The 71,073-nt window shown below is 50.6% G+C and overlaps 3 protein-coding genes across 3 annotated transcripts; 1 reads left to right on the top strand and 2 right to left on the bottom strand.

Moving 5' to 3' along the window:
• Positions 1-38,003: 38,003 nt before the first annotated feature.
• On the bottom strand, positions 38,004-48,315 carry LOC134935962 (cytochrome b5 domain-containing protein 1). The gene is made up of 4 exons (XM_063930820.1): positions 48,110-48,315; positions 46,649-46,725; positions 44,186-44,404; positions 38,004-38,591 (listed from the first exon to the last, which is right to left on the bottom strand). Exons 1-4 carry the CDS (start codon positions 48,234-48,236, stop codon positions 38,361-38,363), a joined length of 654 nt encoding a protein of 217 aa, XP_063786890.1. The 5' UTR covers positions 48,237-48,315; the 3' UTR covers positions 38,004-38,360.
• Positions 48,316-48,343: 28 nt separating this feature from the next.
• NAA38 (N-alpha-acetyltransferase 38, NatC auxiliary subunit) lies at positions 48,344-50,940 on the top strand. Its single transcript, XM_063930821.1, has 3 exons — positions 48,344-48,453; positions 50,410-50,581; positions 50,664-50,940. Exons 1-3 carry the CDS (start codon positions 48,409-48,411, stop codon positions 50,774-50,776), a joined length of 330 nt encoding a protein of 109 aa, XP_063786891.1. The 5' UTR covers positions 48,344-48,408; the 3' UTR covers positions 50,777-50,940.
• Positions 50,941-59,372: 8,432 nt separating this feature from the next.
• Positions 59,373-62,515, bottom strand: TMEM88 (transmembrane protein 88). The gene is made up of 2 exons (XM_063930135.1): positions 62,225-62,515; positions 59,373-59,911 (listed from the first exon to the last, which is right to left on the bottom strand). The coding sequence occupies exons 1-2, from the start codon at positions 62,459-62,461 to the stop codon at positions 59,663-59,665; spliced, it is 486 nt and encodes a 161-aa protein (XP_063786205.1). The 5' UTR covers positions 62,462-62,515; the 3' UTR covers positions 59,373-59,662.
• Positions 62,516-71,073: the final 8,558 nt, after the last annotated feature.

Here is a 71,073-nt window from a genome sequence, read left to right as displayed (position 1 = left end):
TCCCTCTGTCTCCCCAAAGGGCTAGTGGGGTCCTGTCTTCTTTAAGAGCATTCCCTGTGTGTCTGCTGTGTGTCGGTACGTGTGTGTCGACATGTATGAGGACGATATTGGTGTGGAGGCGGAGCAATTGCCAAATATGGGGATGTCACCCCCTAGGGAGTCGACACCAGAATGGATGGCTTTATTTATGGAATTACGGGATAGTGTCAACACGCTAAAGCAGTCGTTTGACGACATGAGACGGCCGGACAATCAATCAGCACCTGTCCAGGCGCCTCAAACACCGTCAGGGGCTGTAAAACGCCCGTTACCTCAGTCGGTCGACACGGACCCAGACACAGGCACTGATTCCAGTGGCGACGGTGACGAATCAACCGTATTTTCCAGTAGGGCCACACGTTATATGATTTTGGCAATGAAGGAGGCGTTACATATTGCTGATGCTACAGGTACCACAAAACAGGGTATTATGTGGGGTGTGAAAAAACTACCTATAGTTTTTCCTGAATCAGATGAATTAAATGAGGTGTGTGATGAAGCGTGGGTTGCCCCCGATAAAAAACTGCTAATTTCAAAGAAGTTATTGGCTTTATACCCTTTCCCGCCAGAGGTTAGGGCACGCTGGGAAACACCTCCTAGGGTGGACAAGGCGCTCACACGCTTATCAAAACAAGTGGCGTTACCCTCTCCTGAGACGGCCGCACTTAAAGATCCAGCAGATAGGAGGATGGAAAATATCCAAAAAAGTATATACACACATACAGGTGTTATACTACGACCAGCTATAGCGACAGTCTGGATGTGCAGTGCTGGGGTAGCTTGGTCAGAGTCCCTGATTGAAAATATTGATACCCTGGATAGGGACAATGTTTTACTGTCTTTAGAGCAAATAAAGGATGCGTTTCTTTATATGCGTGATGCACAGAGGGATATTTGCACACTGGCATCACGGGTAAGTGCTATGTCCATTTCGGCCAGAAGAAGTTTATGGACGCGACAGTGGTCAGGTGATGCGGACTCAAAACGGCATATGGAAGTTTTGCCGTATAAAGGGGAGGAGTTATTTGGTGTTGGTCTATCGGATTTGGTGGCCACGGCTACAGCCGGGAAATCCACCTTTTTACCTCAAGTCACTCCCCAACAGAAAAAGACACCGACGTTTCAGCCGCAGCCCTTTCGTTCCTTTAAAAACAAGAGAGCAAAGGGATATTCATATCTGCCACGAGGCAGAGGAAAGGGGAAGAGACTGCAACAGGCAGCTCCTTCCCAGGAACAGAAGCCCTCCCCCGCTTCTACAAAAGCCTCAGCATGACGCTGGGGCTTCTCAAGCGGACTCGGGGGCGGTGGGGGGTCGTCTCAAGAATTTCAGCGCGCAGTGGGCTCACTCGCAGGTGGATCCCTGGATCCTGCAGATAATATCTCAGGGTTACAGGTTGGAACTAGAGACGTCTCCACCTCGCCGTTTCCTGAAGTCTGCTTTACCAACGTCCCCCTCCGACAGGGTGACGGTCTTGGAAGCCATTCACAAGCTGTACTCTCAGCAGGTGATAGTCAAGGTACCCCTTTTACAACAAGGAAAGGGGTATTATTCCACTCTATTTGTGGTACCGAAGCCGGATGGCTCGGTAAGACCTATTCTAAATCTGAAATCCTTGAACCTGTACATAAAAAAGTTCAAGTTCAAGATGGAGTCACTCAGAGCGGTGATAGCGAACCTGGAAGAAGGGGACTTTATGGTATCCTTGGACATCAAGGATGCGTATCTCCACGTTCCAATTTACCCCTCACACCAGGGGTACCTCAGGTTCGTCGTACAGAACTGTCACTATCAGTTTCAGACGCTGCCGTTTGGATTGTCCACGGCACCTCGGGTCTTTACCAAGGTAATGGCCGAGATGATGATTCTTCTTCGAAGAAAAGGCGTATTAATTATCCCATACTTGGACGATCTCCTAATAAGGGCAAGGTCCAGAGAACAGCTAGAGATGGGACTAGCACTGTCTCAAGAAGTGCTAAAGCAGCACGGGTGGATTCTGAATATTCCAAAATCCCAGTTAATTCCGACAACACGTCTGCTGTTCTTAGGGATGATTCTGGACACGGTTCAGAAAAAAGGTTTTTCTCCCGGAGGAAAAAGCCAAGGAGTTATCCGAACTTGTCAGGAACCTCCTAAAACCAGGAAAGGTGTCTGTACATCAATGCACAAGAGTCCTGGGAAAAATGGTGGCTTGTTACGAAGCAATTCCATTCGGCAGATTCCACGCAAGAGTTTTCCAGAGGGATCTGCTGGACAAATGGTCAGGGTCGCATCTTCAGATGCACCAGCGGATAACCCTGTCTCCAAGGACAAGGGTATCTCTTCTGTGGTGGTTGCAGAGTGCTCATCTATTGGAGGGCCGCAGATTCGGCATACAGGATTGGATCCTGGTGACCACGGACGCCAGCCTGAGAGGCTGGGGAGCAGTCACACAAGGAAGAAACTTCCAGGGCGTGTGGTCGAGCCTGGAAACGTCTCTTCACATAAACATTCTGGAACTAAGAGCAATCTACAATGCTCTAAGCCAGGCAGAACCTCTGCTTCAAGGAAAACCGGTGTTGATCCAGTCGGACAACATCACGGCAGTCGCCCATGTAAACAGACAGGGCGGCACAAGAAGCAGGAGTGCAATGGCAGAAGCTGCAAGGATTCTTCGCTGGGCGGAGAATCATGTGATAGCACTGTCAGCAGTGTTCATCCCGGGAGTGGACAACTGGGAAGCAGACTTCCTCAGCAGACACGACCTTCACCCGGGAGAGTGGGGACTTCATCCAGAAGTTTTCCACATGCTTGTAACCCGTTGGGAAAGACCAATGGTGGACATGATGGCGTCTCGCCTCAACAAAAAACTGGACAGGTATTGCGCCAGGTCAAGAGATCCGCAGGCAATAGCTGTGGACGCGCTGGTAACGCCTTGGGTGTACCAGTCGGTGTATGTGTTTCCTCCTCTGCCTCTCATACCAAAAGTATTGAGAATTATACGGCAAAGAGGAGTAAGAACGATACTAGTGGCTCCGGATAGGCCAAGAAGGACTTGGTACCTGGAACTTCTTCTTCAGCAGGGTCCCTGTCTGTTTCAAGACTTACCGCGGCTGCGTTTGACGGCATGGCGGTTGAACGCCGGATCCTAAAGGGAAAAGGCATTCCGGAAGAAGTCATTCCTACCTTGATTAAAGCAAGGAAGGAAGTAACCGCGCAACATTATCACCGCATTTGGCGAAAATATGTTGCGTGGTGCGAGGATCGGAGTGCTCCGACGGAGGAATTTCAACTGGGTCGATTCCTACATTTCCTGCAATCAGGATTGTCTATGGGTCTCAAATTGGGATCTATTAAGGTTCAAATTTCGGCCCTGTCGATTTTCTTCCAGAAGAAATATCTCACATGGAAAGTGACCATGCTACTAGCCCTGGCTTCGGCCAGGAGAGTGTCAGAACTGGCAGCTTTATCTTACAAAAGCCCATATCTGATTTTCTATTCGGACAGGGCAGAACTGCGGACTCGTCCGCATTTTCTCCCTAAGGTGGTGTCAGCATTTCATCTGAACCAGCCTATTGTAGTGCCTGCGGCTACAAGCGACTTGGAGGACTCCAAGTTGTTGGACGTTGTCAGAGCTTTAAAAATATACATTTCAAGGACAGCTGGAGTCAGGAAATCTGACTCACTGTTTATACTATATGCTCCCAACAAGTTGGGCGCTCCTGCGTCTAAGCAGACTATTGCGCGCTGGATTTGTAGTACGATTCAGCTTGCACATTCTGTGGCAGGCCTGCCACAGCCAAAATCGGTAAATGCCCACTCCACAAGGAAGGTGGGTTCTTCTTGGGCGGCTGCCCGAGGGGTCTCGGCATTACAACTCTGCCGAGCGGCTACGTGGTCGGGGGAGAACACGTTTGTAAAATTCTACAAATTTGATACCCTGGCTAAGGAGGACCTGGAGTTCTCTCATTCGGTGCTGCAGAGTCATCCGCACTCTCCCGCCCGTTTGGGAGCTTTGGTATAATCCCCATGGTCCTTTCAGGAACCCCAGCATCCACTAGGACGATAGAGAAAATAAGAATTTACTTACCGATAATTCTATTTCTCGTAGTCCGTAGTGGATGCTGGGCGCCCATCCCAAGTGCGGATTATCTGCAATAATTGTACATAGTTATTGTTACCTAAATCGGGTTATTGTTGTAGGGAGCCATCTTTCAGAGGCTCCTCTGTTATCATACTGTTAACTGGGTTTAGATCACAGGTTGTACGGTGTGATTGGTGTGGCTGGTATGAGTCTTACCCGGGATTCATAAATCCTTCCTTATTGTGTACGCTCGTCCGGGCACAGTATCCTAACTGAGGCTTGGAGGAGGGTCATAGGGGGAGGAGCCAGTACACACCACCTGATCATAAAGCTTTACTTTTTGTGCCCTGTCTCCTGCGGAGCCGCTATTCCCCATGGTCCTTTCAGGAACCCCAGCATCCACTACGGACTCCGAGAAATAGAATTATCGGTAAGTAAATTCTTATTATTAGAAACATTCCGGTATTGGTTTGAAAGAGATTAAGCGCTCCTGCGAATAGTTATGTTTATAAGAAGTTTATGGACATTTACTGTATTTGCAGTTCATTATCCATGCGGCGGGAATCCTGAGATTCCCTCCCACCTGAGCAGTATGAAATAGTCACAACCCACCTGTTCGAATCAACCTATGACCTTTTGTTATAATGTGAAGACAGATTCCTGTGTCCAATGAACAATGAGATTGTAGGCCCCTTTGTAGTGTACTTTATGTAGTGTATGCAGCCAGTCTGGGCCAGCTCAGTCTACTCTCCACAAAAGGTTTTCATCACTGACTAACTTGAGAGCTGGTACCAGGACTGCGCAGCGATCATTCCCCAGTGTGTAAGTTTTTCTCTGTAACCAACTTATTCTCTGTTTGTATTTGCCATACTCTCTCTCTCTGTTATTGTTACGCTGTTGTATATTGTATATTTTCAGTTATTCTGTTTAGGTGTTTTATGTTAGTGCTGTAGTGTATAAGTTGTAACTGTTTTCCCCTTTTACATACTAAAATCATCTAGATAAAGGTTTTGGAACCTTACAAGGTATTGTGTGTTTATCATTACATTGCTAAGGGTATTCGGAGCGTCTCAATCGCTCAGGCGGCTTTTATATAATAGAGGTTAATTAGCATTACATTGTGTTCACATTACAAAACCAAGGTTTACGGTATAGGCTCAGCTTTTCATTGTGTTGTATACAAGGTTTACTGTGTGTCATCCTGTGAGCGTCTGCGCCGCTCGTGTTCCTCTTGTGGGCACAGCGTCCGCTACGCTAGTAGCGTAGCATTACGGTACTCGGACCGCCTATAGCGTGCTCGATACCCAGCGTAAGCCGTGAGCGAACGTGCTGCTCGTGCGTCTCGACCACGGCCTAGCATCTGCTACGCTAAGTGCGTACCCTTACGGTACCCCGTACGCCCATTGCGTACTGAGTCTCTTACCAGTATATAGTGAATGTTATAAGATAAATATTTAGCTTTATCAATTGGCGGCTCGTCCGTCCTCCACATATCCGCTCTAGCGAACACAAGCAGACTTTATCTGTCAGCAAAGGGCGGGAAGGAGTATCCCTTCGTATCCGTGTTGGTGGTGAGGGATACGGTAGTGCTGACTAGATAAGCGTCTGCATCGCTACGCTGTTGGAGTGCTGGTGGAATCCGGAACCGGAAGGTAAGAACAGTACGCTATTGTCTTTTAAAACGGTTTTATTTCTGTTTGATACACATTGCGTACGCAACACACGCACACACCTGCATTTTCCATTTGTGTAATTTTCACATCTCGCCTTCCTGTTTGCCATTTATCATTGATAACGTGCTGAGAAAGATTTGTTGCTATTGGTAGTTAAAAATAAAATTAATACGTAAGGGAGTAATTTGTAAAACACGCACACAGCTTGCCTAAGATACAAGGAAGTTCTGTGTGGTGTTCAGTAAATGATTGCAGTTAAATATCATTTGCATTGATAGAAACGTGTTACTTGTGTAACTGTGGACGTGTCTGGCCTGCGTACACGTGTCTCTAACAAAGGGCGGGACTAGCGTACGCAAGGGCCGATGCACGTAGCGTATATTACGCAACGGAGCGTATGGATACACCCACGTAATACAAATCACACGATAGTATTGTTTTTGTAGGCGATACGGAGGCAACGCGATAATAGCGCAAGTCACTCTCGGTGTCCTAAAATTTTAGCGTAAATAATCCTTCTCTAGTTGTAACTCCTTTGGGACTAGACTGTGATACTGAATGAAAGGGATTTCTGCGCAGAAACGAAAGTAAAGAGTATATGAGGTGAAAGAGTGTGTGCATACATATATATATAAGTTTCTCATTTTTGGGTGGAACCACAGGAAATTGAGTTCTCGTGAGGTACATACGTGAAAGTGACAGCACGGTGGCTTGGGAGGCATCCCTTGTTAACACATATAAATAAGAGCATTAGAGTATAGCAGACCAGGAGGTCCAGAGACAGACCAGGAGGTCTAGGTACAGCGGACTAGGAAGTCCGCTATAGATAGAGTCAAGAAGCACAACACCAGGAGGGTTGGTGCAATACCCATATAGGCCATTAAGCTCTGGCTGAAGGAATTCGCAGCCACAATTTTCGATTCCACTGGTCGTTCCGCACATAAGATTAGTTGCTTATGTGCAGTACGATTGTACCGCATGTAATTGTGTGCATTAGTTTGTAACTTGATCCAGTACCATTTGCATACGCTAGAGGGGTCATAAACGCTATTTGTACATTCTAACGTGATTTGTGTAATTTTTTTATTTTAAGGGAGGTTCGCTGGTCACTCAGGAATTCTCCAGCAACTGATATTTACTGGGAAGGGTTAAGTGCTCTTCGGATCACACCCACACGTTCCAGTAAATAGAGGTTCAGGTTGCAGGGGCCCTAGGTTGAGTACGCCAGCGCTAAGGCAGTGTGTGGGCGTATTGGTCGACGTGGGCGAGTGAGTGGAGGTACTCGGTAAACTTTCACCGTCAGCCTACCCCGGACATCTTGGTTTTTGTAAGGGTTCGCTGAAGACCCTGATTTGAAGGTCAGAGGTAGTGAAAGCAACACCTGCAAAGATGGGGGCCAGTTGTTCAGGTAGGGGGCGATCAACCCTGGTCCAGGTTGATTTAGTAAACCGACCAATAGGGTCGGCAAGGTATATCATGTGTGAGAAATACGGTTCACACACAGAGGTTTTGTGCGATGAATGGGAAAGAATGACTGTGCATGACGGGGAAAAGTTCCCACGGGTAGGCAGTTTTAGCCCCGAGGTGTTACAAAATCTAAGGAGAAGGATATCTCTCATTAAATCTGCAAGAGACGGATCAAACATTATGATTATTTACAATTATGGCAACAGGAAGGTGAAATACAAAGAGGATTGGCTCAAGCGGCTGGATCTAACCCTATCAGGAAACTGATAGCCACCGCTCCACCACCACCATACATAACGGGAGAGAAGGTGGTTACAGAGAATGGCACACTGGTGTATGATAAACATGCACTTAGTAACTGTATAGATGTTAAGAATAATGTAACTAAGATTGTTGATGCTAATACTAACTCGTGCAAGCTGTACCCTGTTTTAAACTTTCCCCAGGATTGTGACCAAGAGGATGAGCCCACAACAATATCAGCACTCTCTCTAGCAGCCACCATAGCAGAAACAACAGTGGGCACGGCCCAACCAGTAAGAGCAGTATCAAAGGCCCCTAGTGGAGGGACAGGTGAGGTCGTATCAACTGGTAAGTACGGCACTGTACACTATGCTGAAACCATTACACCACATGTTGTAGAATCTACTCAGAATGATGTTATTGAACTTAATCCTGTTAGGGTAATTGCAGTACCAAATGGGAAAACTGACACTTCAGGAGTCACTCCTGTCAGAAACATCGCTATGCACTGCCCCTTTTCCCGAACGGAATTAAGATCAATGGTGTCTGAATTCCCTGATCCTAGGAAAGATCTAGTTGCAAGCCAGAAGTACATTAGAGAGCTAGGAAATACTGTGGAGCCCAATAACAAAGATTGGCGGATATTGCTGAGGGCATGTTTACCCTCCAATGTCGCCTCTGCGAGATTTATAGCTGACTGTAGACTAGATGAAGAGGTACCCCTTACTGAGGAGTACAATCAAGATAATGTGAAAAGAATTAATTTGCAGCTGGGAGTATATTTCCCAGCTGTTGCTAAATGGAACAAAATTTTCTCCATCAAGCAAAAAGAGGGAGAAACAGCTGCTGATTATTTTCATCGGGCACTGCAGGAAATGGCTAAGTATACAGGGATAGAAGACATTAAGACAAATGTGAATCATAGAGAAGTAGCAGTATCTGTGTTAATGGATGGTTTAAAGGAAGTATTGAGGACGAGGGTACAGACCACCCAACCATGTTGGCGAGGTTTGTCGGTGGCTACTTTGAGAGAGGCCGCTATTGATCATGATCGGAACATCACCAGACACAGGGAGTCGCAGAGTGATAAGCTGATGGCCGTAAGTATACAGGCCCTTACCACAAGGCCAACTCAGCATAAGTCTCAGACCCCTGTGGGTAAGTCAAATGTGGTAACTTGTTATTACTGTCATAAAGAGGGACATTTTGCATGAGACTGTAGATTGAAAAATGCACAAAAATCATACCAACCCCCTAGACAACGACATGACACACGAAATTGGGATCAAGGACCGCAGAGACGGAGTTATGAGCCACACACAGGGGAAACAAAAAGGTATCCCCCAAGAAGAGACTGGCAAGTCTCTGATAGTTCCCATTTACCCCCTTCACAGGTAATAGCTGCCAGCGCAATGCAGAGAGGTCACCACATACAATAGGGGTGGGGCCACACCTGTAGTCTGCAGCCAGTGAAATTAATTGCGAGCCTTGGAAGTGAACCCGAGGTCACAATTGATGTAGCTGGTAAATCTCTACATTTCCTTGTAGATACGGGGGCGGCCAAGTCAGTGATAAATTCGACCGTGGGCATGAGAACCACTGGTAAAACAATTCCAGCCATGGGAGTAACAGGAGTAGTACAGCACTACCCCTTAAGCAAACCTGCAGAGATTACGATAGGGCCTTTGCATACCAAGCATTCTTTTCTGCTGGCTGCATCGGCTCCGACTAATCTCCTAGGGAGAGATTTACTGTGCTAAATGGGATGTGTCATATATTGTACTTCTGAAGGTGTGTTCTTGGACATACCCGAAAACCACGCTCAGGAAGTGCAGGATATGCTAGATTCCCCAACAAGATTAATGTCACACACTGTTATTGTAAATAGGTGTCCGTCCAAGGTAGAGGAAATGATTTCCCAGATACCGGAATCACTTTGGACTAAGGATGGACAAGACACTGGATTAATGGCAAACGTAGCCCCAGTAGTTGTACAAGTAAAAGATGGTAGGATAGCTCCAAAAATCCCACAATACCCTCTGAAGCCAGAGGTGGAGTTAGGAGTTTACCCTGTAATAGAGCGCTTGCTACAACAGGGCATTCTGGTAAGGACGTCCAGCACTGCCAATAGTCCCATCTTCCCTGTTAAAAAGAGTGGGGGGAGGGGTTACAGATTAGTGCAGGATCTAAGAGGGATCAACAAAATAGTTGAGAGTCAATTCCCTGTAGTGCCAAATCCAGCTGTCATCCTTATGCAAATCCCTCCCACTGCCAAATTTTTCACTGTGATTGACCTCTGCTCCGCCTTCTTCTCGGTACCTCTGCACCCTGACAGTCAATACTTATTCGCATTTACATACAGAGGAGTTCAGTACACCTGGACTCGCTTACCACAAGGTTTCATTGACAGTCCAAGTATTTTCTCGCAAGCCTTGCATGATTGTTTACAGTCTTTTCAACCTGAGAGTGGATCAATATTAATACAGTACGTAGATGACTTACTGCTGTGTTCAGATTCACTTGAATCGTCCCTGAGAGATACGAAACAACTCCTGTTTCATCTTTCAGACACCGGACACAAGGTTTCCAAAGATAAGTTACAATTATGCCAGACCAAGGTAAAATATTTGGGACACTGTCTGACACAAGGACTGAGACACCTCACCGCTGATAGAATTCAAGCAATTCGTGACATGACCCTGCCACAAACCCAGCAACAGATTAGAACGTTTTTAGGAATGTGTGGGTATTGCCGTAACTGGATCCCAGGTTTTTCCATACTGGCTTTGCCTTTACAGGAGATGGTCTCCTCAAACAAACCTGATCGGATTTCGCACACAGACGAGTCCGAGATGGCATTTGAGAGACTTAAACATTGCCTAACGCAGGCACCAGCATTAGGCATGCCAGATTATGGAAAACCCTTTGAGCTGTACGGAACAGAGAGTGCTGGGTGCGCGGCAGGTGTTATAACCCAGAAGCATGGTGATGCCAGCAGGCCGGTAGCCTACTATAGCGCTCAGCTAGACACGGTAGCGCGATCCCTCCCCACATGCTTGCGAAGTGTTGCAGCAATAGCATTGCTAGTAAGTAAAAGCGAAGATGTAGTGCTAGGACACAACCTCACAATTCATACACCACATGCAGTGTCAGCTTTACTGAATTCTGCCCAAACCAGACACGTCTCATCAGCGCGGTTTACAAGATGGGAATTGGCATTGATGGTCCCCGTAAACATCACCATAAGGAGATGCAGTGCATTGAATCCTGCAACATATCTCCCAGGTGTGCCTGGACAGGCACAAAGGGTGGAGGATGAGAGTGATGGTGAAGGAGGATTTAGTAAGGAAAATGACACACATGATTGTATGGAATATTTGACCCAAAATTTCACGGCAAGGCTTGACATCAGTGACAACCCACTGGAAGATGTAGATTTTACTTTCTACACTGACGGCAGTTGTCACAGACAGACGGACTCGGGAGACTTGTGTACTGGATACGCAGTCGTAGATGACCAAGGTACCATAGAAGCGGAACCCCTAGGCCCACCACACTCAGCACAAGTTGCTGAACTGGTTGCCCTAACCAGAGCATGCGAATTGGATAAAGGCAAGTCAGCCAATATCTACACAGATTCTAGGTACGCCTTCGGAGTAGTCCATGATTTCGGAGCCCTATGGCGCCTCAGAAATTTCATGACGGCAGCTGGCACACCCGTAGCGCATGCAGCCCACATCAAAAGACTTCTAACAGCGATACAGGAACCCGACAGAGTGGCTGTTATCAAGTGTAAAGCTCACACGTATAGCCAAGACCCGGTATCACTTGGTAACAGCCGAGCAGACGAAGCTGCTAAATCAGCAGCCAGTACCCCCATACAGACAGACAGCACACAACTGATGGTATTTAATACTGTAAACACACAGAAATTATATGAAATGCAAAATTTGTGTTCACCACAAGAAAAGGCAGTTTGGAGGTCAAAAGGATATGGCCAGGAGTCCTCAGGACTCTGGACAGATGGACAGGGTAAGCCAGTGGCACCCAGAGCATACCTTCCAAGTCTAGCGGAAGCGGCACATGGGCTGACTCATCTAGGCAAAGAAGGAATGTGTAAGTTGGTAAGAGCTTATTGGTGCGCCCCAGGATTTTCTTGTCATGCGGGTAAAAGAGCGATGACATGTCTCACCTGCTTGAGGAAGAATATCGGAAAAGCAATACCAACAGAGCCATCCCATATCCCTCCTACAGATGGTCCTTTCCAGGTGATACAAATTGATTTCATACAATTGCCACCTTGTAGAAATTTAAAGTATGTATTGGTTTGTATTGACGTGTTCTCAAATTGGGTTGAAGCATTTCCCGCGGCCACAAATAACGCTGTGTTTACTGCAAAGAAAATTGTGCAGGAATTTGTGTGTAGGTACGGTATCCCTAGAATCATTGAGAGTGATAGGGGTACCCATTTTACAGGTGAAGTTTTTCAAGCAATGTGTAAGTTGATGGGAATTAATAGTAAGCTGAACACTCCGTACCGCCCCCAGGCGAGTGCGAAAGTGGAAAGAGTAAACAGCACTATAAAAAACAAATTAAGCAAGGTAATGGCTGAAACAGGATTGTTGTGGCCCGAAGCTTTGCCAATCGTATTATACAGCATCAGAACCACTCCCAGGTCCCCTCTTAATCTGTCTCCTTTTGAAATTCTGTTTGGTCGACAACCCCATGTTATGATTAACCCCCAGGATGATTTGAAATGTAACAATGAAGTAACTGTAAAGTATTTGGTTAAAATGAGTAAGCAATTGAGGAATCAGAATGATAATCTAAAGTTGGTGATTCCTGATTTACCAGACAGTAATTGTCATGACATTGAACCTGGGGATTATGTAATGATACGGAATTTTCTACGCTCAGGTTGCCTTATTGACAGATGGGAAGGACCATATCAAGTCTTATTGACCAGCACGACAGCATTGAAGGTTGCCGAGAGAGAGACTTGGGTCCATTCGTCTCATTGTAAAAAAGTTGCTGACCAAGAGAGGTCCCGTGATAAAGAACAGACGGTAGAGGTTGTATCACTAGAGTGTCTGTTCCGGGAAGGTTGAGATGACACCTGAGCACTGAGAATAATAAGACCGGAGGCGTTTGTCGAGCCAGATTTCTTTTTTTTTTTCCTTTTGTTATTTTCTCCAGTTCCCAACTCCCTCCTATTCTCCTCCCCCCTTCTTATTTTTCCCCTTTTCCTCCTATAAGATGGACTTGCCCCAAGAGACTGTGATCCGGATTTTCCTGTTGATCCTGTTGTTGACCAGAGCAGTCTGTTTCGGTGAGAGTACCATGGAGGTCGAGAAGGGATCTGGAATGGGTTCTGATGACCAGGATGGAGGCGTAGTTTTCCAAGAGCAACATAATCACCGAGTAAAGGCGAGTATCAGAAAACGATCTGGTAGCATTGACAATAGAAGGAATTGTGAAGGATTGTTAGCTGAAGAGAACTGCATCTTTAGGCATTGTGACAATATAGTTGAGGATGGGTGCATCAAGAAATGTCAGTCCAGTTTTAATGTCCACATGGACCGGCATCCATTGGGTGACTATCACTCTTTAGTGGGTAAAGTGTTAAACCAGACAGACTGTTGGGTATGCTCTCAAGTACCTCAAGGTCATAGCAAATCAGGACTAGTACCATTCCCTTTAACTGTAGGAGAGGTACTTGAGTTAAGTGGTGGGAGGCCGGTGGACAAGAGGTTTAATATCTCTAGTCCTCCTAGTTTGAAGCTCCACCAATATCATGTGGATAAGTCCTTAGTATGCTTTAACATTTCCAATCCCCGAAAGCCGGGAAATTGGGAAGTGTCATGGGGTAATCAAACCATGACATTTTCATATAGAGCCGATAGAATGCCCATAGACACAGAGCTTATACGCCAGATAGCCAACAGTGGAAGATATTTCCAGTATAGGTACACTCTAGGAAGTAGGACCATGCGAGTTGGAGAAGTATCACCAGGATACTGTGCACATATCGTACAACCTGATACGTGTACTAGACAGATGGGAGAGGTAGGGTTAGGAGATTTCACATGGAAAATTTGTAACATGGTAATGTCATACTCTGTCCCATATGTTCTCCCCGATGATGCATATTTCATATGCGGGAGAAAGGCGTATAAGTGGCTTGCCCCAAACTCAGAGGGATTGTGTTACATTGGAAAAGTACTGCCTGAAGTAATGACTGTATCCCATATCAAAATGAAAGACATTCACCGCGGTGCCCAAGCTCCCTATACTCACACTCATTACGAGCACGTCGTTAAAAGGCACCTGATAGAGAGGACAGAGCATCCGGCCTCTGATCTGATCCATGAATCCACCGGGATTCAATTCCTACTCGCGTTAGATATCACTCGTACCGCCAGAGGAGTGATAAATTATAGATATATATCTGCGCTAGCGAACTTGTTAGACAATATCACCGAAATGTATGACGACACGTTCAGGTACACTGGGAAAGAGTTACAAGCCTACAAAACAGAGCTGGTTCAGCATAGGATGATTCTCAATTATCTCACAGCAGTGACAGGCGGGTACTGTGTTACCCTAGCAACTCAATATGGAATAAAGTGCTGCATGTATATTACAAACAGCACTGAGGACCCGACCGAGGTCATAGACCAAAAGATGGATGACATTTTGCAATTGAAGTGGGAGTTTCGAAGGAAACACAATCTCACACTCGCTGCTGTGGGTAATGAGCTGACCAGTTGGGTGTCATGGTTGAACCCACGAAATTGGTTCTCTGGTTTAGGAGAATGGGCCCAAGGTATTATAATGGATGTGGGGAAATTTCTCTTGTGTATCCTGGGAGTCGTCATATTGGTTGGCCTGATATTTAGATGCGTTCGGGCTTTAACGAAGTGTAAAGGTAGTACTAGAGTGATGAGTCTGAGGAGCGAGGACACTGTAATAACAACAACTAATTTGATTTATGACCCAACGATAGAGATAATGTTGTGATGAAAATGTGATTCCACGGTCCGTTTCTTTCACCCGTTTCTCCTTTGTTTTCCTCTAAGGTACAAAGACATCCGCTTGGAAGAAGAATTTGACAACCTCTTTTATACAGACCATTGATGAACTATGCCACAAGCCCCAATATCCCTAGTGACTTTAACTTTTTACGAAAGCCCAATACTTTAGAGACTGTAATTTTATGGACAATGGAAAAGCTTTTGCTCGCTATTTATAGCAAAAGCACCGAGAGACATCAGACAACATGTACATCAGACAAGACATCAGACAAGACCTCAATCGGCGACTGTTTATTTAAACTCACATAGTTTACAACTGCATTTATAACGAGTGTTTCTTATCTTCATCTCTACAACCTCCAGGTAGTATCTCACATAGTCGACAGGTGATCCTCACATATTAGCACTCACATGTTCCCCCCTTCATGTATCATCAACTAAATGTGCTCCCCCATTTGTTGCAACCAAAAGCCGAAAAGAGCTCGGTAGAGTTTGACAGCCCATCCACAGACCCTTAACACGGGATAAGAAGGATTCAAATGTATACTTCGCAATACCTCGAAGCTTGATTTAAAACACGTACGGCACGATGATACATGACCCCTCAAACATGGATTTCATACACACATGCTTTTGCTGTCTCACTAGGTCATATCTTTCTAACCTTCTCCTCTCTCCCGTTACCCAATCATAAAAAAGGTGTTTATATGATGACATATATTTTTCCGTTTTGTTTAGGAAGTGGCAGTTATTGGTAACTGCCAAAGGGTGGACTGTCAAAGTCGAAAAATATCGTTATTCTCATGCCTTGTATTAACCCCATGCGCTTGCCCGCTGCACGTGCACATTCTCTCCCGTGCGTGCGCATATTCACAGTTGCGTGATGGCGCCTCCACGGTCATGCGCTCAGGCGCGTGGTATGTGCATTTACGGTAGAGTTTGTGTGCGTCTGGCAGGCGACTCGATCGTTACACAGTTAATCCAAATAGTGTATTTTATAGGTTATGGTCCTCTTAATAATATTAGTCAGTGTGTTTAGTGTAACTGGTTCATGGACAGAGAAATCCCTCTTTACATGATACGAAGGGTCAGACAGGTTTTGAGCAGTTGTGTTTAGTATGCAACGGTAGAGTATATTATTAGAAACATTCCGGTATTGGTTTGAAAGAGATTAAGCGCTCCTGCGAATAGTTATGTTTATAAGAAGTTTATGGACATTTACTGTATTTGCAGTTCATTATCCATGCGGCGGGAATCCTGAGATTCCCTCCCACCTGAGCAGTATGAAATAGTCACAACCCACCTGTTCGGATCAACCTATGACCTTTTGTTATAATGTGAAGACAGATTCCTGTGTCCAATGAACAATGAGATTGTAGGCCCCTTTGTAGTGTACTGTATGTAGTGTATATAAGGCAGCCAGTCTGGGCCAGCTCAGTCTACTCTCCACAAAAGGTTTTCATCACTGACTAACTTGAGAGCTGGTACCAGGACTGCGCAGCGATCATTCCCCAGTGTGTAAGTTTTTCTCTGTAACCAACTTATTCTCTGTTTGTATTTGCCATACTCTCTCTCTCTCTGTTATTGTTACGCTGTTGTATATTGTATATTTTCAGTTATTCTGTTTAGGTGTTTTATGTTAGTGCTGTAGTGTATAAGTTATAACTGTTTTCCCCTTTTACATACTAAAATCATCTAGATAAAGGTTTTGGAACCTTACAAGGTATTGTGTGTTTATCATTACATTGCTAAGGGTATTCGGAGCGTCTCAATCGCTCAGGCGGCTTTTATATAATAGAGGTTAATTAGCATTACATTGTGTTCACATTACAAAACCAAGGTTTACGGTATAGGCTCAGCTTTTCATTGTGTTGTATACAAGGTTTACTGTGTGTCATCCTGTGAGCATCTGCGCCGCTCGTGTTCCTCTTGTGGGCACAGCGTCCGCTACGCTAGTAGCGTAGCATTATGGTACTCGGACCGCCTATAGCGTGCTCGATACCCAGCGTAAGCCGTGAGCGAACGTGCTGCTCGTGCGTCTCGACCACGGCCTAGCGTCTGCTACGCTAAGTGCGTACCCTTACGGTACCCCGTACGCCCATTGCGTACTGAGTCTCTTACCAGCATATAGTGAATGTTATAAGATAAATATTTAGCTTTATCAAGGTTGACCACTATTGGTCGACAGTGACTAGGTCGACACCTGAAATAGGTTGACACGGTCATTAGGTCGAGCTTTTTTGGGGGGGGTTTGGTGTCGTTTTCTTCGTAAAGTGACCGGGAACCCCAATTACTGCACTGTGTCCCCTCGCATCTTCGGACAAGGTGCCTCGCTCCCCGCTACCACTGCATTCGACATAGGTTACTATTCCCAGTCGTAGTCCATGTGGATTGTAACGTATGAAAAAGTTTTAAAAATTCGAAAAAAAATGGGAAAAACTCATGTCGTCCTTTTCATGTGTCCACCTTTGCAATGTCGTCCTAATGACCATATCGACCAATAGTGGTCGACCTTATGAGTGTCAACCTAAATACCGGATACCCATTCCGTTCTGTCCCGTAACTTTCTGAAATAATGTTCCACACAACATGCACATTCCTGCATGGCATACTGTTGCCTTCCAACTGTCACTCAACGTCTACTGCAACACATAAGATACACATCAAAGTTTGTTACCTTTATTTTTTATTTTTTTTTAAACACCCTGTTTTACCGCAATATCCATAAATTTCAAATGGAGGGTGACATTTAGAAGTATCGGATTATCTCAATAAAAGAAGGATAAAAATCTTTACGCTGTAAACTGAAAACAGCGAAGGTCAAAGCATGGTGTCAAACGCTTATGTAGTATCATGGCCAAGCAGTATGTTCTGCGTGTTAGGTGACTGGTAAGAAGCAACAGTCACAGCTAGCACTGATTGTACTCCCTTAACTGAGTGGGTATTATGCACAAAGCCAAGTTGGTGGCTCGTTAAAATATGTGGATGCAAGCGCTGGAGACGATCCGCCATAATTTTTGCACGTAACTTAATATCAGTGTCGAGTAGCCTGATTGGTCAATATGAATGTATTATTTGGGGATCGCGTTGAGGCTTTGGGAGTAGGATAGTATGAGCTGAGTTAAGATATGGAAAAGGGGGTGTGATTTTGGAGGATATCATTAAAGAGTTCCAATAAAGTAGGTGCAATGTGTGGTTGTAGTATTTTGTAAAATTAGTTGGACAGTCTGTCAGGACCCAGGGGTTTGTGAAGGTGAAGTTGAGATATTTAAATCGGGGAAAATACTAAATCTCGTTTAACTTGGGTCAACAACAAAAAATCAGTAGTTGTTTAGCTTGCGTGTAACGAATTAGCGTGTCATCTGATGGGGGGGCTATATGATCATACGGAGCCAAAGATAAAGAGTCCTAGTGTGCGGTATACCGATTCAGTTTTCTTTTTCAGCCTGGGCACATAATTGATTAGATGCACCAAAAACATAGTAGGTCTGTCCTAATAGTCTAAGTTGTTGTCCAAATAATTCATCCATTTATCCGTAAGGAACTTGCGAAAGTTATATGACAGATAAAGATAACTCAGAAAATGTCGACCTCGCGTTCCTCCCGCTTGTACCGCTTGTTCCAACATTATCAATACCGGAGCATGGTCAGAAACTACTATGTTTTGAAAATCAGCGTACTTGACCCGTGTACCCAAATAATCAGTCACTAGAAGGGTGTCTATTCTGGACCAAGATCTGTGAACCCCTGAGAATAAGATGCAAAAAAACCTGTCCATAGGATTCAGAAGGCGCCAGAGATACATGAGCTAGAGAGTGGACCTCATGACTTGCAGTTGCTTCAACACAGAGGAGCTTGGGTGTCTTGGAAAAGGTTGATCATCTATAAGGGGGTTGTCAACTGAGTTCAGGTCACCGCCTATAATAAGAGGAAAATGTGTGCATTGTGCCAGGGAATGTGTAAGGTCCTGTAAAAGATCAAAGGTTGAATTGTTGGGGGGGGGGGGGGGGGGGAGTGTAAACATTAACCAAAGTGTAAGTGGAACCCCAGACCTCAACATCTAAGAGGAGGTAACGACCATTAGGATCAGTCAGTGTTCAGAATGGTATAATGAAGACCCTTATGAAAGAACATTGCCACTCTAGCGTTTCTTCGGAAATAAGCTGAAATGCATTGACCCAACCATGGGGCTCTGAGGGAAGAACCACCGTCGCAACCTAGTGTGTCTCCTGAAGGAAAATTATGGGAAGACACTTACCGGGTCTGGCATCCACCACTGCTGATGATTCCCTCTTCCTTCTCTCAGCATGGGCTGAATTCATCAGGCTTGTGCACACTATAGGAGAGGTGAGTGTCTCTGTCAGCTTTCAGGGTCGGTCATATGACCACTGATGTCATCCTTCTTGTGATCCATTTGGCTTATCCACAGGCCAACTGTCTATCTGTTCCAGCTACTCAACCATCTTATTGTACACCTATGACTTGTCACACCCGTGTCATGCTCGGCTGGGAATGAGGATCCGGCGACTGAGGTTTGCCTGAGGAAGCGGATACTTGTGAGGGAAGAAAAAGAGGTGGCTGGATGTAATTCCTACTCATGGGTCAGGAGCAATGGAAGTGGAGGCTACCGAGATGGGATGATTACTGTAAATAAAGAACTGCGGGTGGTAGTCTGTGACTTGGAAAACTGAAGACTGTGAGCTGTGGCTTGAATAACAAGTCTGAAGAGCACTGAAGATGAAGGGCTGTGAACGGTGAGCTGTGAGTTGGATAACGAGGCTGAAGAACACTTGAAGATAATGAACGGTGAGCTGTGGCTTGGATAACGAGGCTGAAGAACACTTGAAGATAATGAACTGTGAACGGTGAGCTGTGGCTTGGCTATCAAGGCTGAAGAACACTTGAAGATAATGAACTGTGAACGGTGAGCTGTGGCTTGGATAACGAGGCTGAAGAGCACGGTAACTGTCGACGACCAAGATCCTTGAATAATCAAGATTACCAGGTACGCCCCTCTCAGATGGTATCAGGTTAGGGACGGCGGGACTGCTGCAATCAGAAAGACAGAGGCAGAGCAAAGCTGGAGAGTAACCAAGGTACCGAAGTAACCTGGGAGCACAGGTCTGGAGATCCTACACCTAAGTAGTAACTTGAAGCACTGACACTCAAAACCTGAACCAGCTCCCTTTTAAGAGGGGAGATCTCCCTGGATTGGCTGGACAGAATGAGCCTGTGCAATAGGTTCAAGTCTTGGTCTCCAACATGGCAGCCCCTGTGTAGCAGACATATTTAGTGTTTTAACACCAGAACTCCCCCTGGCCTCTCCGGAAGCTGCTCCCTAGTGCCAGCAAGCCCGCTGCTGCAGCCTCCGGCTACTACAAGCGGACTCGCCTTAGCATCCCCTCACCGCTGCACACGAACCCGTCGCAGCAGCCCAGCACCGCTGCTGCCCACCAGACACCTGAGCGGTAACCGCCGCTGCGCCAATTTCACGGTAAGGCTCCGGGACGTGACAGTACCCCCCCTTTGAGGGTGGACTCCGGACACCTGGCATGAAAGGCTCAAATTAGTCTTGGAGCGTAGACATCTTCTGCAGATCCCCAAGACCTTTCCTCGGGTCCATATCCTTTCCAGTCAATAAGATATTGGAGACGACCATACCTCTTCCGAGATCTGGTGAATTTCAAATTCATCTCCTTGAGCAGACTGGATTTTAGGAGTCTTAGGCAAAGCAGCCCGAAATCAGTTGAGAACTAGAGGTTTCAAGAGAGAAATATGGAAGGCGTTTGGAAATTTTCAAATGGGGAGGTAGTTTTACCTTGTAAGCTACTGGGTTTAAGACGCTTTCGATTGGGTATGGTCCAATAAACCTGGGTGCGAATTTCTTAGTAGGCACTCTCAATCTCAAGTTACGGGTAGAGACCCAAACACGATCTCCCGGTTTGAGATCCGGAACAGTCCTCCGTCTTCAATCAGCAAAAGTCTTGTATCTTTTAGATGTTTTAAGCAAAGCCTAGTGTTCTTGTTTCCAAGTCTTGGTGAACTGTCGTAATGCCAGCTCTGCTGCAGGGACCTCAAGTGTTGGAAGATGTTGAAAATCAGGAATCCTCGGGTGATACCCGTAATTTATGTAGAATGGAGTAGATATGGTAGCGGAATGAAAAAGGTTATTATGGGCAAACTCAGCAAACGGAAGATAATCAGACCAGTCATCTTGGGAAGAGGACATAAACAGACGGAGGAAGGTTTCAAGATCCTGATTCACTCTTTCAGTCTAGCCATCTGTCTGAGGATGATATGCAGAGGAAAAATGTCGTTTAACACCAAGGGCTGAACAGAGTGATTTCCAGAACCTGGCTACGAACTGTGGTCCTCGATCTGATATGATCTCCTGTAGTAATCCATGTAGTCGGAAGATCTCTGCTATAAATAATTTTGCCAGACGAGACGCTGTTGGAAGGCCAGGGAGAGGAACAAAGTGTGCCATTTTAGAGAAGCGGTCCACAATGACCCAGATAGTGTTTTGTCCTCCAGAAGCGGGTAAATCAGTTATAAAGTCCATAGAGATGTGTGTCCACGGGTTTTGTGGTATCGGCAAAGGGTGAAGTAAACCAGGAGGAGAACCCTTAGGACTTTTATGCTGTGCACATTTTGGACAAGCGGCTATAAATTCCTGCACGTCAATCTTGAGATGAGGCCACCAGTAAGAACGCTGTAAAACTGTAAGAGTTTTGAGACCCCCTGCATGGCCCATAAAAGGTGATGAATGAGCCCAAGTCAATAACTTCTTAAAAAGATTTGGAGCAACGAAAGTCCTTCCTGGTGGGGGACTTTGGGTTGTATGAGTGGCGGAGAAAGAAATGGGATCCAAAATGAATTGTTCTCCTGTGCAATCGGCAGAGGCATCAGAACTTAGGGAGCGTGAAAGGGCATCCGCCTTTCTGTTAAGCGAACCTGGACGGTAGCTGAGTGTAAAGTTGAAACGGGAGAAGAATAGGGCCCATCTTGCTTGACGTGGATTTAGACATCGAGCTGTTTGCAAGTATAGGAGGTTCTTATGATCAGTGGTTACTGAGATTGGATGTTGTGCTCCTTCCAACAGAAATCTCCACTCTTCAAAAGCCAACTTAATTGCCAGTAGTTCTTGTTCCCCAATGGCGTAACTCTGTTCAGCAGGAGAAAATCTTCATGAAAAATATGCGCATGGATGGACCTTTTTATCTTCGAAGAGCTGAGAGAAAACTGCTCCCACACCCACAGTGGAGGCATCCACCTCCACAAGGAAAGGACGACTGAGATCAGACTGACGAAGAATTGGGGCAGTAGTAAAAGCTCTTTTTAATGAAGAAAAGGCCTCCAAGGCCTCTAAGGACCACATGGCTGGATCTGCTTCCTTCCTAGTTAACTCGGTAATGGAAGCAATGATGGAAGAGTAATTCTTGATAAATTTTCTGTAGAAGTTGGCAAAACCAAGAAAACGTTGAACCCCCTTTAGAGTGGTTAGTAACGACCAATCCCGAATCGCTTGGACCTTGGCCGGATCCATCCATAACTCCTCTCCTGAGATAATGTAGCCAAGAAATGGGATTGAGCACTCTTCGAAGGTACATTTCTCCAATTTGCAAAACAATTTATTCCTCCTCACACGCTCAAGAACTTCCTTGACTTGAATGCGATGGGTCTTGAGATCTCTGGCAAAAATTAAAATGTCATCCAAGTATACCACCAAGCAGTTGTAAAGAAGATCCCTGAAAATCTCATTTACGAAGTTTTGGAAGACAGCTGGGGCATTACACAAGCCGTAGGGCATTACCAGGTATTCGTAATACCCATCCTGGGTATTAAATGCGGTCTTCCATTCATCTCCTGAGCGGATGCGTTTCAAATTATAAGCTTCCCGCAGATCCAACTTGGTGAACACTGTGGCTCCCTTTACTCGGTCAAATAACACTGGGATCAGTGGCAAGGGGTATCTGTTCTTAACTGTAATCTCATTAAGACCCCTGTAGTCGATATAAGGTCGTAAACCTCCGTCTTTCTTTTTAACAAAAAAGAACCCTGTCCCAACTGGAGAGGAAGAAGGCAGAATAAATCCCTTATCCAAATTCTCCTGAATATATTCAGACATTGCTCGCGCCCCTAGGAGAGATAGGGGATAAGTCCGACCTCGGGGAGGGGTCTTGCCAGATATCAGGTCGATAGGACAGTCCCAACTTCGATGCAGAGGTAAAGTGTCGGCTCCTTGCTTACTGATGACATCCCCGAAGGACTGATATTCTGTACGAAGACTGGAAGAACTTAGCGTGCGAAGGGGACTCACTGTAGACAGGCAATGTCGGAAGTAGAATCCTCCCCAGGAGAGTACATCCATCGTTTGCCAGTCTATATGTGGATTATGCTTCTGCAACCACGGTAATCCCAGAATTAGTTCGTGAGAGGCTTTAGGAATTACGAGGAAAGAAATGTTCTCCAAGTGAAGAGCTCCAATCTTCATCTTAAGTAGTACTGAACGACAGGAGATTATCCCTTCGGGGATATAACTACCATCCACTGCAGTGACAGAAATAGCCCGTTCCAATCGAACCGTTTGTATTCCAGCTCACTTGACTAGGGCTGCTGTAATGAAACTTTCGGCGGCTCCTGAGTCGACAAGCGCAGGGATGGGAAGGGATGATGAAGGAAGCTCCAAACAAGTGAGAAGAACAGATTCTTTCTGGGTGAGTAATTCTATGGGATCTCCTAGCTTAACCTCTCCTGCACAAGCTAGGAGCGAGCGTTTCCCGGACGTTGACTGCAGAACTTAACGAAGTGATCCGATGTGCCACAATACATACATAGATTTCCTTGTCTCCGTCTCTGGCGTTCCTCATTGTAAAGGCGTGAACGATTGATCTGCATGTTTAGACCAAAAGACAGAAGGAAGTTATCTTAGAGATGTGCGCAAGACAAGAACAGCTTTAACGTATATAATCCCCCTAAAGGGTGTCACCACACCCAGACAGAACAAAGTATAACAATTTTAACTGGAGAAAATACTCGTTGATCTGCATGGGTTCCTCCGTTATGGGAGATGATGGTCGGGGTGGAGGATAGACCCGTGGCTTGGGTCGGTCTGACTTTGTTTTCTCCAAGCAGCGTTCTCTGTACCTTAGATCCAGTTTGTTGCACAAAGAAATTAATCTATCCAGTTTATCAGGAACGTCCTGAGTTACCAGGTCATCCTTGATCTTATCAGACAGACCATTCCAGAAAGCTGCTTCTTCGTTCCAGCCTAGTTCTGAGGAAAGGGTACGAAATTGAATCACGTACTGGCTGACGGTCCCCTGACGTAAACGTAGGATCTCCAATGAGGTGGAAGTGGTTCTACCCGGCTCGTCGAAAATCTTACGAAACGTTGATACAAATTCAGAATAGTTTGAGAGGATGGGATCTGCTCTTTCCCACAAGGGTGAAGCCCATTCCAAAGCCTGACCGGTCAGAAGGGAAATTATATACGATATCTTGGTCCGAGCAGATGGAAAGTTGTCAGACTGCAATTCGAACTGGATTTCACACTGGTTAAGAAACCTGCAGCATTGTTTTGGATTCCCATTGAATTTACTAGGCGATGGCAGATGCAATCGAGGCAGTGGGATCGACACACATGGAGTTGCAGCTGGGGGTGCAACTATGGGAGCAGGCACGGACACTTGGGGTGCTGCCATAGCTGCATGGAGAGAATCAAGGCGATCTGACATACTTTGCATGAACTGCACAATTTGAGATTGTACGGCCTCCTGTTTACTCAGACGTGACAGAATATCCGTTGGTAGCGTCGCCTCCCGAAGCCTAATCACCCGTTGGATCCATAGGGCCAGTGCTTACTGTCACGCTTGTCTGGAAATGAGGATCCGGCGACTGAAGCTTGCCTGAGGAAGCGGACACTTGTGAGGGAAGAAGACAAGGTGGCTGGATGTAATTCCTACTCATGGGTCAGGAGCAATGGAAGTGGAGGCTACCGAGATGGGATGATCACTGTAAATAATGAACTGCCGGTGGTAGTCTGTGACTTGGAAAACTGAAGACTGTGAGCTGTGGCTTGAATAGCGAGGCTGAAGAGCACTGAAGATGAAGGGCTGTGAACTGTGAGCTGTGACTTGGATAACGAGGCTGAAGAACACTTGAAGATAATGAACTGTGAACAGTGAGCTGTGGCTTGGATAACGAGGCTGAAGAACACTTGAAGATAATGAACTGTGAACGGTGAGCTGTGGCTTGGATAACGAGGCTGAAGAGCACGGTACCTGTCGACGACCAAGATCCTTGAAGAATCAATATTACCGGGTACGCCCCTCTCAGATGGTATCAGGTTAGAGACGGCGGGACTGCTGCAATCAGAAAGACAGAGGCAGAGCAAAGCTGGAGAGTAACCAAGGTACCGAAGTAACCTGGGAGCACAGGGCTGGAGATCCTACACCTAAGTAGTAACTTTAAGCACTGGCACTCAAAACCTGAACCAGCTCCCTTTTAAGAGGAGAGATCTCCCTGGATTGGCTGGACAGAATGAGCCTGTGCAATAGGTTCAAGTTTTGGTCTCCAACATGGCGGCCCCTGTGTAGCAGACACATTTAGTGTTTTAACACCAGAACTCCCCCTGGCCTCTCCGGAAGCTGCTCCCTAGTGCCAGCAAGCCCGCTGCAGCAGCCTCCGGCTACTACGAGCGGACCCGCCTTAGCATCCCCTCACCGCTGCACACGAACCCGTCGCAGCAGCCCAGCACCGCCGCTGCCCGCCAGACACCTGAGCGGTAACCGCCACGGCGCCGATTGCACGGTAAGGCTCCGGGACGTGACAACCCGGAGGCAGGACAGAAGATCAGGAACTTTGAGCAGTGGAGGCCAAACCTCCTTGAGGGGGACAGTGGTGAAGACTGTGGGCTTGTCATACTCAGCACCACCACTACCCGTATCTTACCACACTTGGGACTCTAAATGTATAGCTGCTGATACTTTAATGTCCTGTTGCAATTTTATGTTTAACTTCAATGCCAGAAGGCAATTACTACTGCTGTAAAACAGATTGCTGTTTTACTCCACGCTTACACATTTTGAATATGCTTTAGATGACCTAGATGTCGAAAAGGCACAGCCATGTATGCTAAGGTGCCTTATTTACAATAGTAATTCCATTAACTCTAGTTTTAGAAGCAGCTATAGTTTTACAGGCCTCCCTCTCTTTCATTCATTACCTTACACACTGAGACATTCCCAGCTAAACTGAGGTCATTCTCTGTTATTCTCTCTCTTAACATTGTGTCCCTACAAGCTGTTGCTCCAGTGTTGACTGGGTTGTTACTGTATTCTCTTTCTTCTCTCTCCTCCTCTCTCTGCACTCTTTTTCTCCTTCTCTTCCCCTCTTACTCCATCTCTCTCTTCCCCCTCATATGCCTGTTTCTCTTGCCAGCAATTGATTTTATTATATAGATTAGCACAACGTATTTTCTTATCATCTTTAGTATTGTATTTTTTGGGGCTGTCCTTACCTTTTGTCTTCTCCTTTCTATATGTGGCCTGTGCATCCATGACTGCCTTTTTCCTTTCACCTATACTGGTATATATTTTTTGGTTGTGGATAGTGTTGTGATCATTTATCATTTCTCTATGACAGCGCTCCCTGTTATACTGCCAAAATCAGCTTCCCCCACCACCTCCCATAGCAGTGTCATTGACCGCTATGGCTACAATTTCGCCCTTGGTTGTAGGATCTCAATAAAATGGCCTAATGACCACGGGCCAACGTTTCTGTGTTGTTCCTAGGCCTCACTTAACCCACATGTGCACTGCCCCCAGTGGGCAGCAGTGGTGGTGCACCGAGTGCTATTGGTTGTGCACAATCTACACATGCAGTCGCTGAGTGTCTGGAGGAAAAGGTAGCACTGGTAGGAGAGCTCAATAGAGGCAGGTCACATGACTCACCAATTCTCCAAAGTCTGTAAAAGTAATCCCTTCCTGCCACAATCAGTCAGAGGCAAAGAGCCCCCAAAAATCTGTAGTCAAGCCAAAGAGCCGGTATCATGCGCGTGCCCAAAACTGGGGCGTGGCCTAACTGGCACAAGGCCACGCCCCATTTTTGGGCACCCATCTTCAGTACGACATTCGAAGGAGCATGACCGTGTGTCACACCCCCATTTTTAGTTACACTGGGGGCGAGAAACACAAACATTTTACACATTACGGCAGGCAAGAGTCCTCGTTTTACACATTACGGCAGGCAAGAGTCTCCATTTTACACATTACGGCAGGCAAGAGGCTCCATTTTACACATTACGGCAGGCAAGAGGCTCCAGGTTACAGACTCCAGTCTCCCCAGGCTCCCCCCCAGGCAGGCTCCAGGCACGCCCCCCCAGGCAGGCTCCAGGCACGCCCCCCCAGGCAGGCTCCAGGCTCGCTCCCCAGGCAGCGGGAGGCTCCCTCCCTCAACCAGCATAGTCTCTGTGGGCTTTTAGGCCAAGGGATGCAGAGGGATACATACTTACCATGGCATCCACGAGTCTCGCGACCGCATCTCTTCTCTCCTTGTGGCAGCGGCTCCGCCTCTCATTACGCGATGTGGGGGGAGATCATGTCAAACAAATCTTATTGACTTTTTTGACTGTGTGACTAAAGTGATGGATAAAGGTGGAGCCATGGATATAGCTTATCTAGACTTTAGTAAGGCTTTTGACACTGTTCCACATCGCAGACTGCTAAATAAACTTGAAAGTTTGGGATTGGATATTAGGATTATTGAATGGATAAGATCTTGGTTGAAGGATAGAAAACAGAGAGTTGTGGTAAATGGAGTGCATTCCCAGGAGGGAAATGTTACCAGTGGAGTACCCCAGGGATCTGTACTTGGACCAGTGCTTTTTAATATCTTTATTGGTGACATTGCAAATGGCATTAAAGGGAAAGTATGCCTTTTTGCAGATGACACAAAGGTATGCAACAGGGTAGACACACCAGGTGGGGTAAAACAAATGATTGAGGATCTAGGTAGACTAGAGGAATGGTCAAGAGTCTGGCAATTACAGTTTAATGCCAAAAAATGCAAAATCATGCACTTGGGTCTCAAAAATCCAAAGGCTAAATATAGTATTAATGGCACTATACTGGAAACTACTGAGGAGGAAAGGGATCTAGGAGTCACTATTTCAGATGACTTAAAGGCAGGTAAGCAATGTAACACAGCAATGAGGAAGGCTAGTCAGATGCTTGGCTGCATTGGGAGAGGAATCAGCAGCAGAAAGAAAGAAGTAATAATGCCACTGTATAGGTCATTGGTACGGCCTCATCTAGAATACTGTGTTCAATTCTGGAGGCCATATCTTCAAAAGGATATTAATACATTAGAAACTGTGCAAAGAAGGGCAACTAAAATGGTGCATGGCCTACATCACAAAACATACCCAGAAAGACTAAGAAATCTCAATATGTATAGTTTGGAGCAGAGAAGGCAAAGGGGGGACATGATAGAAACTTTCAAATATATCAAGGGTTTTAACAAAGTCCAGGAGGGAAACATTCTCCAAATGAAGAGAAGCAATAGGACACGAGGACATGCACTGAGACTGGAGGGGGGGGGAGGTTCAGGGGAAATTTGCGGAAAAATTACTTCACAGAAAGGGTAGTGGACAAGTGGAATAGCCTCCCATCGGAGGTGGTAGAGGCTAAGACAGTAGAACAATTTAAACATGCATGGGATAGACATAAGGATATCCTTACAAAGAAATAAGGATCAATTAAGGTTAGAAATTAAAAAAAAAAAAAAGGGCAGACTAGATGGGCCAAGTGCTTCTTATCTGCCGACAAATTCTATGTTTCTATGTGACGTCATGACGCCACATCGCGCACGAAGTGGAGCGGTGCCGGTGCATCCCAAGCCTCCTGTGAACTTGTGAAGGGGGCAGGATGATATTGGCTGCTAGTTGGAGGCTGGGACCAGTGGCAGGTGCGGGAGTGGGAGCCGCATCATTTGAAGGGAAGAGCTGCATGTGGCTCGAGAGCCGCGGGTTGGCCACCCTAGGCATAGACCATTAGTTCAGCATATACAGGTCAACCAACCAGGGGTGTATCTAGAGGTCGGAGCACCCCTGGCAAATTAAGGGACTGGCGCGTCCCCCCATATTTGAAATGGGGAACACCGAAAAAGTGTGGCCACACAATAGTACCCACAATTCAAATTACACCACATGGTAGTGCCGCTTACTCACATTACACCGTACAGTATGTCCATCATTCACGTTACGCCACACAGTAGTACCCCTTATACACGTTATGCCACACAGTAGTAACCCCTATAAATGTTACGCCACGTGTGCGTATATAGATACTGTATATAAATATATAGTAGTGGCTAGTTTCACAGGAGTCTGGGTGCGGGCTTACAAGGACTGTGTGGAGCCTTATGCTGGTGCACACTGGCCGATATAGCAGCTGTTCAATTGAACGGCCGATTTAACGCAGGTGCGTCGGCCAGTGTGCACCAGCGATATTGTATGTCTGAACGACTTCATTCACAGACAGATCATGTCGGCTGTGCAGCACAGCTAATGGTGCATCATTCTGTGTGTACGGGCAGTCAGCCAACCACCTGTACACTTGCTGCACAAGCCGGTGTGGTGACTGACAGCGCAACTGGGTGGGCGCATGTAAATGCCCGCCCAGATATGATGTCAGTCACGACGGATTGGGCAGTGTGTATGCAGAACACACTACCTGACCTGTCTACAGATATAGCTACATATCAATTTATCTGTAGATATAGCTATAGGTGTGTATCCAGCTTTATGCTGATTCCCAGTTGGCGCACACCTCCCGATACACTCAGTGTACCGGATCCCCGGGTGAGCCGGCCAGCACATATATTACATTCATGTTTATTTATATATATATAAAATAGTTGATAGGACGGCACTCACAGGACTTCATTTAATTGACCACAGGGGTCCAGTCTTTTCATTTATACCAGGGCTGGCCAAACCGGTCCTCGAGATCTACCAACGGTTCATGTTTTCTAGGCCTCCTGGAGATCTGTAGAATTGTCAGTTAGGAATGAATGCAGCACATCTTAATTAGTAATGACTACACACTTGTGCACCAGCCAGGTGGTCTGGAAAATGTGACCTGTTGGTAGATCCCGAGGACTGGTTTGGCCAGCTCTGATTTATACTGAACTCCTGCGAGTGCCATCCTATCAACTACTATACAAATTTGGACTATCCAGGAAAGACAGCCAGGCAATACCCATGATGCTATGGGCTGTAACACACTGGCCGGTTTCTCCTGGATGGCAAAAAGCCGGACAAACTTTGTCCGGCTTTTTGCCATCCGGGAGAAACCGGCAGAGTCTGTCACACAGGACGGCTTTGAGCCGTGTGTGATGCTGTGCGCATGCGCAGCATCAGACACGGCTTGGAAAAAACCCGTTGTGCGTGAAAGCTCCCCTTCACACACACGGTTCATTGGCTGCAAAGACGGCCCGGCGCCCGCCCGGCAGCCGGACCTTCCAGTGGTGAGACCCGGCTGCAACCCGGCAACCGGGCCGGGGCCGTGCAGTGTGAAGGGACCCTAGCCCTCACAGTGTTAACTACAATGCCGGCACGGGAAAAAGCCTTCCGGCTTTTTCCCGGCCAGCAAAAGCCGGGTAGTGTGTTTTAGCCATATCAGTGCCGGTCCTCCTTGGCTATACACGATAGATATATATATAGGAATAGGGGTAACAGCGACCAACGGTGTTTCAGATGTTGATTATTTATAAAGAAGGCTTAAAAGTATGGAGAGTGCTGATAAAATTAAAAATTCCTTAGTATTACTTTATATAAGATAAGGCAAAGCCATTTTTTTTTTAAGTATATATAACAATTTTATTCTAAGAACAGAGGTAGAAACCAACAGTAAAATATAACAAAATTCAAGGGACAAATATAAAAAAGGGGGAATTATAAATGGAGATAAAAATAAAGTTATAAACTAAATAAAAAAAGTACATAAAACTATAAAATGAGAGCTTGGAGCTTATCTTAGTGTGAAGAGTCAATGAGGCACACCCAACACGTTTCGTCAGTCTGACTTCATCAAGGGGTGCCTTTTTTTTAAAATTTTTGCACAGCATAGCACCTGGGTTGGTGGTCCAGGACCAATTCAAATTATTCATGGTCAATATAATAGGCAAAACCAGTGCTGGTGGCTGCCAGTCATAAAATATGTGGCCAAACAGAAGTAAATCTTGTCCCTCACCACACAACTGACCCTAAGGATGACATATAAACGCCATCTACTTAATGTAATATTTCTTTCTAAATTTCTCAATAAGAAAATTTTTGGCCTAGGGGTGCCGTGAAAACAATTCTGATATTCTAGGGCGCCGTGATTCAAAAAAGTTTGGAAACCACTGGTCTACATGATTACGTGTGGACTCAATTATGTCGGCAAGACCGACCGTACATTGAGAGAGCGCATTTCTAATCATTAATTGTCTATTAGAAATGTCCTTGCGGCAGGTTGCCGTGATCAGCCTGTCGCACGTCATTTCTTGACGGCCAAACACAATGTACCTTGTTTGAGATACATGATAATCGATCACGAACCTGCACGATTACGGGGTGGTGACAGGTCATTAAGATTGTTACGCAGGGAAGCTAAATGGATCCACGAATTACGTACTCTTGCCCCAGAAGGCTTGAATGAGAATCCAGGATTACATTGCTTTCTATGAATGATTCTTTCAGTAATATGGTATTGTGGCTCTAGGACTGTGTCTCAGTTTTACATTCATTGTGTTTTCTAGATGATCTACACGTGACTTTCGATTTGTAGGCATATGTATATACTTCAGTATTTATTGTGTGTTTTTGTATATAGTGTTATTTTGTACTGTCCGGTTTTACATTGGTCATCTATGTGTAATTTTAATCTTTATATTTGGTTGATATGTGCTCCATAGCTGCATTTCTTCTTTGTGTATTATGTTGTCCTGACAACGCGGCGCCGAGTGCTGACATCATTTGTGGGCGCCTGCACGTGGATGCCACGTCGATGGAGCCGCTGGTGGTGGGTATATAAGGTATGTCTCTGTATGTATTGAACCTGAGAACAGGGTGAACATTAAAACCCCGAAACGTTGTTGCATTACACCTGCATCTTTTTGATTCATTCACCGAGTGCCGCTGCCATTGATGTGTTTATGTTGGACCTCGCGGTGGGGTACATAGGAGGGCACCAGAAAAGCTAAAGGTACATTGGGAGTGCTGCCACAAGAGCGCGCGCGCGTGTGTGTGTGTGTGTATATATATATATATATATATATATATATAAAATACATTTCTAAATTCCAGTGCCAGCGGTGGTAGACTTGCATGGACTAGGCACTAGGCAGTTACCTGTTCGTACTGGAGACATGCAGCACAGCAGTCACTCTGTGTAATTGGCGCCGATGTCCGGTACCGCACTTCAGTGAAACAGCTCAAAGTAAAACTACAGCTCCCAGCAGCCCTTGCTGCTTGGAGCTCCGGCAACAAGGGCTGCCGGGAGTTGTAGTTTTAGAGCTGCTTCACTGAAGTGCGGTACCGGACATCGGCGCTAATTACTGCTGTGCTGCATGTCTCCAGTACGAATAGGTAACTGCCTAGTGCCTAGTCTATGCAAGTCTACCCCTTGGCCACGGGTGGCACCTCCAGGCAGCAACCCTCTTCTGACGGCACCCCTGGCGAGCGCCATCCTGGCCTATGGGTAGATACGCCCCTGCAACCAACATCACGTTCAGTATCCAGGAGTCCAGTATTATATTCTGAGCAGCATCTTAGTGTGTAAAAACATGCCGAGAAGACCACGTGCTACAGACCGAAAGCACCAGAATGGAGAAATGTGACCTGATGGTGGAACGACTTACTGGGTGGTTTGAGTATCTTATTTCGGTTCCTCTCCTGTCAGCTAAGCTCCTGCCTTGTGTCAATGGTTCTTCCCGGTGGTGGCGATGTCATTTTACAGGGAATGTATTCTTGGGACACGTTAGGCCCCTTAATACCAAATGAGCATAATTTAAACATCACAGCCTGACTGATTATTACCTGTTGACCATGTGCATCCTTTTATAGCCACAGCCTACCTGTCACGGCTGAAGTTGTTTGTGAACCCGGACTAGAACTGGACACTGGGGGGTATATCTACTAAGATTCGTGTTTCTGCCGAATTGGTGGGAGTTTCAACTCGAATTGTATCGAACATATTTATCTACAACTTTTTTAAATCATTTTCGGGAATTTACTAAGCTGCCGAGTTTTTGTTTTCCGTATTTTCTGATGTCGATGTTATTCGTATTGTCGGGCAGTGTTTTACGGGAGTGATTAGTAAAACACTGCCGGACATAACACAGTAAAGCCCGGCCGGATCAGTGAGATCCGTGCAGGGCTTCATTGTGTACAGTATGAAAACAGTTTAAAGAGTTAAAAGTGTTAAAAAAAATTGTGTGGGGTCCCCCCTCCTGAGAATAACCAGCCTTGGGCTCTTTGAGCCGGCCCTGGTTGTTTAAATACCGGGGGGAAATTGCCTGGGGTCCCCACGTATTTAGACAACCAGCACCGGGCTCTTGGGCCAGCCCTGGTTTCAAAAATACAAGGGACAAAAGACGTAGGGGTCCCCCGTATTTTTAAAACCAGCACCGGGCTCCACTAGCCAGGAAGATAATGCAACAGCCGGGGGACACTTTTATACTGGTCCCTGCGGCAGTGGCATTACCCCCCCAACTAGTCACCCCTGGCCGGGGTACCCTGGAGGAGTGGGGATCCCTTAAATCAAGGTGTTCCCCCCCCCCTCCAGGCACCCAAGGGCCAGAGGTGAAGGCCGAGGCTGTCCCCCCCCATCCCTTGGCAGTGGATGGGGGGCTGATAGCCTTTTTGTGTGTAAGAAAAGAATATTGTCTTTTGTTGTAGAACTACAAGTCCCAACAAGCCTCCCCCCCTGCTTGCTGGTAGTTGGAGAACCACAAGTACCAGCATGCAGGGAAATAACGGGCCCGCTGGTACCTGTAGTTCTACAACAAAAGAAATACCCAAATAAAAACAATACACACACACCGTGATAGTACAAATTTATTAAAACACACTTACACACATACATACTTACCTACATCCCATGCCGACCAATCACGTCCCCTTGTCCATGAAGAATCCAAACGTTTACCTGTGAATCCAAAATTCCAATATACTCACCTATTATCCAGTGATGATCGGTCCTCTTCGTTCAAGAAGTAATCCACGGCCTTGTCAAAAAAACAAACCGAACGCCCGATCCACACCACTAAAGGGGTTCCATGTTTACACATGGAACCCCTTTCCCCGTATGCCGGAACCCCCCGTGACTCCTGTCACTGGAGATCCCAGCAGCCAATCAGGGAGCGCCACGTCATGGTGCTCTCCTGATTGGCTGTGCGCTACTAGCCTGTCAATCAGGAATAGCGCACCGGCTAGAATGGGGGATTGTGCTCCTCTATTCTGGCCTATGATGGGAACTTTGCGGTCTACGGTTAACTGCAAAGTTAATTGGGGTCACCCGTTATTTCCCCGCATGCTGGTACTTGTGGTTCTCCAACTACCAGTAAGCAGGGGAGGCTTGCTGGGACTTGTAGTTCTGCAACAAAAGACAATATTCTTTTTTTACACACAAAAAGGCTATCAGCCCCCCATCCACCGCCCAGGGATGGGGGGGACACAGCCTTGGGCTTCACCCCTGGCCCTTGGGTGCCTGGGGGGGACCCTTTATTTAAAGGGGTCCCCACTCCTCCAGGGTACCCCGGCCAGGGGTGACTAGTTGGGGGGTAATGCCACGGCCGCAGGGACCTACATAAATGTGTCCCCCGGCTGTGGCATTATCTTCTCGGCTAGTGGATCCCGGTGCTGGTTTTAAAAATACGAGGTACCCCTATGTCTTTTGTACCCTGTATTTTTGGAACCAGGGCTGGCCCAAGAGCCCGGTGCTGGTTGTCTAAATGCGGGGGACCCCAGTCAATTTTTCCCTGGTATTTAAACAACCAGGACCAGCTCAAAGAGCCCGAGGCTGGTTATGCTTATGAGGGGGGACCCCATGCAATTTTTTATTTTTAACTATTTCAGACCCTTTTACACAGATAAGCATGCACGGATCTCACTGATCCGTGCATGACTATCTGAACACACCAGCAAAAAGCAGGTCTATTTAAAAGCTCCTTTTTTTGTACGAATTCTATGCTTTCCCGGCAGTGTTTGGCTATTGTCGGCAGTGATTGAGAATACGAATTCTTAGTAAATTACGAGTTGTATCAAATAACAGCCGTGTTTGACCGATGGTCTATTCATTCGTATTTGTGAACTCAGCCGGGAAAAACAATACGAATAGCCCCAACACTGCCGAGATTTGTGTTTAGTAAATTCCCGAGATTACACTTAAAAGAAAAATACAAACTCGAATTAAATCGGGACCTTAATAAATATACCCCTGGGTCTGGTCTTGAGCGCTGCAGACAGAACTGGGCTGGCTTGATATATGATCTGCTCATTCAGACGTGGCAGGTTTGGCAGGGGCTCTGATTGGAAGGTGACCAGCCATGGGGAACTGAAACACTGGTGGTGTGGACCACCAGTGCAATAGGTAGCTGGGATGTCACCAAGGCTGAAAGTCTCATGAAGACTGGTGAGTTTCAGGATGCTGGGGATAGGCAGCAATGCAGGCAGAAGGAGGGCTGGACGGAACCAGCACATCCGAATTTCCAAATGCTGGACGGACACAGTGAAGCAATTGACAGAACACTGGGCGGAACCAGAGCAGCAGATTGTTCAGAATGCTGGTGGAGTCAGCAAGCCAGGTATTCCTGTAGCTGGATGGAACCAGCGGAGTAGCTTGTGAGGAAAGCTGATGGAGTCAGCAAGGCAGGTTTTCCTGTAGCCGGACGGAACCAGCGGAGTAGCTTGTGAGGAAAGCTGATGGAGTCAGCAAGGCAGGTTTTCCTGTAGCCGGACGGAACCAGCGGAGTAGCTTGTGAGGAATGCTGGTGGAGTCAGCAAGCCAGGTATTCCTGTAGCTGGATGGAACCAGCGGAGTAGCTTGTGAGGAAAGCTGATGGAGTCAGCAAGGCAGGTTTTCCTGTAGCCGGACGGAACCAGCGGAGTAGCTTGTGAGCAATGCTGATTGAGTCAGCAAGGCAGGTTTTCCTGTAGCCGGACGGAACCAGCGGAGTAGCTTGTGAGGAATGCTGATGGAGTCAGCAAGGCAGGTTTTCATGTAGCCGGACGGAACCAGCGGAGTAGCTTGTGAGGAATGCTGATGGAGTCAGCAAGGCAGGTTTTCCTGTAGCCAGACGGAACCAGCGGAGTAGCTTGTGAAGAAAGTTGATGGAGTCAGCAAGCCAGGTTTTCCTGTAGCCGCAATGGAATACAAAGTCTACAGATGTACTGGATTAGCACTTCCAGAGCCTTTTAGAAGCAGCGGCAGAGTCAGCGGGTACTGTGATGGAATAGTCCTGAGTCAATATAGCTGGAGATACTGGAGCTCTACACAGACTGAAGGACGTCAAAGCACTGACAATCCGCCTATGCTGGGACTTGGAATTTATACCCAGTGCTTAAAGTTGACTGGGTGAGCGGCTCACATGATTCGAAAGTGAATCCGGATTGGCCTCAGGAGGATCAGCTGACTGGAGACTTTGAAGGTGCTGTCCACGGAACTCAGTGGCGGGAACCTTGCCATGGCTGTTTAGCAGAGAGACACAGCCATGGAGTCCCAAACGCTGAGACTGGTGGCGCCGGACGTCAGGGAAGTACACAGATGAGAGATTGCGCCTTGGCTTGCGGCAGAGGTAAGACAGAGCGTGGCTGGGGAGCGCTGATAACCTTTGTTTTGTGACACTACCCACCTTATCATGACTGCTTCCAGCAACAAAACGCGTGGTGTCACACAGCACACACCAACTCACGCTGGTTGCAGGAACATGACAATGAGCTCAGCCTAATCCAATGGCCGCGGCAGGCACCAGATCTCAGTAGAATACAGCACCTTTAGGACGTGGTGGAATCGGAGAATTTGCAGCATGAATGTGCAGCCGACACATCTGCAGAAACGGTGTGACGCCCTCTTGTCTCCATGGACCAGAGTCTCTGAGGAATGCTTCCAGGGCATGGCTGAACCCATGCTACTTAGAACTGAAGTTGTTCTGGGGGCAAAGGGTGTACTAAATAAAGCGGACTTGAGCGTGTGCGAGTTAGCGGTAGCTTTAGGTGCACTCTTAAAATGTGTTTTATAATGGGCAACTGAAAAGCAATTTAGGTTTGTGCACAAAAGTGAGATTGTTCTCCTTTAATTGCAGGGTTGTGTTATCAGAACGCATCGGTGTGAAGTATCACTGATTGGAGTCCATTTATGATATGCTGAAGTAAAGCAACAAAACAAGCCACAAATAATTCTGCTTTCCAATGTTCTCTGTTGAGTGGGCCTTAACCAGCCTAGTATACAATGCCGATATTTATGGAGTCGATCGATCATCGGTACTGCATGTGTGTCGCGGTTGCACAATTGTATCGCACACGCGCCAAGGTACCTTAGCGATATTGCCTGCAGGAAGGATTAATTTGCAAAGTGATTGGCAGTCGAAGGAGATAACAGAGAATGCTGGCACAAACGTGGGTGCGTCAGGACCATTTTGGAGGCGTGTCTCAGCCCGCGGCGGCGATCCCGTACGCAGTAATGGAGGCTCCGGTATCTCTCTTCCTGTGGCCTACGGGTAGTAAGCATCTGTACAATGTTGGTTTATGTGTGCTACTAGTTACCCTCATTCATGCATGCCAACACCACCAAACGATGTGCAGTGTTTGTCATGGATACACAACGAAGCATTTACATAAGCGCCTAGCTGCAGCGTTTACTGCCGCACGTTGCGCTTGGGATCCGGGAATCCTGATAGCAGAGGTCGGGATATTAGGTTTTAGGATTGATTCTGATCTGATGATCTTTTGATGGTGGCCCGTTTTGCAACTTCTTGCAAATGCCAGTACAAAGCCTTTCCCTAGTTTACATCCGAATGTGCAAGGACGCCCACTGTCAGCGTCCATACATACATTAATACCGATTAGGGTGGCACCAGCAGTTTCTCCCGCCGAGTGAGCGGATGAGCGTCTCTCTGTACGCAACCGCTTTCAGCGACGCTCCCATGGCACGGTGAAAAGATGGACCTTCTCCATACGTTCGCTAAGCCACCTCCCTGTCACCACCCAATCGCTGCACCGTCTCTGGACGCATGGCCGGTGCAACATAGACACATGCGCAAAAGAAGAAAAAACATTGCTCCGCTGCGTCCGTCATCACTACTGCGTGTCCCAAAAAAGACAATTACACACAGAGTATACTGAATTGTTCAACAATATACTGTAATAATGAATTATAAAACATGGGCCAATTACCATTGCACTGAAATTAGGGGTATAATTATGCACCACCATATGTTAATCAGTATTATAAAATGTACATTTAATGGAAAATCCAGCATATATGGCATGTAACAAGATGGCACACTGCACAGAAGGACAGTGAGATTTACAGGCAACGTGGGTGAATGTGACAACAAGGCTACAACAAAATGGCGGCTATCCTGCTCTCTGATTGGCTCTCGCTCACTGCGAGTTCTACATTGGGATGGCTTGCTGTAATAACTAGAACAGCTTCTGGATTGGCTTCTATGCACATGACCTGGATATAAAACATTGATATGAAGAACTATGAATTTTGGCCTAAGACGCGGTAATAACGGTCGGCTGCGTCTCTTCTACAGGACACTGGCACTACGTGGTATGATGGCTCTTTCCTCTATAGCTCTGTCAGATCATCATTAAAATACAGGTGTATGCTGGCTGTGTACAGATCTGAGTCCATCTTCAGCTCATCGAATTCCTCATCTTCATCCCGCACCCCATTCTCCTCCAGGGTTAGGTCCATGTTCAGGGGAACCCCACAATATTTCCAGGTGTAGCTGGATGCATGAGCGTTGTATGGCAGGTAACGGTGCAGAATTTCCCACAGAGACTCCTCCGAACACACCTGCAAGACACAGATATAGACTGCCTGATCCCTGGGCTTATTACCCTACAGGGGGAGGGGCAGGCTCATAACTCCCTTCTGTGTCACTATGTCACCCTGCAGGGGGAGGGGCAGGCTCATGGCTCCCTTCTGTCTGTTTCACCCTGCAGGGGAGGAGCAGGTTCATAGCTCCCTTCTGTCTGTGTCACCCTGCAGGGGGAGGAGCAGGTTCATAGCTCCCTTCTGTCTGTGTCACCTGCAGGGGGAGGGACAGGGTCATAGCTCCCGTCTGTCTGTGTCACGGTCACCATGCAGGGGGAGGGACAGGCTCATAGCTCCCTTCTGTCTGTGTCACCCTGCAGGGGGAGGGAAAGGCTCATAGCTCCCTTCTGTCTATGTCAGTGTGTCACCCTGCAGGGGGAGGAATAGGCTCATAGCTCCCTTCTGTCTGTGTCACCCTGCAGGGGGAGGAGCAGGTTCATAGCTCCCTTCTGTCTGTGTCACCCTGCAGGGGGAGGAGCATGTTCATAGCTCCCTTCTGTCTGTGTCACCTGCAGGGGGAGGGACAGGGTCATAGCTCCCGTCTGTCTGTGTCACGGTCACCCTGCAGGGGGAGGGACAGGCTCATAGCTCCCTTCTGTCTGTGTCACCCTGCAGGGGGAGGGAAAGGCTCATAGCTCCCTTCTGTCTATGTCAGTGTGTCACCCTGCAGGGGGAGGGACAGGCTCATAGCTCCCTTCTGTCTGTGTCACCCTGCAGAGGGAGGAGCAGGTTCATAGCTCCATTCTGTCTGTGTCACCCTGCAGGGGGAGGGGCAGGCTCATAGCTCCCTTCTGTGTCACTGTGTCACCCTGCAGGGGGAGGGACAGGCTCATAGCTCCTGTCTGTGTCACTGTGTCACCCTGCAGGGGGAGGGACGGGCTCATAGCTCCCTTCTGTCTGTGTCACTGTGTCACCCTGCAGGGGGAGGCACAGGCTCATAGCTCCCTTCTGTCTGTGTTACTGTGTCACCCTGCAGGGGGAGGGGCAGGCTCATAGCTCCTTTCTGTCTGTGTCACCATGCAGGGGGAGGGACAGGCTCATAGCTCCCTTCTGTCTGTGTCACTGTGTCACCCTGCAGGGGGAGGGACAGGCTCATAGCTCCCTTCTGTCTGTGTCACTGTGTCACCCTGCAGGGGGAGGGACAGGCTCATAACTCCCTTCTGTCTGTGTCACTGTGTCACCCTGCAGGGGGAGGGACAGGCTCATAGCTCCCTTCTGTCTGTGTCACCCTGCAGGGGGAGAGACAGGCTCATAGCTCCCTTCTGTGTTACTGTGTCACCCTGCAGGGGGAGGGACCGGCTCATAGCTCCCTTCTGTCTGTGTCACCCTGCAGGGGGAGGGGTAGGCTCATAGCTCCCTTCTGTCTGTGTCACCCTGCAGGGGGAGGGGCAGGCTCATAACTCCCTTCTGTCTGTGTCACCCTGCAGGGGGAGGGGTAGGCTCATAGCTCCCTTCTGTCTGGGTCACCCTGCAGGGGGAGGGACAGGCTCATAGCTCCCTTCTGTCTGTGTCACCCTGCAGGGGGAGGGACAGGCTCATAGCTCCCTCCTGTCTGTGTCACCCTGCAGGGTGAGGGACAGGATCATTGCTCCCTTCTGTCTGCATCACCCTGCAGGAGGAGGGGCAGGCTCATAGCTCCCTTCTGTCTGTGTCACCCTGCAGGGGGAGGGACAGACTCATAGCTCTCTTCTGTCTGTGTCACCCTGCAAGAGTAGGCGGAGGGTCATAGCTTCCTTCTGTCTTTGTTAGCCTGCTTGGGGCGGGACAGGCTCATAGCTCCCTTCTGTTTGTGTCACTGTGTCACCCTGCAGGGGGAGGGACAGGCTCATAGCTCCCTTCTGTCTGTGTCACCCTGCAGGGGGGAGGGACAGGCTCATAGCTCCCTTCTGCCTGTGTCACCCTGCAGGGGGAGGGACAGGCTCATAACTTCCTTCTGTCTGTGCCACTGTCACCCTGCAGGGGGAGGGACAGGCTCATAGCTCCCTTCTGTCTGTGTCACTGTGTCACCCTGCAGGGGGAGGGACAGGCTCATAGCTCCCTTCTGTCTGTGTCACCCTGCAGGGGGAGGGACAGGCTCATAGCTCCCTTCTGTCTGTGTCACTGTGTCACCCTGCAGGGGGAGGGGCAGACTCATAGCTCCCTTCTGTCTGTGTCACCCTGCAGGGGGAGGGAAAGGCTCATAGCTCCCTTCTGTCTATGTCAGTGTGTCACCCTGCAGGGGGAGGGACAGGCTCATAGCTCCCTTCTGTCTGTGTCACCCTGCAGAGGGAGGAGCAGGTTCATAGCTCCATTCTGTCTGTGTCACCCTGCAGGGGGAGGGGCAGGCTCATAGCTCCCTTCTGTGTCACTGTGTCACCCTGCAGGGGGAGGGACAGGCTCATAGCTCCCTTCTGACTGTGTCACCCTGCAGGGGGAGGGACAGGCTCATAGCTCCTGTCTGTGTCACCCTGCAGGGGGAGGGACGGGCTCATAGCTCCCTTCTGTCTGTGTCACTGTGTCACCCTGCAGGGGGAGGCACAGGCTCATAGCTCCCTTCTGTCTGTGTTACTGTGTCACCCTGCAGGGGGAGGGGCAGGCTCATAGCTCCTTTCTGTCTGTGTCACCATGCAGGGGGAGGGACAGGCTCATAGCTCCCTTCTGTCTGTGTCACTGTGTCACCCTGCAGGGGGAGGGACAGGCTCATAGCTCCCTTCTGTCTGTGTCACTGTGTCACCCTGCAGGGGGAGGGACAGGCTCATAACTCCCTTCTGTCTGTGTCACTGTGTCACCCTGCAGGGGGAGGGACAGGCTCATAGCTCCCTTCTGTCTGTGTCACCCTGCAGGGGGAGAGACAGGCTCATAGCTCCCTTCTGTGTTACTGTGTCACCCTGCAGGGGGAGGGACCGGCTCATAGCTCCCTTCTGTCTGTGTCACCCTGCAGGGGGAGGGGTAGGCTCATAGCTCCCTTCTGTCTGTGTCACCCTGCAGGGGGAGGGGCAGGCTCATAACTCCCTTCTGTCTGTGTCACCCTGCAGGGGGAGGGGTAGGCTCATAGCTCCCTTCTGTCTGGGTCACCCTGCAGGGGGAGGGACAGGCTCATAGCTCCCTTCTGTCTGGGGACAGGCTCATAGCTCCCTCCTGTCTGTGTCACCCTGCAGGGTGAGGGACAGGATCATTGCTCCCTTCTGTCTGCATCACCCTGCAGGAGGAGGGGCAGGCTCATAGCTCCCTTCTGTCTGTGTCACCCTGCAGGGGGAGGGACAGACTCATAGCTCTCTTCTGTCTGTGTCACCCTGCAAGAGTAGGCGGAGGGTCATAGCTTCCTTCTGTCTTTGTTAGCCTGCTTGGGGCGGGACAGGCTCATAGCTCCCTTCTGTTTGTGTCACGGTCACCATGCAGGGGCTGGGACAGGCTCATAGCTCCCTTCTGTCTGTGTCACCCTGCAGGGGGAGGGAAAGGCTCATAGCTCCCTTCTGTCTATGTCAGTGTGTCACCCTGCAGGGGGAGGAATAGGCTCATAGCTCCCTTCTGTCTGTGTCACCCTGCAGGGGGAGGAGCAGGTTCATAGCTCCCTTCTGTCTGTGTCACCCTGCAGGGGGAGGAGCAGGTTCATAGCTCCCTTCTGTCTGTGTCACCTGCAGGGGGAGGGGCAGGCTCATAGCTCCCTTCTGTCTGTGTTACCCTGCAGGGGGAGAGACAGGGTCATAGCTCCCTTCTGTCTGTGTCACTGTGTCACCCTGCAGGGGGAGGGACAGGCTCATTGCTCCCTTCTGTCTGCGTCACCCTGCAGGGGGAGGGGCAGGCTCATAGCTCCCTTCTGTCTGTGTCACCCTGCAGGAGGAGGGGCAGGCTCATAGCTCCCTTCTGACTGTGTCACTGTGTCACCCTGCAGGGGGAGGGACGGGATCATTGCTCCCTTCTGTCTGTGTCACCCTGCAGGGGGAGGGACAGGCTCATAGCTCCCTTCTGTCTGTGTCACCCTGCAGGGGGAGGGACATACTCATAGCTCCCTTCTGTCTGTGTCACCCTGCAGGGGGAGGGACAGGCTCATAGCTCCCTTCTGTCTGTGTCACCCTGCAGGGGGAGGGACAGGCTCATAGCTCCCTTCTGTCTGTGTCACTGTGTCACCCTGCAGGGGGAGGGGCAGACTCATAGCTCCCTTCTGTCTGTGTCACCCTGCAGGGAGAGGGACAGGCTCATAGCTACCTTCTGTCTGTGTCACCCTGCAAGAGTAGGCAGAGGGTCATAGTTCCCTTCTGTCTGTGTCACTGTGTCACCCTGCAGGGGGAGAGACAGGGTCATAGCTCCTTTCTATCTGTGTCACCCTGCAGGGGGCGGGACAGGGTCATAGCTCCCTTCTGTCTGTGTCACCCTGCAGGGGGAGGGACAGGGTCATAGCTCCCTTCTGTCTGCGTCACCCTGCAGGGGGAGGGGCAGACTCATAGCTCACTTCTGTCTGTGTCACCCTGCAAGAGTAGGCGGAGGGTCATAGCTCCTTTCTATCTGTGTCACCCTGCAGGGGGCGGGACAGGGTCATAGCTCCTTCTATCTGTGTCACCCTGCAGGGGGCGGGACAGGGTCATAGCTCCTTTCTGTCTGTGTTACCCTGCAGGGGGAGAGACAGGGTCATAGCTCCCTTCTGTCTGTGTCACTGTGTCACCCTGCAGGGGGAGGGACAGGCTCATTGCTCCCTTCTGTCTGCGTCACCCTGCAGGGGGAGGGGCAGGCTCATAGCTCCCTTCTGTCTGTGTCACCCTGCAGGAGGAGGGGCAGGCTCATAGCTCTCTTCTGACTGTGTCACCCTGCAGGGGGAGGGACAGGATCATTGCTCCCTTCTGTCTGTGTCACCCTGCAGGAGGAGGGGCAGGCTCATAGCTCCCTTCTGTCTGTGTCACCCTGCAGGGGGAGGGACAGGCTCATAGCTCCCTTCTGTCTGTGTCACCCTGCAGGGGGAGGGACATACTCATAGCTCCCTTCTGTCTGTGTCACCCTGCAGGAGGAGGGGCAGGCTCATAGCTCTCTTCTGACTGTGTCACCCTGCAGGGGGAGGGACAGGCTCATTGCTCCCTTCTGTCTGCGTCACCCTGCAGGGGGAGGGGCAGGCTCATAGCTCCCTTCTGTCTGTGTCACCCTGCAGGAGGAGGGGCAGGCTCATAGCTCCCTTCTGTCTGTGTCACTGTGTCACCCTGCATGGGGAGGGACAGGCTCATAGCTTCCTTCTGTCTGTGTCACCCTGCAGGAGGAGGGGCAGGCTCATAGCTCCCTTCTGTCTGTGTCACTGTGTCACCCTGCATGGGGAGGGACAGGCTCATAGCTCCCTTCTGTCAGTGTCACCCTGCATGGGGAGGGACAGGCTCATAGCTCCCTTCTGTCTGTGTCACCCTGTAGGGGGAGGGACAGGCTCATAGCTCCCTTCTGTCTGTGTCACTGTGTCACCCTGCAGGGGGAGGGACAGGCTCATAGCTCCCTTCTGTCTGTGTCACTGTGTCACCCTGCATGGGGAGGAACAGGCTCATTGCTCCCTTCTGTCTGCGTCACCCTGCAGGAGGAGGGGCAGGCTCATAGCTCCCTTCTGACTTGTGTTACCAAGTTACCTCCAGCGTATGCTCCTGGGACGTTAGGGTGTTAATGATACGGATGATTCTGGTTTTGGAAGACAAGTTGCCGACTTCGTAGGTAGGGTCCCGCCACCAAGGGCGTCCAAAGTCAGTGTTCCAATCTGAAGCAGGCAAGGAGGGGGGCACATGAATGAAACGCCCCTGAGGTGTGTAGTATCGCAAGCAGCCGGTCTGCGGATCGATGTAAGTCTTAATCTGTGGACAAAGAGACAATAGGAGTCCTCAGGAGGCATCAAAGAAACCAGGCAAAATATTTCCCAAAAACTACTCCTCATCGCTCCCCGGCCTGCAGCGGCTGCGTGTGACGTCACACAGCCGCTGCGGCCCGCCCCCCCCGTTCGATCCAGCCACGCCTGCATTGGCCGGACCGCGCCCACAAAACGGCGGCCAAACGCCGCCGTTCCACCCAGCGACCGCCTCTGCCTGTCAATCAGGCAGAGGCGATCGTAGCGGCCCGACGGCCTTCGTCCGTCAGGCATGCGCCAGTGCACTGCGGCGCCGGTGTATGCGCAGTTCTGACCCGATCGCACCGCTGCGATAAACTGCAGCGTGCGATCGAGTCAGAATGACCCCCATTAACCAAACAGCTTGTGGTTGAAAGCCACAATCCTGAGCACTTTATTCAATATTAATACTGGTCTCCATAATAAGGAACTATGAATAGAAACATATAAAGGAATGCCACTCGTGAATAAAAACGGTATCCGTTTGATAGATAGACAGTGTCTAACTTTTATACCGGAACCAATAAAAACGACAAGAAGGGACTTGGGGGGGTCATTCTGAGTTGATCGCACGTAGCAACTTTTTGCTGCCCGTGCGATCAACTAGACGCCGCCTATGGGGGAGTGTATTTCTGCATAGCAGAGCTGCAATCGCTTGTGCAGCCCTGCTATGCTGAAAAAGTTTTGTGTAGAACTAGACCAGGGTAAGAGTTACTTACCCTGTGCGATCGATCCAGCGATGCATCAGACATCCGCCCTCCAAACGCCTGGACACGCCTGCGTTGGACTCACCACTCCCAGGAAACGGTGAGTTGCCGTCCGGATCCGCCTTCCTCCTGTCAATCTTATTGCAATCGCACCAGCGATCGCTTTCTTCGGTCTACTAGTCGTTGCCCGGCGAATGCTGGGCAACAACGCTCGTGCACATTGCGCCCGCCGTGCAGGCGCAGACCCGTTCGCACCGCTGCGACAACCAGCAGCGTGCGGACGGGTCGGAATGACCCCCTTGACACAGAATCGTTTTAAACACTTCATTCACAAATATATACATTTCTTTCACTTTTTTCTTTTTATACTTCGCTTACTTAGCCTATAACAGACTAATTAGAAACCAATAAACAATTAAAAGCCCTACAGGCTGTTCAAATGGGGTGTTCTACTTATACCTGTTTTTAAATATAATTAATAAAATGTACTTTAAACAATAATTTAAGTAAGGGGACGGACTGCACCGGAGTCCAATTTCTTTCTCTTCCTTGCATTGTTATTTATATTTGATAATTGGAGGGTAGCACCCAATGTTTCGTGATCACAAGATATATGGAGACATAGGGGGTCATTCAGAGTTGTTCGCTAGCAGTTTTTAGCAGCCGTGCAAACGCTATGCCGTTTCCCACTGGGAGTGTATTTTAGCTTAGCAGAAGTGCGAACGAAAGGATCGCAGAGCGGCTACAAAATATTTTTGAGCAGTTTCAGAGTAGCTTCAGACCTACTCAGCGCTTGTGATCACTTCAGACTGTTCAGTTCTGGATTTGAGGTCACAAACACGCCCTGCGTTCGCCCAGCCACTCCTGCGTTTTTATGAACACTCCCTAAAAACGGTCAGTTAACACCCAGAAACGCCCACTTCATGTCAATCACTATGCGGTCAGCAGTGCGACTGAAAAGCTAGACCTTGTGTGAAACTACATCGGCCATTGTGAAAGTACGTCGCGTGTGCGCATTGCGCCGCATGCGCAGAAGTGCCGTTTTTTTTGCATCATCGCTGCACAGCGACCATTTTCAGCTAGCGATCAACTCGGAAAGTCCCCCATAGGGCCTAATTCAGACCTGATCGTAGCCTACCATCAGCCACCCTGACATGCGGGTAGAGGGGGGGGGTGGGGGGGGGAGGCCCAGCACAGGGTTAGGCGCTGGCAAGGAGCTACCCCGTCGCTCTCCGGGTCGCAGCGGCTGCGTGTGATGTCAAAAAATTCTCTCTCTTCTCCCCTCGATATTTATTATTATTTATCATGTGAAAGCATAGCTGAGAAGACAGCTATCCAATCATTCAGATTTCTGTGTCATAGAGTTTTAATCGACATAAAGGCTTTACGCATACCCTACGCCTATACTGGTATGAGAATGCAGCTCCTACATACTGTACAAAATGGCTGCCTTCACCATCTGCGGTACTCTAGTTACCAATAGCGATGTCCTCCAATTAGACACTTACGTCCCGATTCTTGGGATGAAACCAGTGACTGATGTCCTTCCCCGCAGCCGCGATGATTGGCTTCAATAAAATGTCACCTGAGGGAGAAGAAGACGGAGTTAGGAGTCAGTGATGAAGCAGCATTGTGCACAGACGGTGATTGTGACGGACAGGCTGGTCTACGTACAGGACATACAGCCCGAATATACTGTCCGCCGCGCCCTGCGACCACCCTGAAATTGCGGTTGCACCGCATTTCCAGCATGATCACTGAAAGTAGGGAAGCCTCCTGCCGGCGCAGCTTGGTTATGACCACAGGAGGCCGGCCGCCATCTTTTTGATCGCGGCGGCTGCATGTGACGTCACGCAGCCGCCCCAATCACGCCCATGCCCCCCGTTCGCACCACCATACATCCGTTTTTCCACCACCGCCCCCGCAAGGCTCCATCTCCGCCTTGGAAACTGATCGTTGCCCCCCCCCCCCCTCTCCCGCCCCACGAACGCCTGATTGACGCATTTTCTGCTGTTGTGAACAGAAGACAGCCAGAAGGATAAAGCAATGTATCTGGTGAAACATGTGAATCACAGGCACCATTATAAAGTGATCCCTGTAATAACTGGATCTAGTGTAGGGAAATAGGAAGAAGGGAGAATGTGGGAGGACAGGGCCACAGTGTGACCACAATGCGGAGGGGTGGAGAGGGGGACATGGGTCAGCAGAGGACACAAGACTACATAGGGCAGTGGGACACGGGGGGGCTACGTGGGGCTGAGGGACACGGGGGGGCTACGTGGGGCAGAGGGACACGGGGGGGCTACGTGGGGCAGAGGGACACGGGGGGGGCTACGTGGGGCAGAGGGACACGGGGGGACTACATGGGGCAGAGGGACACGGGGGGACTACGTGGGGCAGAGGGAAGCAGGGGGCTACGTGGGGCAGAGGGACACGGGGGCTACGGGGGGCAGAAGGACACAGGGGGGACTACGTGGGGCAGAGGGACACGGGAGGACTACGTGGGGCAGAGGGACACGGGGGGGCTACGTGGGACAGGGGGGCTATGGGGGGAGAGGGACACGGGGGGACTACTTGGGGCAGAGGGACACGGGGGGACTACGTGGGGCAGAGGGACACAGGGGTATGTGGGGCAGTGGGACACGGGGGGACTACGTGGGGCAGAAGGACACAGGGGGGCTACGTGGGGCAGAAGGACACAGGGGGGCTACGTGTGGCAGAAGGACACAGGGGGGTACGTGGGGCAGAGGGACACAGGGGGACTACGTGGGGCAGAGGGACACAGGGTGACTACGTGGGGCAGAGGGACACAGGGGGGCTACGTGGGGCAGAGGGACACAGGGGGGCTACGTGGGACAGAGGGACGCAGGTGGGGGCACAGAGTGACATGGGGCAGGAGCAGGGTACAGTGACAGCGGAGATCCCGGTGACAGAAGACAGACGGGCTGGAGCTCGGGGCTCCGGGTCACCTCGGTGCTCTACGGCCAGTCGGGTGAGGTCGTACACCCGGCCCAGGTAGGACACCCAGAGGTCGGACGGGGTGCAGTGCACGGACACCTCCCGCGGGGTGTAGTACGGAGCTCGGGTAGGAGACATGCCGACTGCTGCAGTGTTACCCCGGCAACGGGACGCGCTCAGCGCCACTTCCGCCCTCACACCACACACACTTCCGCCCTCACACACCGCTATGTCCGCGTTCCACCTGACGTCATTTCCGTTTTGTGGAATCGTTGCGGAGTCCCGGCGTGCAGTGCGGCTGCTCGGTGTGATGGCGGCTGTGCTGGAGGAGAACGGCTGCAGCCCCCCGGCCGGGGTGAGTGTCCGGTCCCGGGATCAGCGGCCCCTCCGTTACCGGGGGGGGGGGGGGTCTCAGCACCACAGTACCACTTCCATTATTGGGGGCTCTCAGTACAACAAAGGGGCTAGGTGGGGCACAAGGACACGTGGGGGCAGGGGGACACCTCAATTATTGGGGATTCTCAGTACCACTTCCATTATTGGAGGATCCTCAGTACACAGTACCACTTCCATTATTGGAGGGTTCTTAGTACACAGTACCACTTCCAAGTATTGGGGATTCTCAGTATCACTTCCATTATTGGAGGATCCTCAGTACACAGTACCACTTCCATTATTGGGGGTTTCTCAGTACCATAGTACCACTTCCAAATTATGGTAGATGCTAGAATCAAGTGGGCTAAGGGACCTTTTCCGTAAGGGGGAGGAGCTAGGCCAGCGGGATAGTTCCTCTACTATCCACGCCACCAACTATTACCTTTAGTAATTAGGTGGTGAGCGGAGCGGAGCGAGCCCGCGAGGGTACTTTTCGGGTACCCTGTTCGCCCGTAGCTCCTCCCCCTGGTGACGTAGCTCCTCCCCTCCATACGTCACAAGGTCCCTTCAGCCCCTCCGATATAGAACCAACCCTTCCATTATTGGGGGTTTCTCAGTACCATAGTACCACTTCCATTATTGGGGGTTTCTCAGTACCATAGTACCACTTCCATTATTGGGGGTTTCTCAGTACCATAGTACCACTTCCATTATTGGGGGTTTTTCAGTACCATAGTACCACTTCCATTATTGGGGGTTTCTCAGTACCATAGTACCACTTCCATTATTGGGGGTTTCTCAGTACCATAGTACCACTTCCATTATTGGGGGTTTCTCAGTACCATAGTACCACTTCCATTATTGGGGGTTTTTCAGTACCATAGTACCACTTCCATTATTGGGGGTTTCTCAGTACCATAGTACCACTTCCATTATTGGGGGTTTCTCAGTACCATAGTACCACTTCCATTATTGGGGGTTTCTCAGTACCATAGTACCACTTCCATTATTGGGGGTTTCTCAGTACCATAGTACCACTTCCATTATTGGGGGTTTCTCAGTACCATAGTACCACTTCCATTATTGGGGGTTTCTCAGTACCATAGTACCACTTCCATTATTGGGGGTTTCTCAGTACCATAGTACCACTTCCATTATTGGGGGTTTCTCAGTACCATAGTACCACTTCCATTATTGGGGGATTCTCAGTACCATAGTACCACTTTCGTTGTTGGGGGTTTCTCAGTACACAGTACCACTTCCATTACTGTAGTGTATCACCATGTAAAGCTCCTCCCTGTAACCAGCCCAGCTGGGAGGTACTGTGTGCTGTGTACACGGGGTGATGGGAGGTACTGTGCGCTGTGTACACGGGGTGATGGGAGGTACTGTGCGCTGTGTACACTGGGTGATGGGAGGTACTGTGCGCTGTGTACACGGGGTGATGGGAGGTACTGTGCGCTGTGTATACGGGGTGATGGGAGGTACTGTGCGCTGTGTACACGGAATGATGGGAGGTACTGTGCGCTGTGTACACGGGGTGATGGGAGGTACTGTGCGCTGTGTACACGGGGTGATGGGAGGTACTGTGCGCTGTGTACACTGGGTGATGGGAGGTACTGTGCGCTGTGTACACGGGGTGATGGGAGGTACTGTGCGCTGTGTATACGGGGTGATGGGAGGTACTGTGCGCTGTGTACACGGGGTGATGGGAGGTACTGTGCGCTGTGTACACGGAATGATGGGAGGTACTGTGCGCTGTGTACACGGGGTGATGGGAGGTACTGTGTTCTGTGTACACGGGGTGATGGGAGGTACTGTGCGCTGTGTACACGGGGTGATGGGAGGTACTGTGCGATGTGTATACGGGGTGATGGGAGGTACTGTGCGCTGTGTACACGAGGTGAATAGTACCACCATGCGTGTCTGTTACCAGGACTCCGACGCAGAGGTGGGCGACACCGCCCGGCACAAGCTGGAGTCTCTCCTGAACCGCAACATGAGGATAGAGATGACGGACGGGCGCTCGCTGATCGGCTGCTTCCTGTGCGCAGACAGAGACTGCAACGTCATCCTGGGTTCGGCGCAGGAATTCCTCCGGCCCTCAGGTGAGACCCTGTAACACGCCGATGGAGAATGCGAGGTGCCGGCGGCGTCCTGTAATAACTCTTCCTCCCCCTCCCCCCACAGACTCCTTCCCCATCCGAGAGCCGCGAGTCCTGGGTCTGGCCATGGTCCCCGGCCACCACATCGTGTCTATACAGGTGGAGCTGGAGAGCGTCACCTCCCCCCAGTACCTGTGAGTGCCGGCGCGGAGGCTGGCGGGCGTCCCTACGCTCTGTGGCTATGTATATATATATATATCAGTATATAGCCGGCCGCAGCAGGGTCTGTTATCACCTGGCGTTTGTGTACAGTGGATGTCCATCTTTCTATTCTTCCTAACAGATTAAATTATTTTTTATTGCCTGGTGATCTCCGTCCATTCTTCATCGTTCTCGGGAAGGGGTGACTTTGGACTGACTTGGGGGGAGGGGGGGAGAACATGAACATACATATAGTATAATGTATTGCTGCGCCATCCTGGTGGGTTGTATTACAAGCAGTGAATTACTGGTCGGGTACACTCTGCTAGATTGTATCTACCACCAGCTCTAGCTTCTCAATAAGCAGCTTGCTTGGGGTAATATTATAGGGCTGCATGCATCATATAAAATCATGCAGTGTTTTTATTGCAAACGGGAACAAAATGGCGTCTGCACGCCTTGATTGCAGTGCTACGTGGTTTGTGCAGTTTACACCAGCTGTAAATTCCGACCATCGTTAGCACTCAGCCTCCCCCCTGTACCACTCCCAACTCGCCCGCGCGTGTGTTACTGCCATCACGGATATGGCAGTACAATACGGACATACAATACGGACGTACAATATGTTTTTTTATTTCGAAGCCACTGACTCCACGCAAAATTGTCTCCGACTCGGCAGCTCTGGTTAGAACAGAACTGTTCCCTCCTGTCAGCACGTGTGGGGTGTGGGGGGGGGGGGGGGGGGGGAGATGAGGAGGGGCAGAAGTGAGACGGAGGAAGCGATAAGAATAAGATGGGTGATGAGGAGAACAGAAATAAGTGTGAGATTAGGGGCTCAGGAATGAGATGGGGATGAGGGGGACAGAAATAAGAGAAACGTGGGGGAGAGGGACGGAGAGGAAGATGGGGAAAAGATGTGAAATGATAAGGGAGAGGGACAGAGATGAGAGGAAGATGGGGAAAAGATGTGAAATGGTAAGGGAGAGGGACAGAGAGGAGAGGAAGATGGGGAAAAGATGTGAAATGGTAAGGGAGAGGGACAGAGATGAGAGGAAGATGGGGAAAAGATGTGAAAGGATAAGGGAGAGGGACGTATTTGAGACGAGGAGTTGGGGTGAGGGCGATATCAGTTGGAGATTAGGAGGATAGAGATGGGAGACAGTAAGGACGAGAGCGGCGGAAATGAAAAGGGGAGGTAGAGGCCTAGAGATGAGAGATGGTGGGGTGATGAGGAAAGGAGGAGAATAGAGATGTGAGAGAGGGTGGAGAATGGGTGACATGTGGAGGGAGATGTACAGAGATGAGAGACCGGAAGATGGTCATGGAGAGGGACAGAGATGTGAGACAGGGAGATGGGTGGGGTGAGAGAGGGACAGAGAGTTGAGATGGGGAGAGAGGGGGATGTGAGACGGAGGGAGAGGGACAGAGATGTGAGACTGAAATGGGGAAGGAGGGGGACAGAGATGTGAGATGGGGAAGGAGGGGGACAGAGATGTGAGATGGGGAAGGAGGGGGACAGAGATGGGGAAGGAGGTGGACAGAGATGTAAGAGAAGGAGGGGGACAGGGATGTGAGATGGGGAAGGAGGGAAACAGATGTGAGACAGGGAGATGGGTGGGGTGAGAGAGGGACAGAGAGTTGAGATGGGGAGGGAGGGGGACATAGATGTGAGACTGAGATGGGGAAGGAGGGGGACAGAGATGTGAGATGGGGAAGGAGGGGGACAGAGATGTGAGATGGGGAAGGAGGGGGACAGAGATGTGAGATGGGGAAGGAGGGGGACAGATGTGAGATGGGGAAGGAGGGGGACAGAGATGTGAGATGGGGAAGGAGGGGTACAGATGTGAGACGGAGATGGGTGGGGTGAGAGAGGCACAGACAGTTGAGATGGGGAGGGAGGGGGACATAGATGTGAGACTGAGATGGGGAAGGAGGGGGACAGAGATGTGAGATGGGGAAGGAGGGGGGCAGAGATGTGAGATGGGGAAGGAGGGGGACAGAGATGGGGAAGGAGGGGGACAGAGATGGGGAAGGAGGGGGACAGAGATGTGAGAGAAGGAGGGGGACAGGGATGTGAGACAGGTAGATGGGTGGGGTGAGAGAGGGACAGAGAGTTGAGATGGGGAGGGAGGGGGACATAGATGTGAGACTGAGATGGGGAAGGAGGGGGACAGAGATGTGAGATGGGGAAGGAGGGGGACAGAGATGTGAGATGGGGAAGGAGGGGTACAGATGTGAGACGGAGATGGGTGGGGTGAGAGAGGGACAGAGAGTTGAGATGGGGAGGGAGGGGGACATAGATGTGAGACTGAGATGGGGAAGGAGGGGGACAGAGATGTGAGATGGGGAAGGAGGGGGGCAGAGATGTGAGATGGGGAAGGAGGGGGGCAGAGATGTGAGATGGGGAAGGAGGAGGACAGAGATGTGAGATGGGGAAGGAGGGGGACAGAGATGTGAGATGGGGAAGGAGGGGGACAGAGATGTGAGATGAGGAAGGAGGACAGAGATGTGAGATGGGGAAGGAGGGGGACAGAGATGTGAGATGGGGAAGGAGGGGGACAGAGATGTGAGATGGGGAAGGAGGGGGACAGAGATGTGAGATGGGGAAGGAGGGGGACAGAGATGTGAGATGGGGAAGGAGGACAGAGATGTGAGATGGGGAAGGAGGGGGACAGGGATGTGAGATGGGGAAGGAGGGGGACAGATGTGAGATGAGGAAGTAGGAGGACAGAGATGTGAGATGGGGAAGGAGGGGGACAGGGATGTGAGATGGGGAAGGAGGGGGACAGGGATGTGAGATGGGGAAGAAGGGGGACAGGGATGTGAGATGGGGAAGGAGGGGGACAGGGATGTGAGATGGAGAAGGAGGGGGACAGAGATGGGTGGGGTGAGAGAGGGACAGAGAGTTGAGATGGGGAGGGAGGGGGACATAGATGTGAGACTGAGATGGGGAAGGAGGGGAACAGATGTGAGATGGGTGGGGTGAGAGAGGGACAGAGAGTTGAGATGGGGAGGGAGGGGGACATAGATGTGAGATGGGGAAGGAGGAGGACAGAGATGTGAGATGGGGAAGGAGGGGGACAGAGATGTGAGATGGGGAAGGAGGGGGACAGAGATGTGAGATGGGGAAGGAGGGGGACAGAGATGTGAGATGGGGAAGGAGGAGGACACAAATGTTAGATGGGGAAGGAGGGGGACAGAGATGTGAGATGGGGAAGGAGGGGGACAGAGATGTGAGATGGGGAAGGAGGAGGACAGAGATGTGAGATGGGGAAGGAGGGGGACAGAGATGTGAGATGGGGAAGGAGGGGGACAGAGATGTGAGATGGGGAAGGAGGAGGACAGGGAGATGGATGGGGTGAGAGAGGGACAGAGATGTGAGATGGGGAAGGAGGGGGACAGAGATGCGAGATGGGGAAGGAGGGGGACAGAGATGTGAGATGGGGAAGGAGGAGGACAGGGAGATGGATGGGGTGAGAGAGGGACAGAAATGTGAGATGGGGAAGGAGGGGGACAGAGATGTGAGATGGGGAAGGAGGGGGACAGAGATGTGAGATGGGGAAGGAGGGGGACAGATGTGAGATGAGGAAGTAGGAGGACAGAGATGTGAGATGGGGAAGGAGGGGGATGTGAAACCGGGGAAGAGGGACATAGATGTGAGACGGAGTTGGGAAGAGAGAGTTAGATATGTGAGACAGGGCGATGGAAAGAGAAAGGTATGTGAGACAGGGTGATGGAGAGGGATGTGAGATTGGGAGGGAGAGAGACAGATGTGAGAAAGGGAGATGGGGGGAAAAGAGGGACAGAGATGGGTCAGGGGGGGATAGAGATGGGGAGGGAAAGGTACAAAACTAGGGAGGAGGATTGAGATGACAAGCAGAGGGAGGTGAGGGGGACATGGGGCCTGACACAGGCAGATGGTTTGCATACAACGCTGATGGTGGGAGATCTGCTTCAGTTGCGTTATTATCCTGGGTAACCTGAGGGTCGTCTATTTACACAAGAATCCTGCGGCATTAGCTATGTCCTGCGGTAGTGGCTGTGATAGCGCTGTCCGCGGTAACTAGCTACCTTGCTTATGACGATTCCAAAACACTACAGTACTTTGGGGTGGTCTTCAGTATGCCGGCGGTCGGGCTCCCGGCGACCAGCATACCGGCGCTGGGAGCCCGACAGCCGGCATACCGACACTTATTCTCCCTCGTGGGGGTCCACGACCCCCCTGGAGGGAGAATAAAATAGCGTGGCGAGCGCAGCGAGCCCGCAAGGGGCTCATTTGCGCTCGCCACACTGTCGGTAAGCCGGCGGTCGGGCTCCCGGCGCCGGTATGCTGGTCGCCGGGAGCCCGACCGCCGGCATATCGTAGTGAACCCGTACTTTGATATATTAGAGCACTTATTGCAGTACCACCGATCTGCCACAAGATGGTGCCACATCTTCTGTCATTTCACATTCATCTGCCTTTGTTAGCTGGGTGTGCACACGAGGTTGGGTCACGCGTTACGTGCTGCAGGCTGCATATTACGTGGGTTACCCGTGTCCTGTACACAGTGCTGCGTGTACTTGGATCGTTCTGTACATTGGGTCGGCATCACATACCCTGCAGTTCCTGTGCCACGTCCCCATCGCAGCGGAGTGCTTTATATTGTGCTTATATACGTGTTGCCCTCCCACCCACAAGCGTGCTCTGGCAACACAGACAACCTCAGAAGGTGCCTCCATCTACCATCCAATATGGCGCACACATCCCATCTCCCTATTTTATGGATGCATAGTTTTCCATACATCCACGTAACTGATCATTCTGAACAGATCTCACATAGGGGGGGTATGTACTAAGTTTGGAGAGAGATAAAGTGGACAGAGATAAAGTGCCAGCCGATCAGCTCCTATAACGTGACCGTAAATGGTTGGCTGGTACTTTATCTCTCTCCACCCAAGGCTTAGTATAGTGGTTCCCATACTCCATGGCTGAGCAGAGATAGTTAAATCAAATTAACTGAGGTTCTAGTTAAGTCACCTGTGGCCAAGCTCAGTTATCCTTGAGAACCTCTGGCTTAGTACATCTCCCCATAATCCTGACCAAAGCGGACCTGTTACCTGGTTGTAAGATATAAGGAGGACATACAGTATGAAGACATTATATCTGGAATATTAGATCCAGCAAAGGATAACGGCGTCCTGTATAATTAATAGCAGGAAGATCAAATCTCCGTGAATGCTAATTTTTGCCTGGACGTGGAGAACGGGCGGCATCCCGCACTCTAATGGGGGCAATCTGGCTCTCGTGTCCTCATGGAAATGGACGATCGAATTTACCTGCGTATTGCGGTAACCGTCCGTGTCACTGGGATAATGTCACTGCATTCAGAGCTGTACTATTGCTGGCAGGCATAGCCGTCCCCACCAGGCGGCAGGGTGCAGGTTCCCCCACCGGGCGGCAGGGTGCAGGTTCCCCCACCAGGCGGCACGGTGCAGGTTCCCTCGCCGGGCGGCGTGGTGCAGGTTCCCCCGCCGGGCGGCACGGTGCAGGTTTTCCCGCCGAGCCACACGGTGCAGGTTCCCCCACCATGCTGCAGGGTACAGGTTCCCCCGCCAGGCGGCAGGGTGCAGGTTCCCCCACCATGCGGCAGGGTGCATGTTCCCCCACCAGGCGGCACGGTGCAGGTTCCCCCACCAGGCGGGGCACGGTGCAGGTTCCCCCACCAGGCGGCACGGTGCAGGCTCCCCCACCAGGCGGCACGTGCAGGTTCCCCCACCAGGCGGCAGGGTGCAGGTTCCCCCACCAGGCGGCAGGGTGCAGGTTCCCCCGCAAGGCGGCACGGTGCAGGTTCCCCCGCCATGCGGCAGGGTGCAGGTTCCCCCACCATGCGGCACGGTGCAGGTTCTCCCGCCAGGCGGCAGGGTGCAGGTTCCCCCACCGGGCGGCAGGGTGCAGGTTCCCCCACCAGGCGGCGTGGTGCAGGTTCCCCCACCAGGCGGCGTGGTGCAGGTTCCCCCGCCGGGCGGCGTGGTGCAGGTTCCCCTGCCGGGCGGCGTGGTGCAGGTTCCCCCGCCGGGCGGCACGGTGCAGGTTCCCTCGCCGGGCGGCGTGGTGCAGGTTCCCCCGCCGGGCGGCACGGTGCAGGTTCCCCCGCCATGCTGCAGGGTACAGGTTCCCCACGGCAGGGTGCAGGTTCCCCCACCATGCGGCACGGTGCAGGTTCTCCCACCAGGCGGCAGGGTGCAGGTTCCCCCGCCAGGCGGCAGGGTGCATGTTCCCCCGCCATGCGGCAGGGTGCAGGTTCCCCCACCATACGGCACGGTGCAGGTTCTCCCACCAGGCGGCAGGGTGCAGGTTCCCCCGCCATGCGGCAGGGTGCAGGTTCCCCCACCATGCGGCAGGGTGCAGGTTCTCCCGCCAGGCGGCAGGGTGCAGGTTCCCCCACCAGGCGGCAGGGTGCAGGTTCTCCCACCAGGCGGCAGGGTGCAGGTTCCCCCACCAGGCGGCAGGGTGCAGGTTCCCCCGCCATGCGGCAGGGTGCAGGTTCCCCCACCAGGCGGCAGGGTGCAGGTTCCCCCACCAGGCGGCAGGGTGCAGGTTCTCCCGCCAGGCGGCAGGGTGCAGGTTCTCCCGCCAGGCGGCAGGGTGCAGGTTCCCCCACCGGGCGGCAGGGTGCAGGTTCCCCCGCCGGGCGGTAGGGTGCAGGTTCCCCCGCCGGGCGGCAGGGTGCAGGTTCCCCCGCCGGGCGGCACGGTGCAGGTTCCCTCACCAGGCTGCAGGGTACAGGTTCCCCGCGGCAGGGTGCAGGTTCCCCCACCATGCGGCACGGTGCAGGTTCCCCCGCTATGCGGCAGGGTGCAGGTTCCCCCGCCAGACGGCAGGTTCCCCCGGCAGGGTGCAGGTTCCCCCACCATGCGGCACGGTGCTAGTTCTCCCGCCATGCGGCAGGGTGCAGGTTCCCCCACCAGGCGGCACGGTGCAGGTTCCCCCACCAGGCGGCACGGTGCAGGTTCCCCCACCAGGCGGCACGGTGCAGGTTCCCCCACCAGGCGGCACGGTGCAGGTTCTCCCACCAGGCGGCAGGGTGCAGGTTCCCCCGGCAGGGTGCAGGTTCCCCCACCATGCTGCACGGTGCAGATTCTCCCACCAGGCGGCAGGGTGCAGGTTCCCCCGCAAGGCGGCACGGTGCAGGTTCTCCCGCCAGGCGGCACGGTGCAGGTTCCCCCACCGGGCGGCAGGGTGCAGGTTCCCCCACCAGGCGGCAGGGTGCAGGTTCCCCCACCAGGCGGCGCGGTGCAGGTTCCCCCGCCGGGCGGCGTGGTGCAGGTTCCCTCGCCGGGCGGCGTGGTGCAGGTTCCCCCGCCGGGCGGCACGGTGCAGGTTCCCCCGCCATGCTGCAGGGTACAAGTTCCCCACGGCAGGGTGCAGGTTCCCCCACCATGCGGCACGGTGCAGGTTCTCCCACCAGGCGGCAGGGTGCAAGTTCCCCCACCAGGCGGCAGGGTGCAGGTTCCCCCGCCATGCGGCAGGGTGCAGGTTCCCCCACCAGGCGGCAGGGTGCAGGTTCCCCCACCAGGCGGCAGGGTGCAGGTTCCCCCACCAGGCGGCAGGGTGCAGGTTCCCCCACCAGGCGGCAGGGTGCAGGTTCCCCCACCAGGCGGCAGGGTGCAGGTTCCCCCACCAGGCGGCAGGGTGCAGGTTCCCCCGCCATGCGGCAGGGTGCAGGTTCTCCCGCCATGCGGCAGGGTGCAGGTTCTCCCGCCGGGCGGCAGGGTGCAGGCTCCCCCACCGGGCGGCAGGGTGCAGGTTCCCCCGCCGGGCGGCAGGGTGCAGGTTCCCCCGCCGGGCGGCAGGGTGCAGGTTCCCCCGCCGGGCGGCAGGGTGCAGGTTCCCCCGCCGGGCGGCAGGGTGCAGGTTCCCCCGCCGGGCGGCACGGTGCAGGTTCCCTCACCAGGCTGCAGGGTACAGGTTCCCCGCGGCAGGGTGCAGGTTCCCCCACCATGCGGCACGGTGCAGGTTCCCCCGCTATGCGGCAGGGTGCAGGTTCCCCCGCCAGACGGCAGGTTCCCCCGGCAGGGTGCAGGTTCCCCCACCATGCGGCACGGTGCTAGTTCTCCCGCCATGCGGCAGGGTGCAGGTTCCCCCACCAGGCGGCACGGTGCAGGTTCCCCCACCAGGCGGCACGGTGCAGGTGCCCCCACCAGGCGGCACGGTGCAGGTGCCCCCACCAGGCGGCACGGTGCTGGTTCCCCCACCAGGCGGCACGGTGCTGGTTCCCCCACCAGGCGGCACGGTGCTGGTTCCCCCACCAGGCGGCACGGTGCAGGTTCCCCCACCAGGCGGCACGGTGCAGGTTCCCCCACCAGGCGGCACGGTGCAGGTTCCCCCACCAGGCGGCACGGTGCAGGTTCCCCCACCAGGCGGCAGGGTGCAGGTTCCCAGCGCTGGTCCTAATCTCGGTGCTCCCTGCTGAGGAATAGGCCACGCTGTATACAAATATAGTGACATAGAGAAAGACAGGTGACAGGATATAGCTTCATGTTGGGCAATGTTTGCGGATAAAGTGGACATTAGCCGCGTTCAGACCTGACACATCATACTCCCAGCATGTGAATATAAAAATGACATTTATTTAATTCCATCTGCACAAAGGGTAAAATATAAATGGGACAGTTTGTGGCCTTCAGCACAGAGGTGGGGAACCTCAGGCTCTCGGTATGCCTGGCCAGCCTCCGCTCCATACCGGCTGGTGAGCCATCGTTGGCCAGCCTCTGCCGCAGAGGCTGAGAGGTCACCTGCAGGGATAGGCGATTGGGTGGTGGTGGCCGGAGGAGCTCGGTGTAGGGGTAGAGTCTCTGGATGGCGCAGTAATCCGTTTGTAGAGAGAGGCCGGCTCAGTCTTACACCCAGGCCTTGCTCTCCGCGGGGCCCTGCTTGACTGCGTGCCCCTGGGTCGTCGTTCCTCGGTACATGGCCCGGTTGTAGGGCAGAAAGCAGGAGCTGAGCTTGAAACAGCGGGCGATGCGGGCGTAACCGGCCAGGCCGAGGATCAGGAAAGGCAGCACCAGCACAACTCCGAAGACCAGCAGCGCCACGCAGGCCGTCGGAGTCAGGGAAGGCGGGCAGAGGGTCTCTTTGGGCCGGCGGAACTGGAAGGGAGAGAGAAGGAAAAGGGTTAATACACACGGTCTCTGGGAGTGATGCAGAGAGCGGGGCTCCGTCTGGTACTGGAATGTGCGAGGGAGGCTCTCCGTATACATTACCCCTATATCACAACACGGCCCGGAACCCACCCACGTTCCAGCACCAGCGTCACTAATCTGCCCCAGACCCATCGCTGCCCTCTGCACATAATTATCTGGTTATTACATTATATATATAATCGTAATAGAGGCAGAGGAAACGGCCTGGAGAACTGCTATAGTGATTCCTGTCATTATATACCAGCTATACAGATTTCACCGGAACATTTCCCCTCAGGTGGCTGTGCTGTTTACATTATGTGTGACCCATGACCTAGAGGCAGCCATTTTGCGAGTTGAACCACTATCAGTAAACATTGGTGATATGCCAATAGGTGACCCTCAGTACACATTAGTCCATCTGACTGACTGTATACGGTGTGGTACATGATATGTCCTGTAGGAGAATCGCTGGGAAAATGGCCACCGCGCCATTTTCCTGAAGTCTTGCGCATGTGCGCTAGACTCTAGCACTGCTCTACTAGTGCCTGGAGCCGGACGCTGACTAAGCTGTCCGACTGCCGGATAGAGAGTAGGGATGGCCATCGCCCATTCAAAATCATCGATGGTATATGACCAATGTAGTCAAGAAAATACCATTAGAATCCAGAGGCGCTCAAAAAAACAAATAAAATACATTCATAGTGCATCAAATGTATACAAAAGACCAGGTCAATTTTAAATCTTTTTGGTGAGTCTTATACCTAAAATATGGGTCTACTTTTTTAGAAGTAGACAGTCACGTTTTTGGGGGGAGCTGAAGTTCCACCAGTATGGATTCTGTATACCTATGGTCTTCTTCTCCACACTTGATACCCAAAAAAGAGAGACAAAAACCTCCAATGGTGCAATACCTTTTATTCACTGTACTAAACATATAAAAAGGGATAGGGGTGGTCTCTCACCATATGAAGTGGTCTACAAATAAAGTAGACAATAACAGCAAGTTTTTAAAGATGGTTACACTTGGGCGTCCCCGGAACCAGCCGTCCAACTCCACAGGTGATGTCACAACCGTCTCCCTCACAACAAAGTCCTCCTGCCAATGACCAATGTTGAGTACTTTTGCCATCGATGGGGGAGAACCAGATGCCGGGACACGGAACTTAACGCCACCACCGACATGCCCACGAAGCACCGGCCCGGGCTTTCATTGGCTCACAGCCTACTGAATTGTAAAGCAGAGGTGACTATTGGTGGGTGAAACCATTGATGGTTCCCTTTCTGATGGTTTCACACCATCATGGTTGCCCATCAATGGTACCATCGATTAGTAACCCACCGTTGGCCATCCCTACTAGAGAGAGATGAGGGAGCCCAAGTTGTACACATGTGACAGGGAATATAGGGGGACATTTACTAAGCAGTGATAAGATCGGAGAAGTGAGCCAGTTGAGAAGTTGCCCCATCAACCAATCAGCAGCTCTGTATCATTTTATAGTATGCAAATTATAGATGTTACTTCACTGCTGATTGGTTGCCGTGGGCAACTTCTCCACTGCCTCACCTCTCTGCTCTTATCACTGCTTAGTACATGTCCCCCATAGAGTGTAAGCACCACTGGGGCAGGGGCTGATGTAAATGGCCTAATATTCTCTGTACAGCGCTGCAGTATATGTGTGCGCTATATAAATAACTGGTAATTAATACATTTTGAAACAGGATAGTTTCTATTATTAATATGGAGCACTGAGACAGAGATATATGGGAGTCAATTCAGTCAGCCGGGAGGGGGCGAGTCGCGGGGCCGTTACAAGCCCCCCTGAGGTACATATAGCCACAGTCACTCGCGGCCCGGACTAATTCACGTCTAATTAAATTGACCCCATGAAGAGAGCCAGAATACTGCAAATAGTGTAAACCAGAGGTTCCCAAACGCGGCCCTCAGGGCTCTCCGACAGTCCAGGTGTTCAGGATATCCATGGCTGAGCACAGAATGTAAATCAAATTGACAGAGGTACTAATTAAGTCACCTGTGGCCAAACATGGATATGCTGAAAACCTGGACTGTTAGGGAGCCTTGAGGTCCACATTTGGGAATCTCTGATCTAAACATCCAAGTCAGGCACACTATAGTTTCCAGGGCATACTGGCACTTGTAGTCCCACAACATCTGATCTCATAAAGCACAGATTAGCAGTATAAGAGAAGGTAGATTGGCTATTACCAGATTCCCCCCCTCCCCACAGACAGTCACAAGGGGTGGCATTGGCTACTGACCTGCGGGTGGCACAGGAACCCGTACAGAAGCATGGCGGCAGAGGGCAGCAGGGAACCTCCGCACATCAGGATGAATATGCCCAGGTTGGCAGCACCCACCAGCAGATTATGGGCGGTGATCAGGACAGCGCAGGCCCAGCAATCCAGGGGCTCTCTGGGCACCGGCGGGGCAGGGGTATACGGCGGGGGCAGAGCACCTTCACCCATTGCTGCCAGGCTGAAGTCTGAGCTGGGCATGGAGCTCTGTGTCCACTCTCCGGCTGGCTACGAGTCTGTATTCTGACCCATCTCCTTTTCCTCCCCCCCCCCCCCCCCAGCCTCTTATCTAGGAATGCAGCATGCCTCACTCCCCTAATGCTCTGCCTGCAGCCTCAGGAATGTGTGACCCCCCCCCCCCCCCCACCTCACAAACACAGAGTGCAAGCTCTGTGGTCAAGACCAATGAGGTGCGCTGGGTCATACGCGGCGTAACACCGGCTGTACGTATCATGCGTCGGGAAATCATTATTGTGCTGCAGTCTGTAATTCTCATCAAAGTGTCATATATTCCCGGTATTTCCATAGATAGGCTTCTCTGCAATTAATCATGTTGGAAATATCTTTCCTTCAAGTTTATTCCCATCAAGAGATTGTTTTAATTGCCGCCATATAAAAATGTGCGCTGGCACTTCAAACGTTAACCTTTTAATTGCCACTCATGATAGATAGATAGATAGATAGATAGATAGATAGATATGGCATGGTGAGTTTTGGGGTGATGAGGCTCAAGGAGGGGATGGTTTGAAGCGATGGTGGGAGGGAAGAATAGAGCAGTGGAGGAATGATGTGTGTGGGGGAGGGGATTGTGTCAGGTACCCTCGACACCCCCCCCCCCCCCCCCCCCCCACCTCAGGGTTGATGGAGTGCAGACCCCCGGATGATAGGCAAGGAGAAGGGGCAGCACCAGTTCAGTCGTCCACGTCCATTGTTGTCAAGTGTCCCAAAACTTTTTGAAAGTTCTGTCCCTAAAACTTCCCAACTGTCTGTTATAGCTCCTGTTTCTTCTGTATATAAGACACTGTGGGGTCTATTTACTAAGCCTTGGGAGGAGATAAAGCGGACGGAAATAAAGTACCAGCCACCTTCTCTCATTTTCCAAACACAGCCTGCGACATGGCAGCTAGGAGCTGATTAGCTGGTACTTTATCCCCATCCAAGGCTTAATAAATAGACCCCACGGTTCTCAGCATCCGTCGTTACTCTCGGTAGTATGTATTGAAGAAAGGGCTTTACATTGTGAAACTGAGAGATTACAGCTGTGGTCAGTGAAGGTAGACTGATGGGAAGGGACTGTAATGTGAGTAATTTCTGTTTATGTATATAGGGCTTTCCTCCATAAGGACTTACATTTGCAGAATATAAGCCATTTTAAACTAGAGGCAGCCATCTTGGGTACAGTACAATGGTTACAGTCGCTGTATACTGAGGGGGGAAATGTACTAAGCCTTGGAGAGATATAAAGTATTGACCAATCAGCTCCTACCTGCCATGTTACAAGATGTGTTTGAAAAACGCCAGGAGCTGATTGGTTGGTACTTTATCTCTCTAGTACATCTGCCCTAGTATGTAAAATACAGAGTACAGGACACCGGCCGCTGATTTTCCTTCCCACACAGCAAAGGACTCACCTGGGCGGCCATCTTGGGTGCACTACATAGGTCACAGTTGGCAGGATAAGCAATACTGGGAGCTATGATTACACTTTGGGAAGACGCCCACAGAATGATCCGTTCCATGGATAGTTCATGAGTGCACCAGACGAGGCGCCCGTCTTGAGTGCAGTGCATAGGTGACAGCGGGTTGGTGTGATACATTGGGTCCTATACAGAGGTGGACACTACACCCATGTGGTTTAAAGATGGCGCTCGTAGCGAGGATTTAAACGCAGGGTGCGTTTATGGGATGTAACAGGCAAGTTTAAATTGGGTTGTGTTACCCCATTCACCCTCCACCTGGACCCCATGTAATAGTCCATGGACGTAGATAATTGCTGCATGTGGTTCTTCACGTAGATGGATAGGAACAAGAAGACATCTTGTTTTAGTTTACTGTTAATGTGTAAGGTTGCCATTAAAAACGATTGGTTTTTTTTTAATTGGTCAAAAATTCATGGAATCCTGGTAGAATTGTTCACATTTTTGTCCTAATTTGAAGAACCCTTTCATGAGCTGAATACGGCAGACAGCTCTAGTTAGACAGAGCAGCGCCCTCTGGTGGACAAATCATCAAGTACATCCTTTCCTTCATCCTAGTTTTTGTGCCTCTCATACACTGGAGTACTCATGTTTTATTCAACAAGAAAGGATTGTTTTGCTTTTTGTGCCTCACACAAGATTTCTCTTACGTCCTAGAGGATGCTGGGGTCCACATTAGTACCATGGGGTATAGACGGGTCCACTAGGAGCCATTGGCACTTTAAGAGTTTGAGAGCGTGGGCTGGCTCCTCCCTCTATGCCCCTCCTACCAGACTCAGTTTCGAAAATGTGCCCGGAGGAGCCGGTCACAGCTAGGGGAGCTCTCCTGAGCTTTTCTAGTGAAAGTTATTTTTAGAGTTTGTTTTTTTACAGGAGGCTGTTGGCAACAGCCTGTCTGCAACGAGGGACTAAGGGGGGAAGCAGTGTCCGCCCTGCGGGGTCTGAGCCACTGACTCCGCTGACTGGACACTGAGCTCCAGAGGGGTCGGATCGGTCTCCGCCACAGGGGACCGCTCGCCCCAGCAGCATGCCGCCAACCCCTTACAGACGCTGAAGAAGTGGTGAGTTAGTCACTGACCCCCCTAGCAAGCGGAGGGCCGGTGTGAAGATGACGGCAACGGGGTACTAACTGCGCTCCTGGGAAGGTCCAGAGGCACATACTGCGGCACTGTGAGGGGCGCCCTGGGCCAGCGCTTACCCCCACACTGGTCAGCAAGCCTGTCGGGGTCCGCGGATCTCAGCCAGCAATTTTCCTCAGGCCAGTATAAAAATCTGAAGAGCGGGAAGACAGTGCCATTAAGGGGGCGGAGCTTCTCCTCAGAGCGGACCCAGCAGCGTTCCAGCGCCTTTTTCCTGTCTGCACAGCGCTGGATGGAAGTTCAGGTCCCTCCACAGCAACTCCATCTGTCTGTACACGGTATCAGGGGGTTGTAGAAGGGAGTGGAGGCTTTAAAACGACTGTGTCTCCTATTAAGGGACACAGTCTGCGCTGGTAAGGGGTTGCCTTTTACTAAAAGCGCTGTGTGTGGGTTGGCTCCAATCTCTGTGTCTCTCTTGCCTTTCTTGGGGGGGAAACTCTGTCTGCCCCACCTGTGTGTGTGTGTGTGTGTGGAGTGTCTGGTGGACTCCTTTAGCTATGTCCAGGGATATTGTGTCATATGCTGCATAGGATTTATCCTCCCAGGATGATACCATTCCATGTAATCAGGATAGCACTGGTTTAGCACAGATTCCAGCAAGGGAACCAGAGTGTGTTTCCTCTATCAATACTTGGATTTCTCAGATTTCTGACAGGGTTGTCGGTAATGAATCTGCAACCCAAGTATTACAGAGCTCTATGGCAGTATAGCCTGGTTCTGGTACCTCAGGACGCTCCACTATATACTCCCATAGACGTGCCCTTGTGCATGTCACACAAGAACACACGGATACCGATTCTGACACTACAGACGGTGATGGGGATGTGTTGCGGGGGTCCGCATCTCTTGCAAGGGGGGTGTAATTGTTGATAGAGGCTATCAGGGATGTGTTAAATGTTAATGATACCACACCTGAGCAGGTTGAGGAGGCTTTTTTCACTGAAAATAAAAAAGCCTCGCTAACCTTCCCTGCGTCAAAGGAGTTAAATGCTATATTTGAAAAAGCATCGGAAAATCCTGAGAAGAGGTTCCAGATCCCTAAAAGTGTCCAGGTGGCTTTTCCTTTCCCTGAGGAGGATAGGAAAAAGTGGGAAAACCCTCCGATTGTTGACGCATCTGTGTCCAGACTCTCAAAAAAGGTGGTTTTACCTGTTCCGGGATCTACCGCCTTAAAGGAGCCGACTGATAGAAAAATTGATAACACGCTTAAATCAATGTACACTGCTTCTGGGGCCATATTTCGTCCCACTATTGCTAGTGCATGGATTGCAAAAGCAATAGTGAAGTGGTCGTCTACCTTGCTTGGGGATTTGGGTACGATAGATATGGATGACGTTGCATTATATTTACGCAACATACATGATTCTGCAGGTTTTATGGTAGAATCCATGAAAGACCTGGATTCCATGGCTGTTTCAGCTCGTTGGGGACTATGGCTGCGCCAGTGGTCGGCCGACGCGGAATCCAGAAGAAGTGTGGAGTCGCTACCCTGTACAGGTCAGGCTCTCTTTGGGGAAGCTCTAGACGCGTGGATATCCACCGCTACAGTGGGTAAGTCTCCGTTTCTTCCCTCAGCAGCACCTGTTACGAAGAAATCCTTCTCTACAGCTGCACCGCAGTCCTTTCGGCCTAACAAGCCTAGAAAGGCCAGAACATCCAATACCTTCTTTAGGGGAGGTCGGGTTAAGTCCAAGAAACCTGCCGCTGCAGGTTCCCAGGAACAAAAGCCTGCTTCAGGTACCCCAAAGTCCTCCGCATGACGGTGGACCGCACGGCCTGGAGGTGGGGCCAGTGGGAGCGAGACTCAGACATTTCAGTCATGTCTGGGTATCGTCCGGCCTGGATCCCTGGGTGATATTGTGTCTCAGGGATACAGGCTGGAATTTCAAAGTCTCCCTCCTCATCGCTTTTTCAAGTCGGGCTTACCAACTCTGTTGGAGGACGGCACAGTGCATCAAGACGCTGTCCAAAAGCTGGTGGAGGCACAGGTCATTGTGCCGATACCACCTCACATGCTGAACAAAGGTTACTATTCGAACCTTTTCGTGGTACCAAATCCGGATGGTTCGGTCAGGCCCATTCTGAACCTAAAATCACTAAACCCCTTTCTAAAGGAGTTCAAGTTCAAGATGGAGTCTCTCAGGGTGGTGATATCAGGTCTGGAAGAGGGGGAATTCCTGATATCCCTGGATATCAAGGATGCGTACCTCCACATTCCGATCTGGCTGCCGCATCAGGCTTATCTCCGTTTTGCATTGTTGGACTGTCATTTTCAGTTCCAGGCCCTGCCATTCGGCCTCTCCGCAGCACAGAGGGTGTTTACCAAGGTGATGGCGGAAATGATGATACTACTCCGCAAGCAGAGTGTGAACATCATTCCATATCTCGACGATCTCCTGATAAAGGCATCATCCAAGGAGAAGCTGCTGCAGTCCATTGTTCTCACAACGCGACTGCTCCAGAGTCACGGTTGAATTCTGAACTTTCCAAAGTCACATTTGGAACCAACCCAGAGATTGTCATTTCTGGGAATGATCCTGGATACGGAAGTGCAGCGGGTGTTTCTTCCGCAGGAAAAGGCGTTGGTGATTCAATCCATGGTCCGGGATGTCTTGAAGCCACCCCGGGTGTCGGTTCATCAGTGCATTCGCCTATTGGGAAAGATGGTGGCCTCTCACGAGGCTCTCCAGTACGGGAGGTTCCATGCTCGGACCTTCCAACTGGATCTCCTGTACAAGTGGTCGAGGTTCTCACCTCCGCATGCACCAGAGAATTCGTCTGTCGCCAAGGGCGAGGATTTCACTCCTCTGGTGGCTCCAATTGCCTCACCCCCTGGAAGGCCGCAGGTTCGGGATTCAGGACTGGGTCCTTCTAACAATGGATGCGAGCCTCAGGGGCTGGGGAGCAGTCACTCAAGGAGTAACCTTCCAAGGACAGTGGTCAAGCCTGGAAGCCGGCCTGCACATCAACATCCTGGAATTAAGAGCCGTCTACAACGGTCTTCTTCAAGCGGGCCCCTCTTCTGAGAAATCGGGCCATTCAAGTGCAGTCGGACAACGTAACAACAGTGGCTTACATAAACCGACAGGGCGGAACGAAGAGCAGAGCGGCAATGTCAGAGGTGACAAGAATACTCCTCTGGACAGAAAAGTACGCATTGGCACTGTCAGCCATCTTCATTCCGGGAGTAGACAACTGGGAAGCAGACTTCCTCAGCAGACACGATCTCCATCCAGGAGAGTGGGGACTCCATCCGGAGGTGTTCAAGGAAATAACAGATCTTTGGGGCTTACCCCAAATAGACATGATGGCTTCTCGTCTCAACAAGAAGCTTTGGCGTTATTGTTCCAGGTCGAGGTACCCACAGGCATTGGCAGTGGTGTCTCCGTGGGTGTTCCAGTCAGTGTACGTGTTTCCACCACTCCCACTCATCCCAAGAATCCTAGAGCTCATAAGAAGAACAAGGGTCCAAGCGATCCTCATTGCCCCAGACTGGCCAAGAAGGGCTTGGTACACGGACCTTCTGAATCTACTGCAAGAAGAGCCGAGGCCTCTTGCTCTTTGGGAGGACCTGCTGCAGCAGGGGCCGTTGGCCTATCAAGACTTACCACGGCTACGTTTGACGGCATGGAAGTTGAGCGCCTGATTCTTGCTCGGAAGGACATTCCGAAGAAGGTTATTCCTACCCTCATACAGGCTAGGAAAGGGGTAACGTCTAAACATTACTATCGTATTTGGAAGACATTTATCTCTTGGTGTGAGTCCAAGAAGTTTCCTACGGTGCAGTTTCAACTGGGATGTTTCCTCCTCTTCCTGCAAGCAGGAGTGGATATGGGTCTGCGTTTGGGATCTGTGAAGGTCCAGATTTCAGCCCTGTCCATTTTCTTTCAGAAACAATTGGCTGCCCTCCCTGAGGTTCAGACCTTTTTGAAGGGAGTTCTGTATATCCAACCTCCCTTTGTACCGCCTACGGCACTGTAACGTGGTGTTGCAGTTTCTCCAATCGGATTGGTTGGAGCCTCTACAGGAGGTAGAGCTCAAATTTCTTACATGGAAGGCGGTCACTTTGTTGGCCTTAGCTTCTGCTAGACGTGTGTCCAAGCTGGGGGCTTTATCCTGTAAAAGCCACTTACTTGATCTTCCACGTAGATAGAGCTGAGCTCCGGACTCGTCAGCAGTTTCTTCCGAAGGTTGTGTCAGCATTTCATATCAACCAACCTATTGTGGTGCCAGTGGCTACTGACTCCTCAATTACTTCAAAGTCCTTGGATGTCGTAAGGGCTCTGAAGATATATGTGAAGAGAACTTCTCGTCACAGAAAGTCGGACTCTCTGTTTGTCCTATATGATCCCAAGAAGATTGGGTGTCCTGCTGCTAAGCAGACGATCTCTCGCTGGATCAGGTTCACTATCCAGCACGCTTATTCTACGGCAAGACTGCCGTGTCCAAAAGCTTTTAAGGCCGACTCTACTCGTAAGGTGGGGTCTTCCTGGGCGGCTGCCCGGGGTGTCTCGGCAGTGCAACTTTGCCGAGCTGCAACTTGGTCTGGGTCAAACACATTTGCAAAGTTTTACAAGTTCGATACTTTGGCCACTGATGATCTGAAGTTCAGTCAATCAGTTCTGCAGGAGCCTCCGCGCTCTCCCTCCCGTTCTGGGAGCTTTGGTACATCCCCATGGTACTAATGTGGACCCCAGCATCCTCTAGGACGTAAGAGAAAATAGGATTTTGGTACCTAACGGTAAATCCTTTTCTCGTAGTCCGTAGAGGATGCTGGGCGCCCGGCCAGCGCTTCGTTTTCCTGCAAATGTTACTTGGTTCAGTACAACTTCATTTTAGTTGAGTACTGCATTGTTACTTTGTAAGTAACGTTTCAGCCATTTGCTGATTAGTTCAAGCTAGTTGTCTTGACGTACCTTTGTATGTGCGAGCTGGTATGAATCTCACCACTATCTGTGTATAATCCTTCTCTCGAAGATGTCCGTCTCCTTGGGCACAGTTTCTAGACTGAGTCTGGTAGGATGGGCATAGAGGCAGGAGCCAGCCCACACTCTCAAACTCTTAAAGTGCCAATGGCTCCTGGTGGACCCGTCTATCCACCATGGTACTAATGTGGACCCCAGCATCCTCTACGGACTACGAGAAAATAAGAATTTACTCACCGGTAATTCTATTTCTCGTAGTCCGTAGTGGATGCTGGGACTCCGTAAGGACCATGGGGAATTGCGGCTCCGCAGGAGACTGGGCACAACTATAAAGAAAGCTTTAGGTCTAACTGGTGTGCACTGGCTCCTCCCTCTATGACCCTCCTCCAGACTTCAGTTAGGATACTGTGCCCGGAAGAGCTGACACAATAAGGAAGGATTTTGAATCCCGGGTAAGACTCATACCAGCCACACCAATCACACCGTATAACTCGTGATACAATACCCAGTTAACAGTATGATAACAACTGAGCCTCTCAACAGATGGCTCAACAATAACCCTTTAGTTAAGCAATAACTATGTACAAGTATTGCAGACAATCCGCACTTGGGATTGGCGCCCAGCATCCACTACGGACTACGAGAAATAGAATTACCGGTGAGTAAATTCTTATTTTCTCTGACGTCCTAAGTGGATGCTGGGACTCCGTAAGGACCATGGGGATTATACCAAAGCTCCCAAACGGGCGGGAGAGTGCGGATGACTCTGCAGCACCGAATGGGCAAACTCTAGGTCCTCCTCAGCCAGGGTGTCAAACTTGTAGAATTTAGCAAACGTGTTTGACCCCGACCAAGTAGCTGCTCGGCAAAGTTGAAGAGCCGAGACCCCTCGGGCAGCCGCCCAAGAAGAGCCCACCTTCCTCGTGGAATGGGCTTTCACTGATTTAGGATGCGGCTGTCCAGCCGCAGAATGTGCAAGCTGAATCGTACTACAGATCCAGCGAGCAATAGTCTGCTTTGAAGCAGGTGCACCCAACTTATTGGGCGCATAC

This window comes from Pseudophryne corroboree, chromosome 6, assembly GCF_028390025.1.
Source record: "Pseudophryne corroboree isolate aPseCor3 chromosome 6, aPseCor3.hap2, whole genome shotgun sequence".
Classification (NCBI taxonomy): domain Eukaryota; kingdom Metazoa; phylum Chordata; class Amphibia; order Anura; family Myobatrachidae; genus Pseudophryne; species Pseudophryne corroboree.
The sequence above is the reverse complement of the archived record's forward strand: the minus strand, read 5'-3'. Positions and strand labels throughout refer to the sequence as shown.

Coding starts and splice junctions, on each gene's coding strand:
- LOC134935962 (XM_063930820.1), bottom strand. CDS start 48,236: ATGTCTCCTACCCGAGCTCCGTACTACACCCCGCGGGAGGTGTCCGTG. Junction 46,726..48,109: donor ACTGGCCGTAGAGCACCGAG/GTGACCCGGAGC, acceptor CTTCTCCCTCAG/GTGACATTTTATTGAAGCCA. Junction 44,405..46,648: donor TTCATCCCAAGAATCGGGAC/GTAAGTGTCTAA, acceptor CTTTGTCCACAG/ATTAAGACTTACATCGATCC.
- NAA38 (XM_063930821.1), top strand. CDS start 48,409: ATGGCGGCTGTGCTGGAGGAGAACGGCTGCAGCCCCCCGGCCGGG. Junction 48,454..50,409: donor GCTGCAGCCCCCCGGCCGGG/GTGAGTGTCCGG, acceptor GTCTGTTACCAG/GACTCCGACGCAGAGGTGGG. Junction 50,582..50,663: donor GGAATTCCTCCGGCCCTCAG/GTGAGACCCTGT, acceptor CTCCCCCCACAG/ACTCCTTCCCCATCCGAGAG.
- TMEM88 (XM_063930135.1), bottom strand. CDS start 62,461: ATGCCCAGCTCAGACTTCAGCCTGGCAGCAATGGGTGAAGGTGCTCTG. Junction 59,912..62,224: donor GGTTCCTGTGCCACCCGCAG/GTCAGTAGCCAA, acceptor TCTCCCTTCCAG/TTCCGCCGGCCCAAAGAGAC.